Source organism: Siphateles boraxobius, unplaced genomic scaffold, assembly GCF_051911475.1.
Source record: "Siphateles boraxobius isolate OS27281-9 unplaced genomic scaffold, OSU_SipBor_1 77, whole genome shotgun sequence".
NCBI classification, from domain to species: domain Eukaryota; kingdom Metazoa; phylum Chordata; class Actinopteri; order Cypriniformes; family Leuciscidae; genus Siphateles; species Siphateles boraxobius.
Genome location: NW_027509205.1, coordinates 8684906 through 8744957, shown reverse-complemented (window position 1 = coordinate 8744957; position 60052 = coordinate 8684906). Strand labels below are relative to the sequence as shown.

The 60052-nt window shown below is 37.1% G+C and overlaps 5 protein-coding genes across 8 annotated transcripts; 4 read left to right on the top strand and 1 right to left on the bottom strand.

Annotated features, from left to right (window-relative positions):
- The first annotated feature begins 11480 nt into the window (after positions 1-11480).
- Positions 11481-23152, top strand: fam131c (family with sequence similarity 131 member C). Its single transcript, XM_077217955.1, has 6 exons — positions 11481-11825; positions 15416-15486; positions 15726-15816; positions 17421-17636; positions 18191-18289; positions 22134-23152. Exons 1-6 carry the CDS (start codon positions 11795-11797, stop codon positions 22397-22399), a joined length of 774 nt encoding a protein of 257 aa, XP_077074070.1. The 5' UTR covers positions 11481-11794; the 3' UTR covers positions 22400-23152.
- Positions 23153-25743: 2591 nt separating this feature from the next.
- Positions 25744-35199, bottom strand: clcnk (chloride channel K). 2 transcript variants are annotated; one of them, XM_077217948.1, is made up of 20 exons: positions 35128-35199; positions 34134-34293; positions 33880-34011; positions 33546-33674; positions 33075-33214; positions 32902-32979; positions 32698-32773; positions 32444-32569; positions 32143-32227; positions 31905-32006; positions 31312-31396; positions 31046-31210; positions 30853-30922; positions 30268-30372; positions 29927-30143; positions 29618-29751; positions 29270-29340; positions 26283-26363; positions 26102-26188; positions 25744-25973 (listed from the first exon to the last, which is right to left on the bottom strand). In XM_077217948.1, the coding sequence occupies exons 2-20, from the start codon at positions 34288-34290 to the stop codon at positions 25935-25937; spliced, it is 2079 nt and encodes a 692-aa protein (XP_077074063.1). In that variant the 5' UTR covers positions 34291-34293; positions 35128-35199; the 3' UTR covers positions 25744-25934. The 2 variants fall into 2 exon arrangements, with proteins under 2 accessions (XP_077074063.1, XP_077074064.1); XM_077217949.1 differs by lacking the exons at positions 33880-34011; positions 34134-34293; positions 35128-35199 and having other exon boundaries at positions 25843-25973; positions 33515-33618.
- A 3057-nt stretch (positions 35200-38256) lies between these two features.
- Positions 38257-41332, top strand: hspb7 (heat shock protein family, member 7 (cardiovascular)). The gene is made up of 3 exons (XM_077218333.1): positions 38257-38798; positions 40139-40272; positions 40353-41332. The coding sequence occupies exons 1-3, from the start codon at positions 38627-38629 to the stop codon at positions 40530-40532; spliced, it is 486 nt and encodes a 161-aa protein (XP_077074448.1). The 5' UTR covers positions 38257-38626; the 3' UTR covers positions 40533-41332.
- Positions 41333-42146: 814 nt separating this feature from the next.
- zbtb17 (zinc finger and BTB domain containing 17) lies at positions 42147-52007 on the top strand. 3 transcript variants are annotated; one of them, XM_077218331.1, is made up of 15 exons: positions 42147-42288; positions 43195-43439; positions 43839-44000; positions 44099-44434; positions 44519-44608; positions 44695-44930; positions 45037-45179; positions 45324-45624; positions 48294-48381; positions 48467-48583; positions 49124-49244; positions 49332-49462; positions 49542-49820; positions 50030-50119; positions 51248-52007. In XM_077218331.1, exons 2-15 carry the CDS (start codon positions 43235-43237, stop codon positions 51580-51582), a joined length of 2634 nt encoding a protein of 877 aa, XP_077074446.1. In that variant the 5' UTR covers positions 42147-42288; positions 43195-43234; the 3' UTR covers positions 51583-52007. The 3 variants fall into 3 exon arrangements, with proteins under 3 accessions (XP_077074446.1, XP_077074445.1, XP_077074447.1); XM_077218330.1 differs by having other exon boundaries at positions 42165-42288; positions 44096-44434; XM_077218332.1 differs by lacking the exon at positions 45037-45179 and having other exon boundaries at positions 42166-42288; positions 44096-44434; positions 45433-45624.
- A 2258-nt stretch (positions 52008-54265) lies between these two features.
- On the top strand, positions 54266-59096 carry ddost (dolichyl-diphosphooligosaccharide--protein glycosyltransferase subunit (non-catalytic)). The gene is made up of 11 exons (XM_077218329.1): positions 54266-54539; positions 54757-54867; positions 54962-55048; positions 55138-55241; positions 55950-56044; positions 56126-56219; positions 56324-56472; positions 57384-57531; positions 57759-57879; positions 58327-58433; positions 58534-59096. The coding sequence occupies exons 1-11, from the start codon at positions 54305-54307 to the stop codon at positions 58681-58683; spliced, it is 1401 nt and encodes a 466-aa protein (XP_077074444.1). The 5' UTR covers positions 54266-54304; the 3' UTR covers positions 58684-59096.
- The last annotated feature ends 956 nt before the right edge of the window (positions 59097-60052 follow it).

The following is a 60052-nucleotide window of genomic DNA, read 5'->3' as shown; positions in this document are numbered from 1 at the left end:
TTACATTGCATGTAAACACCACCGTTCATGAGTAGAAATGTTCCAGAATGTGGATTATGGGAGGACTTTTTTTCCCCTGTATGCGTGTTAAGCCTAAATTATGGGCTACAATAGCATAGGTGAGGACTGTGTTGAAGGCTGGGCTGAAGGCTGGGCTGTGGTGCTTTATGCGCTGTACACATGGTTTAACCTTAATGGCAAAATGTCCTGTGTGAGGCCTGTGGCTTTCATTTTTAGGTTTCCTCCTCCTTTACAGTGGCTTTGAAAATGTCCCCGCTCTTTAAAGAACTCCCATTGTGAAAATCATCATTATACAGTTCAAGTATGAGTTTTCCCTTTTATATTTATTTCTTGTCTTTTCCATCGCTCTCTTTTTCATCTGAACACACAAAGTCAGAAAAGTTGTGGAATTTACATCCCTGGCTAATTTTAGAGATGGGTTTCTGACCAAAAAACACATCCTCCAATTTGGGGCTATATTGGTCTTCCTCCCTCAGTTTTTCTCTCTGTGTTTCTCACTCTCTTCTCTCTTATCCTCAGTCTCTTTCTCCTCTTCAAATCATTCTGGTTGTCTTTTTCCATGTTTTTAGGCTATGCTATCACTCACCAGCTCTTTTTTTCTTCATCATTGGTTTTCGGTAATTTACAAAGTGGTTCTCAAAGTTGTTTCAGGGCGTAGATTTTGCATTGGGCATCAAATTTGACCCGAATGAAATAGTTTAGCATACAAAAGTCAAATTCATCATTACAATGTATTAAAATTGGACGACATAAATCAAGTAATGTACAAATTTAATACTATTACATAAGCTGAACTGGGAAAATGTCAGGTCTTCAGGTTCTTCTCTGCAGTGCATCACAGCCAATAATTTACCACACAAAACACAGTGGAGTCAGCCCTAAACCACATTTATTCTCTCTGCATGTATTGATGTAATCTGTTTTTTTGTTTGTTTGTCTTTACATTGTGTAGTTATGTTCATAATTTTCAAGGAATAAAACATGTCACTCAACCGTCAATGTTGGCGTCTTTGTAATTTGACTACATTTTTAAAAAATAACGGTTCTTTATTGGCATCCATGGTTCCATGAAGAATCTTTCCATTGCACAAAAGGTCCTTAATAGTGGAAAAAGGTTCTTTATGTTCACACTTGGCAGGTTTGGTTTGATTAAATTCTGGTACGATTGCTCTGTTAGTGTGGTTCACTTGAATAAGTGTGAACACTACTATTCGAACCTTAGTGTGCACCAAAGAAGCGGACCAAGACCCCAGAACTCTGGTGCGGTTTGACTGAAATATGAACTCAATATGGACCAAAGACATCTAAACAAACCAAAATATAAATAAAAGTCATAAAAGCTTTTTTTTTTTTCTTGTTTGTTTTGTGTCTTTAGATTCTGTGTTAAAAATGACAGTGAGACCGGTAAGTGAACCAGGACTAAATGTAACATTTTATTTTTTGGTACCAGTTTGTTTGTAGAGTCCATATAAGTACTTTGAAACATGATAACCATTTCGAGTACTAATCTTTTGGGACAATCATTATTTTTGGCATTATTCAAGTTTTTAAAGTTTTTATTCAAGATTATTATTGTCCTACAGTATCTGCACCGCTGGTTTGTATGAAGTCTATTGTAAGAGGTAGCCATACATGCTATATGTTGATTTTTTTTCAGGATAGTCAGGGCTATCCAGATCTGCCATAATTTGACATGATATTTGTTGTATATGTTTTATATTAGCCTTCATATTAAAGAAAACTATTTTTTGCATCTATTAAATTGTTATATTTGTCTCAAAATGTTAGGGGGGGGGGGGGGGGTATCTTTTCAGATATGGATAGACAAGACTGTCTGTAATTTAGTGATATCAGAACCATGATGGAGGGACAATCCATGAATTGGAAGAAAATATGTATGTACTGTATGAAACAGTATATTATGCAACAACGAATGGTGCTAGTTTCAAAACCAGATTGATCCACCATACTTCATTGTACAGATGAGCCACAGACCACGGACCAAGATTACTCAAAGCAAGATACTAGTGTCAATGTGAAGCAGAAGGTCCACTCTTTCATTTGATACCCGTTTTATACAATAACAACTTTGTGCCGGTGGAACCAAGGGTTTCAGCCTAAAAACTGGAGCAGTCACCCGATACTATCCCACTTCAGAAAACAGAAGTCAGTATCTGAGGCAACTCAGGAACATGACAGGGAATGAGTCTACAGAGTGTTTCATTCATCAAGATTTACAGAAAACCAGGATAGAGAAAGATATGGCAGATGTAAATGCCTATGTAGAACTTATGGAGAGAAGCTGGGTAAACCCTTGAGGTCCAGATCAGTCTGATATTATTAGTCTTTCCACAGGAATGGCTGTGTCACCAGACATAGCTAGTGATCTGCTGCAAGCTCACCAAACTGGAGAGCAGGCATATCAGACGTTCAGATGTGAATGTTTATGTGAGTCACCTGCAACCAAGCTCCATGACAAAATGAGAAAATAGAATCTGAAGACTAGGGGAGACTTGGTACCACAGTATAGAAGAACAGCCTTTGGTCAAACCACTTTTTCGGTTAGAGTAGTGGGGATATGGAATTCCTTACCCATAAACATCCGAAGCATTGATAGCTTCACAGTTTTTAAAACCAAGCTTAAGCACTGGCTACTATCAGAACAAATCTGCTACCACTTCTGACTTTGTTGTAAATTCTTTGTTTTTATAAACTAATTTCATTAATCTTACATTCCTGGACATATGTACTTTGATGTTTTATGTGATGTAGCTGTTAGCTAACTGGTGCAAATACTCTTAATTGTGCATTATCCCTGTAAAAATGAACAATAAAGGAAAATAAAGTAAAAAGGACCGAAACTGAATTGGTCTGATTGACGAATCAGAATCAAGTATTACTGAGAGCCATGTAATAATCACTGTAATAAGTAATTAGATCACTTTAAGTAGGTTAATGTAATAAAAACATATTTATCTGAGCAAGAAGCATAAATATGCTGTTTAAAATCAATACGCTGTTGACAGTGGTATGACATATTCATATCTCTTTTTCTCAGTTGTCTTTACGTTGCCCTCCTTTGTTTGAAGTCCTCTCTTGCAGCAGGACAGCAGCATACATCTGCAACACCGTATTCAAGGCTCAGCTAAAAGGAAATTGCTTTAATCCAAAATTGGGTTGAAGCAATTTTCCCGGCCCCTTCCTTAAGCAGTGCCAGATATGGGGACCACCTCAGCAGAGGCTCATGCAGGGGATGAATAGCAGACCTCAGTGTCCTCAGGGCATGTTAACTCTCGTTCCATATGCTGCCTAATTGGTTTAATTATTGTAATTATCTGCTGGGGTTCACATTGTGCAGGCAGGAACGATTAATGGCTTCAAGAACACATGCAGACAGGAGTAGAAGAGAAGGGAACTGCTGAAGAATGCCAGCAGAAAGAGGGCCTATAAAGTTTGAAAGGACTGTCATGGCCACTCAGTGACAAGGCAAAACAGATCTAATTGAAAGAATACTACAGAGAACTGAAAAATAGAGCTTGTGTTGTTGAGCGGGTAATTACTTGACCTGAAAACTTAAAACAACACAGTGAAACTTCACGGGAAGCAATCATGCTAGTTTTGTACCGTTTGCAGCTGTCTTCTTTAAAGCGTAACAAGGGAAACAAAGGGAACAAGTTCATATTTCACTGTCAAGCTATCAAGGTCTGAAAGAACCGTATTTAAGGCACCCTGATAGATGAGTTACAGTCTAGTAAGCATTATTAACCAATCTACACTTCCCTGCACATTGTAAAAATGCAGATAAGATAAGCTATGTTATAAACATATCATGGGGAACTTTCATCGCAAAGCAGCATTTGTTTTGGCACCATAATAAATGTATACGTGTCACAACTGCTAAAATGATAAATCTGTTTCCATAAGAGCTGTCACCAATAACACTGACATTTTAATTGTAGAAGGAAATGATACATTTTTGCTAAATACATGCACTGGGTGTTGTCCTATCATATTATATACATTTAAATGTGTGTTTATTTTAGCTGAGAACAAACTGTTAAATGTTTAAATGTATAAAATTGTTTGACCCCCCTCCTCATGGGAAGATTTCAGCTCTTCAACAATATTCCAGTCTTTTTTGGTCAGACAATAGCAGCTCTATCCACAGGTTCTCGGTTCTCTGCTAGCTTCCACTGGTCCACGATGAATGTTATCAAGGCTGTTTTACTGTCTGTATTTCTTAACAGCTTTCTCCACTGCACTACATTGTGTCCCGGGGCAATGTTCTTCCATTGAGTGCTACTTGCTGAACCATGATTGTATATCTCAGCATTCATGATTGATGTTTTCCAGTACACATCAAACAGCACATCTATCCGCTTACTGTTTCTTCATTCGTGCAACTTTAGGTTCAGTACAGAACCAGCAATCTCTCCAAACGTTTCTGAACAACGCTCATTCCATCAATGATGTATGCAGAGTGTTCTCCAATGTCTTCAACTGATGATGCTGATTTCTCTTACTCTTTTGCAAGAGCAGCCTTATTAGTTTTCCGCAATGAGCCATCTGGATTTGAGAGTGCCCAAGGCAACGGACCAAGTGGATGAGCCAGGACATCTTTAATGTGAAGTTCTACTTTGCGAAGCAATGATCATATGCCCAAAGAGATTTCTGTCAGCTTTCAAGACCACCTCTTTCTTCTGTGCTTGTTTTAATCTAGCACTTGTCTTGATGCTTGAGAAGCAGGTCTAGTCCTACTGGTACTTCCGTTATGGGCCAGGCATCCCTGAAGAGGAGGGGGAGCAAGATTATGGATAATTTTGTACATTAGGCATACATCAGTGTAAAATACAAAATGTAAAAAATTTAAACAATTCAACTTTTTCCAAAATGGTACTATGAGGATAGTCCCTTGGTTTTTTGTCTAGCACTTGAATTTCATTGGTTGAGCGGCGTTCCAAAAATGATAAATTATTTTCTGCAGGATACATTTGTTAAGTAGGTTGCATGATAGTATCTCTTTATATGAATGCCTACTTCCATAGTGTGTGACAAAACAGTGGCTGCGTCCAAAAGCTTAAAAAATTAGGGCTTTGGAGGATGCATTCCCAGGCAGGATTAGGAAGACATCAAGGCTTGAGATACCTTCATCTGATCGATTTTTAAAGGCAGCATAGATGTATCCTTTGCTGCCTATGACATCACACAAACCTTTGCATTCAATTCTGTGGCAGTTATGCTAAAACAATAAAGATGGCGTCTGAAAGGTGTGGTTGGTGGTCAGTTTGTGTGTAAATGTACAATTTTGACCAACGGTTTGGACTTTTGATGTCATTTCTTGTGAGAAATTAGTATTGTAGTAATTAAATATTTGCTTTGTTATCACCACTTCATTAAAAAGTAATGCTGCCTCAGAAGTCTGCGGCAACAACAAGTCAGCTGACAAAGCTTTCAGACGCAGCCATTACCAAGTAGTATGTCCGAATTAATACATAAAACATTGCCTGTCTTAAAAGGATGCAAGGAAAGAAAATGAGGACAGATTCGTTTATAGCACTGATTCATTAAGGGGGAAAAAATACTTTATGAGTGAGTAATTGAATCATTCACAGCTGATTTATTCCAAACAGATGATTCATTCAGGAACAGAACTACACCACTGTGTTTTGTTTGTTTGAAGATGGGTAAATAGTTTATTCTGCTATGTCTTCATGTGGAACTTTTGTCGCTGGAAGAACAAAACTATGTAACTGGTAATATTGTGTGTAAAATGTAAGGTACTCAATTACTGTTGTATACAAACAACATCACATTCACAATCGTGAATGCCAGCACAGATCTTGCTTGTGTAAATGACCAAACATATGGCTGCTTTACGTACATACCACTCTGTAAAAATATAATGTGAAATTAACATTTTATGTTAATATATTTACTTATTTGGTAAGTGTTCTCATAAAAAAAAAAATGTGATAGTTAAGGTGCAGTTGTATTTACAGTTGTTTGGCCAATTTTCAATGGCGATTTCTATCCGAGCTGCTATTGAAAATTAATTTTTTGCCTGCAGAATTTCGCTAATGTGCACTTGGCTTTCATTATAAAAATCAAGCCCTTCAGGCTCATACCAGACCTCAGCTTCGTATCATGAGATACATGTGATATCACCACCTTCCTTTCATGTTTCTGTTTTTACTCTGAAATGGCTCTTTAACACAATTACACTTTTTGTTTAACAAAAGTACACTGGCTTTCTTGTGTTGTGCTGATATTATGATCTTGATTCCTCATGAACTACATTCTTGTGGTGCTACAACACATTTGTCCTGAAGCATTTAAACCCTTAAAAATGGGATTTGTCGAGTTTAAGTTTTCTTATGTTACAGCACAAGATTTACTGCCATAAAAACAGTTTAGGTTAACAGTATTAGCCAAGAAACAGGAATGGACTGGAAACTAGATCCCTCCTCAGCTTCTTCTCTTCCTGACAGGCTTTTGCAAGCACTGGAACAAACCTCTACCGGGAGACGTTCGGCATCAGTAGAAATGACAAGAAATGCCACATGCAGATCATATCTGTGAATCCACCTTTCAGCATTTTCTTTGGAGCAGACAAAGAATGTGGAGGGTTTTTTGTTCGACAGCAACAAGTGGGGGGTCTCAGAAGATTTGCTCGCAGCAGCAGCAGCGGGTGTGAGGCGGGTGAGATTATCTTTGCCTGAAGTGTGAGAACAGAAGACAGTGGGAGGGAGTCAACAGTAGTGGGAACCTGCTGAGCTGGTGCTCTGGAACAGGGATGGGCCTTTACAGTGGGAAAACACTGGACAGGAAGAGCAGATCCGGTTTCTGATGGATTGAAGCTGTAAATGTGTGAGATTTTGATCAATAATGACTTCTGGCGTATGGAAAATACAATACTTTGAACAAATGACATGGAATTTATTGGTTTGTGGTGATTTATTGGGGCAAGAATGTGTTGTTACAAAGCACCAGCATTGGAAATCCCCTAGAGTCGCCCTTTAAGGCTGATGTTGAATTTAAGTGACACACATTTCTCATGTTTTAACATGCTCATCAAAAGAAAAATAGGTAATGTGTAACAGCTTCTTTGGTAGTCTTTGGTAACTTTTGTTGGAAGACCTTTGTCCTGCAGATTACTCTAAAGTCAAGAACACTATTTTTTGGTGTGGTGTCTATTTTATTTATTTATTTTAAAATATTTGATTATTATTATTTATCATTTATTAAATATCATCTTGCGTAAACATAATTTTCATTCAATTCTGTTCTGTTATTCAAAAGTGCACATTTTGTTTGCACCTTCAATTTTGTTTGTGTAGATTATTCAACCTTTTTTTATTTTTTAATTAAAGCAGAATTATTATTTTATGTTTAACAGGATCTTTTTAAAATACACTATTTCATAATTAAAGCTAGATTGCAACAAATATTTAGACATTTTTAAAACATCCTCTGACTGCATCTCTTCTTAAAGGAGTTAACCTTATGTCTCGGGCCACTGCACTGCGTAAAGCGTACAGTCCAGCCTCTCCAGGGGAATAACCACTGACAACTCATAAAATGGATTATTGCTTTAGTTATGTTATTTATGGTGACAGAAGTATGTAAACTGTATGGAGACAGAGAGAAGAAAAACACTGAGCCAAAGACCTCCAAAGTCAGCAGCCCAAAATAAAATCAGTGGTGTTGAGTGTGTTGTTGCGAGTGACGGGATCAAACTGACCCAGTCCCACGGGAAAGGATTTTTTTTTCTTGAACCAAAGTGAACAAAACTGTTTGTGTTTTTAATAACAGAATCTTTTAAAGGAGTTCTTACAAAGGAGTTTTTAAACAAGTTCTTTTAAAGGAGTTCTTTTTGGGGGGCAAAGCAAATTTGTACTTTAATATAAAAAGCTGTTTGTCAAGAATAGAGAAATACAAAGTCTTGAAACTCTAGAAGACACAAGCTGATAGTCTTAACTCAATCTGCTTGCAATCACATCATTCTCTATAAGGCATCTGATTGGTTCCTGCTGTATCAGTAGCCAATGTGCTTGCTGCTCAACCTTCAAATACTGGTCAGCATTTTCTGTAGCAGTTCAGCACACTTTTAGAAACCCCTCCACCCTCCCCAGCTCCACCTGTATAGATCTGCTACGGCCAGGTAATTCATTTATGCTATATTGTACAGCAGCAGCATGTCTTACTTGCTCACCACAGAGTGTTGTGTATGTATTGACAGTAGCAAGTCCTGTACTTGCTCTGCAGCAGCAGCAGCAATAACAGCAGCAACAGCAACAACAGTGAAGCAGATCTATGCCGCCAAGACCAAACACATCAACATTGTCATATCCATTACCTTTCCAAACACTCTTGAGAGTTTTCATGACAGAACTAGGGGTGTAACCATACCCTCATGTCCCGATTCAATACATATCACGATACTGAACTCACGATATGATATTATTGCGATACTCCAAGACATTATGGTAAAAGGTTAACAAAATACATAAATAATATACTGAATACTGAAATACTGAAAATACAGAATTATTTTAGAAGAATATTCTTGCACTGTGTCACAGACTAGATATTTTTAAAATAATGTCGGATACTTTTTACTGGTAACAGAAGACATTTGGCATTATCAGAATTCCCCATTGCATTATTATACATTGTTTAATAGTAATGTCACTAAAACTCTGTAAACTTGAATTTTTTCTCACAGTAATTTTCATTTTGGGTGAACTTTACACAATACAGATGCATTTTCACTCGTAGGTATGCCATGAAAGAGGAAGACTAGAGCCGTGCCTTTGAATGATTTGCAGGCTACTGTTGTCATTCATTTGAATGATTAATTATTCATGATGAATCTGATTAGGAGAGTTAATCAGAAAAAAAGGCACATAGATGATGGTGGAAGTTGTTCAGAAGACCCTGCGGAGTCCAGGATCTGCAATTAAACTGATGAAGCACATAGGGTGATTTAAGTGTTCACTCAAATGTTTAGTTACACAAAGCCGCACACATTTGCCCTGTTCTCCAATTATAATTCATCACTCATGTCTCAGTGTCATCGGCAAGATTATATTAGCAAATCACCAAGCACCACACAATACCCTGAACACACAAAAACAGATGATCCTCAAAATGTTCTCCCTATTAACCTGTTTAGCGACTATTTGAGGAATTTGTTTGTTTTGTTTTGTTTTAGTTTTTTTTTTAATTGGGGGGTGGGGGGTGGGGGGATTCATATATTATCTTAAATATTTTCGTGGAAGGTAATGTAATGTAAAAGAAGATTTTATTTTCAACTATATATATATATATATATATATATATAACAAACTTTTTTATAGTGCTCTCATATTTTTTTGGACCCCATAGCCTATCCTGTGATTTTAGAGGTGGAGGCGACCTTTAAATTTTTTCTCTTAGATGTTACAAATATGTCATGTAGTTTTTTCATGCTGTGATGAAATTGAGAAGTAGATAGAGCTTGTGTGAATGGGCAGGAAAATCTGTGGGGATAATAAGTGGCTAGTTAAATGCAGAATGGAAATTTACGTCGCCACTAAAGTCAGACGCACATGTGCAACCTCAGAGAGGGACAGAATAACCCATTTTGACATGGTGCAATTTGTATAAATCTTTGCTATTTTCACATAGAAAGTTCATTTAAATCAAGTTCTCTTTTGTGTCAAAAAAACCTCATGAAGATGACATGTATGTGCAGCGTGCAAGTGCATTTATTTACCACAAGCTGTCAGACTTTCATTAAGCTAAAATATTCCCTCTAGCTTTGAGCTAACGCCAAAGTAGCATATGAGCAATGTTACCATAGATATTATATAGAGAGACTATATGATATGATTATATATCTATATGATGTCTATGAATGTTACTGAGGTAAGCGAGAGATGTTTAGCAAATAAAATTATATTTGCATTGTTTAATATAAACTTGAAACAAACTTTTTTTTTCTTTCTTAGAACAATCTCACCGTGCCATTAAAAAGGGTGCAGAGTTTCCCTTGTGCAAGAACATGACTTGAGGTGATGTCAGTAAAAAACAATTTGAACAATGTTTGCTCACTGGATTACAGGTTGACAAGAGACAAAGAGAGTGAAAAGATTTCTTTTTGAAGCCACAAGTTCAGACGTGTGCAGGCTCTGAGACAAAACCCAAGAGCATTTTCTTTTGTGGTAACTAACTTAAATAATGTACAAAAATGTACAAAACACGCATTGAGCTTCTTGTTTTGTTAAATAAAATCAATAAAAATATGCATAGTATTTGATGCATTAATATGATTATTATTTTTATTTATTTTTGTCTAATTTCCTCAAAGTTTGTCGTTAAACACCAATGATTCACATGCCATTAAAACAAATATTTCTCATATTTACCCAGATAGCAACATGTTCAAAACAGAGTTGGTAATTAATTAAAATGTTGGTTGTTTGCCAATGTTTTGCTGTCTAAATTTGATCCACGCTAATAAAGGCACATTGCTGTTCTGTATTTATTATCAATGATGTTTGTCTTGCATGAATTGAACAAATGCTTAAATTCAAAGGATAATAGTTATCTCCATTAGTGTTAAATCACAGAATAGTGCCGTTCAGTCTTTACAGATAAATTAAGAAATAATTTATAATTTATTTGTCATGGAAGTGGCACAGTCTAATTCTTTGAAGATCCATGTTCATATAATTCTCAGCTCTTCCTCTGAACTGTTTAGCCATCTGCTCAAGATGTATAGTGAAAATCACATTACATAAGACATAATTTTAATACATTGTTGTAAATTAGATATAGACTTTAAAGCTAATTAAAAATGGTTTTATTTTTTTTACATTCAGGATGTCTGCATGCAACTTTACCTTTGTGACACTGGAGGGCAGCAGAAATCAATAAGTATACAGAAACTTCTATTATTTTCTGCAGCTCTGGAAATGTCAGCTGTATTGCAGAATCGTACCTTAAAAGATCTAATCATAAACCCACCTTTATATTCCATTAGGTCTGTTATATGTGTATATAAATATCAGCACCAAATCAGTTATCGTCTGATATTCAGAATTTTTTATTTATTGTTTCCGGTTAGATATTTAATTGTGCATCTTAATGTCCTGTTTTTTTTATTAATATTAATTTTTCATACTGTACATGTACTTATAATTTTGTGATGCCTAAATTCACCTGTAGCATTTAAAATGAATCATCTTTGGTTTTGCTATTTATTTTTTCAGTTTGTGTTGGCTAAATTGTATAGAATTTTAATATAAGCCATTATTCATAACATGAAAATAATTATCAGCGTATTGCTATCTGCCATAATTTTACCAGAGCATCCCTAATGTAGCCTCAGTGAAAGGTAATAATTTCAGTATGCAGAATGGTGTGAAAGTTGGATCTGAGAGAGAAAATGAGAGCAGAAGGGGGAGGTGAAGAGAGGGGAGGAAGGGAGGGACTGAGTGCACACAGTCAGTGTGTTGTTTCTCCCCACTTCTCTCTCTTTCCCTCTCCTTACTTCCATCCACACTTAAGAAACAGTGCTTGGATGGACACCGAATCCCTTTTTTTCCTCCAGTCTTTTTCCTAGTTCCCTTATTTCTCCACCTCCAATCCTCCAGTTGGCTCTCTCTGCCTATTCTACACCCCTTTCTTCCAAACACGCAGTCACCTCTCTCTCTCACTGTTGCTAATTTTTCCCCGTGTCCCCGCTCTCTGTCAGCATGGTGAACAGATAACTGCAACGCTGTTGAACATGGGCTCCTGCTTCTGCAAAGGTCACCAAGGTCAGTCTCTTCCTGATTGTATCTGAGTTTGTCTGTCTCTGTCTGTCCTGTGTCTATTAGCCTACCTGTTGTTCTGTCCGGTTATCATTCTTATCTGTTTATCCACCTGTCTGCTCATCTCCAGCTTAGAGAGCATTTTACATAATGCATGAATGTTGGGGGAAAAATAACAACATTCAAAAATAATCCTAACTGAGCACATATAGTTGTGAGCAACTAAAATAAGTAAATTGTTTTATTGTGTGCAGGTTTTATGCTTTATGATACTGATGCACAGTTTGCTCAGCAGAAAACATGTTGCTGCTAAAATACTAATGCTTACGTACTGTACTATAATTAAATACCACGCGGCTCTTTGGAATTCTTGATTCAGATTGGTCAATTGCTACACCCAGCGGCCCTATATTCTGCGTGTGTATCAGTGTGCTCCTCCCTATATGTGTATATATATATATATATATATATATATATATATACAGTAGGTTATATTTACACTTTATATTCACTTTATATACACTTTAAAAAATTATATATATATAGCCTATATATATATATATATATATATATATATATATACAGGTCCTTCTCAAAAAATTAGCATATTGTTATAAAGTTCATTATTTTCCATAATGTAATGATAAAAATTAAACTTTCATATATTTTAGATTCATTGCACACCAACTGAAATATTTCAGGTCTTTTATTGTTTTAATACTGATGATTTTGGCATACAGCTCATGAAAACCCAAAATTCCTATCTCAAAAAATTAGCATATTTCATCCGACCAATAAAATAAGTGTTTTTAATACAAAACAAGTCAACCTTCAAATAATTATGTTCAGTTATGCACTCAATACTTGGTCGGGAATCCTTTTGCAGAAATGACTGCTTCAATGCGGCGTGGCATGGAGGCAATCAGCCTGTGGCACTGCTGAGGTGTTATGGAGGCCCAGGATGCTTCGATAGCGGCCTTAAGCTCATCCAGAGTGTTGGGTCTTGCGTCTCTCAACTTTCTCTTCACAATATCTCACAGATTCTCTATGGGGTTCAGGTCGAGTTGGCAGGCCAATTGAGCACAGTAATACCATGGCCAGTATACCATTTACCAGTGGTTTTGGCACTGTGAACAGGTGCCAGGTCGTGCTGAAAAATGAAATCTTCATCTCCATAAAGCTTTTCAGCAGATGGAAGCATGAAGTGCTCCAAAATCTCCTGATAGCTAGCTGCATTGACCCTGCCCTTGATAAAACACAGTGGACCAACACCAGCAGCTGACATGGCACCCCAGACCATCACTGACTGTGGGTACTTGACACTGGATTCAGGCATTTCCTTCTCCCCAGTCTTCCTCCAGACTCTGGCACCTTGATTTCCGAATGACATGCAAAATTTGCTTTCATCCGAAAAAAGTACTTTGGACCACTGAGCAACAGTCCAGTGCTGCTTCTCTGTAGCCCAGGTCAGGCACTTCTGCCGCTGTTTCTGGTTCAAAAGTGGCTTGACCTGGGGAATGCGGCACCTGTAGCCCATTTCCTGCACACGCCTGTGCACGGTGGCTCTGGATGTTTCTACTCCAGACTCAGTCCACTGCTTCCGCAGGTCCCCCAAGGTCTGGAATCGGTCCTTCTCCACAATCTTCCTCAGGGTCCGGTCACCTCTTCTCGTTGTGCAGCGTTTTTTGCCACACTTTTTCCTTCCCACAGACTTCCCACTGAGGTGCATTGATACAGCACTCTGGGAACAGCCTATTTGTTCAGAAATTTCTTTCTGTGTCTTATCCTCTTGCTTGAGGGTGTCAATGATGGCCTTCTGGACAGCAGTCAGGTCGGCAGTCTTACCCAGGATTGCGGTTTTGAGTAATGAAACAGTCTCGGAGTTTTTAAAAGCCTCAGGAATCTTTTGCAGGTGTTTAGAGTTAATTAGTTGATTCAGATGATTAGGTTAATACCTCGTTTAGAGACCCTTTTCATGATATGCTCATTTTTTGAGATAGGAATTTTGGGTTTTCATGAGCTGTATGCCAAAATCATCAGTATTAAAACAATAAAAGACCTGAAATATTTCAGTTGGTGTGCAATGAATCTAAAATATATGAAAGTTTAATTTTTATCATTACATTATGGAAAATAATGAACTTTATCACAATATGCTAATTTTTTGAGAAGGACCTGTGTATATATATATAATTTTTAATATTTATCACCGATTTCTCTCGACATCGTGCTACTTTCATGTCTCATTGTAGCTACCACACGTTTCACACAAACGCAGTTTGAGCCATCTTGTGTTCATTTACCGTTTGAAGCTAAAATACCCTCAGAGAACTTAGGTAGGTCTATTAATATTACTGTTACAGCGTTATTATGCCGCTTATTTTGTACATTGTAGTTGATTATTTTCTTTGCAGTAGTTTGTGACGTCAGAAACACCATCGGTTTCAAACCATGTTTTTCAGACTGTCTTTGGTTCACTACAGTTTTAAGGAGAAAATACTCAGCAATGATGCTGACTTATGAATTTACACAGGGTTTGTCTTAAAGCATATTAAAAAGACCACATAGACATATAAACTACATTAACCACTTCAACTCTGCAGCATATTTTGAATTTTTTAGAGAATTAGGAATATATGACTTTAAAAGCTGTATTTTTACTACTAGGGGACTTTAAATAATCCTCAAGTCAATATTTCATATTCATGTGTTTATTTAGTGAGTAGCTGTGTACATTATCACTTGCATAATGACTTTCTTTCTACGCTGAGGGATTTATTTTAGTTGTCTGTTGCAAAATTTGCATGCCGCGTTTAGATAACAACTGATTCTGAGAAGTTTCCTCAGAGCACCAGAGGGAAAATATTCTGTTCTTTTTTGTATCATATCATCTAATCTGAATAAGACCAGTGTATTATGGTATGACAGGCTGTGAGACAGTTCAATCTGAGTACACTGGTGTTGTGTCTCAGTATTTACAAATGGAGTCAAAGGTAAGAGGTGACATTTTATCCTCAAGGTGTCCTCCAAGGAAATGGCAACCAATGAAGTGGATAATTTGTAAATCCCAGGAAGCGAAGAGTAGAGTTTGTTTGTCTGAGCCTGTGAGGGTTAGAAGGTCCAGAGCTCCGTAGCTATGGCTTACGAAATGCCAAGGTCAAAACTACATGTATAATGCATGTGAGATGGATGGAGTTTCACCGTGATGAATGGGAGGTGGGTTTTAGAGGGGGAGACACGCATGATGTGTGACATTGTAAAGGTCACACATTGTCAGTTGATACCTGTTAGTAAACAATACGCTGTTGGGTGCCTGAAGCTCCACAGGTCTGAGATTAGCTGTCCTCTTTGAGGTCTAACCTCAATGAGATGCGGCCAGTGACGAAAAACGTGCTCTTGAACATTGGGGATCCCCAGGGAGGTGTTGTCAAGACAATCTCTTGTTCCCATGGAAACATGAGTGCAACAGGAGTGTGTCCCGTCCATCCACTCCAGATAAAACTCAATGCACACTGCCACATGCACGCACACTGCTGGAAAGATAAATTAAATAAACAGTTATTTACAATTAATAGCATTATATTTTGTCCCTCTAGAGCTGCAAAGTGGCCAGCAACACCCCATGGAAGAGCTTCACTCATACGCTGAAGGACAACCCATCTTCAAGGTGTGTTTTCTCACAAAAACCAAACATTTTAATCTTGTCGTATATGTATAAATGGATAAATTTCAATGATACATGGGAGTTCTTTCACACTCTGAATGTGTAAGATCTGATAAAAGGGACTTGTTAGGTGTAATTAGCACCTGTGATTCACTGTGTTGCTTGCAAATGTGATATTCTGAAAGGTTTTATTTGCTATGGTAGGCTGTCATATGTGTTTGCCATCTTGTCATGTTATTCAGGGTAACCATCAGCCCTACAATGGCAGCATGTCAGATAAAAGAAGCAGCAGCGGGTATGACATTGGAGAATTGGCTACATCTTCCCTGCTGGGTGAGGAGCAAAGAGCACTTATTAGACACCGTCACACTGTGTGTTGTTTTGCTAGGGTTTTGCTATCGTTCAGAATCATTCATCTGAATCAGAAGAGCAGTCGACCTTTACAGAAGCTTGCTAATGTAATTTCCCTCTGCCTGCATATCTCTCATTTATGAACAGTCTCTCTCTCTCCTTCTCTAGTGCCTCTTTTGCCACCTGTTTTCTTTTCTGACTGTGTTTTCGCTTGACTTCTCCAGGCCCACTCTCTTCAGGAAGTTAATTACAGAGGCTAATAATGTGTTATGGGTTTTTAAGCTTTTCCAAAGAACATTTTTGATCATTTCAGACTAATTATAAATGCAGTCACCAGCCGATGAATATGTATAATGAGCAAAAAAACAACAACACAAATCTCAGCTCAAACAAAAAAATAAATTTAAAAAAAAATAAAGAGAAATTAGGAACTAACTACTTGTGTAAAAAGGCTATTAGAAAGATTAATTTATAAAACATATGTCATGGGTTTTGCAAATCATTACTATATTCAGTAATAAGTTTTTAAGGACTTGCATGATAATTATGCACTCAGTTTTCCAGTGTAGAAATGTTTCTTTCCACTAATACATTTGGTTTGAGGTGCTTAACCTTCCGAAAATGTTAATTAACATCAGGATGTCATAAAAATTGTAATGTGAGCTATTATATTTACTTTTAATGTAATATAATATTTGCATTTTTAGCTCTTTCACCAAAAGTTGGGGCATGTCTTAATATAGTTTAAAATTAGAGCTGTCAAATCGATTTATTGCGATTAATCACATCTAGTAACAAAAGTTTATAAATATATATTATGTGTGTGTGTGTGTGTTTATATATATATATATTTCCAAACTTTTATGTTAGATGTGATTAATTGCGAGCACTAAGTGGCAGCACTATTTAAAACATATTTATAATTTAATAAAAACCCTACATCAAAATTCACCCTATATCACCCAGTAAGTGGTGGTATAGTTTGGGACCAAATGTTGATTTGTAGTTAATAAATTAATAAAACAAAGAAAGAAATATTGTTTGAATATATAAAACCTGTTTTCTTCCAATAACTTGGGTAAAGATATTGGACACATACAGTATATGTATATATTTTTTTCTACAACAAAGTGAAAACCAATTCAGCAGATCGTGTCAAAATTATGACATTGTTTTATGATTTAATTGTTGGACACAATTGTGAATATTAAGACATCTGAGGTGCTAAAGGCTATATAGTGTACAATAATACTGTTTAAAAGCCGTTTTCATGCTAGGCTAGTTTTATGTTAGATAATCTTAATATCAAAACAGAAAATATGGAATTTGTGCCTCTTTTTTCTTTTCTTTTTTTTAAAGTCATGGGGCACCAAAGTGTAATGCATTTATAATGTCCTCTAGTCTCTGCTTTTAGACACTAATCCTAAAAAGCTGTTTTTGATGACTTGGAGAGAATAAGCTCGATTTATCCGTTCTCACCTTTTCCCCCTCTTTAGCAGTACCTCTTCATATCCTTCCCTCTTTTCATTTATTTTATTTCTTTTAATATTGTTCTGCACCCATGCTAATCCCTCCGATCTCTTTAGGACTGCTTGCCACTTTTAAAGACCACATCACTAAGCCCACAGCGATGGCCCAGGGCCGAGTCGCCCACCTGATTGAGTGGAAGAGCTGGGGAGGGGAGGCGGCGTCTAGAGGGGGCTGGTGTGGAGGATGGGGAGGTGTGGGAGCCGCACTGCAGGAGGACGAGCAGCTCTACTCCCACCTCACTGATGAAATCAAAGAAGCACGCTTTGCTGCGGGTGAAACAGCATTTATATATTTAACATGTAGCTACCAAGTTTCGAACATACCTCTAACCCTAAGTATAAAACTTCAGCCCTGCATAAAAGTATTTACGGTAATAGCTCGTTTATATTATCTAATGCTCCTCACAAGTTTAGCACTGCGTAAAATGAAGGACAGAGTCAGGATTTTTCCATCCTCAGCTCTTCTTGTATGTCTCTTGGTGGCGTGTTGACGTCAGAACTATAGCAACCAATGTAGAAATACCATATATTGACTACATTGTCTGAACAAACAGATCAGATTTCATCACTTGCAAAATGATAGTGTCATTAGCAACGCCTTGTCATTGTCTTGATGACTCTGGTACAGGAAACACTGCTAATATTTTCTTCATGAATGTAAAAATGTAATTAAGACAGACAGGTGTGAATTACTTCTTTGATCTTGGTAATTGCCTATAATATTTATTTAAAGGTTAAATGCTTCTTCATAGGGCATGAGTTAGAAACGTAGAGTAGGTAGTTTCTCTGTGTATCTGTGACCTTTTATCTCTTTTTGCCTGTCTCAGGTGTGGCGGAGCAGTTTGCTCTGGCTGAGGCAGCGATGAATGCCTGGTCCACACAGGACATTGAAAATCAAACCACAGCCATCACAATCCCATTACAAGGTAACGATAGCAATGTCAATATCCCCAAACTCAAAGCTGCAATATCCAAATAGATGTGACCAGGGTCCAAAATTAACACTGCACACAAACTAGCTATTGTGAGTAAATACAATTTGCTAGTGAGCTAGTTAAATTTGAATTTATTGAAAGGATAGAAAAACTAAAAATCATACCTTAGTAACAACATAAGACCAGTTAATAACAGAAAAATCATCGAATTTTCAAAAAAAATTTTTTTTATTATTTTAAGATAAGAAAATAAAGATAGCCTAAAGCGATTAAGGGAGGTAATAGATCTCAGAGAAACAGGAAGATCATTCCAGTCAAAGGGGGTTTTATACTGGAATGACCTACGTCCGACTTCACTGAAAATTTTAGGAACAAGAAAAAAATGATATTGCATATGTCTAAGTGGGTAAGAAGATCTATATGGAATCAAAAAATTTTTCAAATAAAATGGACAAACAAAATAAACACATTTAAAAATAAACAGAAGCCAATGAAATTGTCTTCTAAATTTAGGATGTAACCAATTAAGCAATTCATACATATGACAATGATGAGTACGATATGGACACTTTAACACAAATCTGCAAAAAGAATTGTAAACAACATTAAGAGGCTTAAGATAAATATCATTGGTATTTTGATGAACAATATCGGCATAATCAATAAGAGATCATATTAACTGAGAAACAATTATTTTCCCTTCTTGAAATGTAAAGAAAAGTCTATTGATTATAGGAATTGCAATATAATACATGGCTTACATCAGATTGTAACAATGATCTGAATCGAATCATGCCAATGTTAGTGACATGAACGATTCAAATCTATGTTAAACTACACACTGAGAAAACACCTGTTGTAACTCACACATCTTTTATAAATTTGACTTCAATGTAAAATTTGATAAACTAGACTTCTTAAAATTACCATGAGAAGTTAATCTAGTCTTCCTCCAGCACTCCATGCAGCAACATGTGTGAAATAAAACACTAAAAGAACAGTACAAAATAAATTTTTGTCACAGGTGCCATTTTACAGAGAGATTTAGACTCTTCTCACATATGATGCTGTGAGAGACACACTATGAACTGCAGCTAGATAATTTCATTATTATAGGGAATAAAGAATATAATTTGAATACAAAAATAATGCAAAATACAGTTTCATGTTTGGAAAGAAACATTTCTGGTAGAGGTGGTAAAAAGTTCATTTTAGACCCTACATGTAACCATGCTGAAATGATCAGCTTCACTGGTCACCAGTATGTTAGCTATATTAGCTGGTCCATGTGAAAATATACTGGCTATGCTGGTCCACTAGCAAGACCAGCTCTAAACCAAACGGAATGTAAATAAACTGTTTTTGAAGAAGATCTTGTAAGTACTTACTTACACATGTATCATTTAAAGTGCCCCTATTATGCTATTTTAAAGTTTCCTAATGTTGTTTTGGAGTCTCCTACATCAGGCTTACATGCCTCAAAGGTAAAAAAATAGTGGCCCACAACTGTCAGGGTTCTGTCACTTCTGTCTAATCTAATTCTTGGTTTTGTGACAGAGCCCTGACACTCCTGTTTTGTCTTGTCTGTGTGCCTCGTTTCATGTGCTTTCATGTCTTGTGCTGTGTTGCATGCAGCTTGTGTTTATCACTGGCCGCGTGCTTTCATGTTGTCATGTTTTGTGTGAACACTGGCTCATGAGTGTTTTTTATTGGCTGTGCTCATGTCTCGTTTTGTGTTAGCACATGGCTTGTGTTTTTTTCCTGTTTTGTGTGAGCACATGGCTTGTCATGTAGGCCTATGTTTCCTTGTGCCATGTGCTCTCCTGTGATCGTATAGCCCCGCCCATCTTGTTACCTGATTATTGATTAATTTGCCCCACCTGTCCTCCCTCGTTACCTGCTTTGTTTGCTCTCCCTATTTATTCTCCTTGTGTTTTTAGTCCTGTACTGGTTTGTGTTTTTCGTCCTGTGCTGTTGTCTGTTTTATTTTATTAATAAAGAAGCCCTTGTTTCCTGCACTTGAGTCCTCTCCTCAATCCCAATCCCTGACCACAACTGATTAGCAGAAGTATTTCAGTAAGACGTCAGTAAGACAGTTACCAGGAGACCTACTCGATATAAACTCAAAACGAAGTATTTTGAACACCATCATTCAAGAGCAAGAGGTTTGCTAATCCTGCATTGAACTACGAGATTTGAGAAGCAGTCGTCAGTAAAATAAAGGGAATACTGCAAAAGTTTAGGATTATACTGCTGTGGTATCGTGATAAAGATTAATTTTAACCACTGATTCTTCACATGCTTGTCCTTGGGCAGTGGAAAAAACTGTCTTTACCTTCACATTGTAGAGCACAGCATCTTCTGGACATGATGCTGTGCATTATCCACAGTCTGTCTCCTCTCCACCAGTAAGCTGGTGTGTGGTGGGCGTTCTGGCACAATATGGCTGCCGTCGCATCATCCAGGTGGATGCTGCACATTGGTGGTGGTTGAGAAGATTTCCCCTTTCTATGTAAAGCGCTTTGAGTACCCAGAAAAGCGCTATTTAAATGTAACAAATTATTATTTATTTTATTATAATTGGATGGGAAATATGCTAATGTTTTGTCTTGACATCAAAAAGAAACCACTTATGACTCATTTGAAAAACGATTAATTTCATTGGCTCAGAGTCGACTCTTACTTTTGAACGAAAATAACATACTATAACTATATATACTATATAACTATATACGTTGCACTTTCAGATTTAAAACTTTGCAGGATGTTTTCATTCACTTAGAACTATGTTACACACTACATGAAAGATAGTTTCAAAAATCCATAATTGGGGCACTTTAAATTATTCTGTATATATTATATTCATATTCACAGCCCTTGATTAAAAGTAGAACAGTACTTATGGAGGTTTTTAGCCCCTTTCACACAGCAATCCCGCTAAGTTACAGTAAAATGACCAGAATGACTTTTCCGGTAAATGCACAAACACAAGCAAGTGTTCCGTCTTTTTACAGGTAAGATTCACAAATCAATATCAAAATACGGATAGACTCTGTGATATCAATAATTGGAAATGCATTTGAACACCGTTTTCTACATCCACCTGGATGAGAAGTGCTTTAGTTACAGTTAAAAAAATTTGTTTTACGTCTGAGTGACAGGTGTAGGGGGGATGATCACACAGAACCTGGTTTTGCTCTAAAAAACACAGAAGAAAAGAAAAGCAGCAGAACTTACCGTAAACAGCTCTGACAGACCTTTACGATTGGCCCAAAGAAAATTTCTAATGTCAGTGTGTTCTGACATCGTACTTATACAAAATTTTTGTTCACACACAGCATTATACCGGTAATTTACTGGTAATGTTACAACATTTGAAAAGGTCCTGTCCACACATGATATCTTAAGGGTAATATATCAGTAAATACCGTATGTGTGAAAGGGGCTATTCTCACCATCTGGTTCATCTCTCTCTATCCCAGCTTGTATAAAAATAGTGCTATTTCATTATGAAGAGTAACTTCATGACAGCCTTGGTGTAATAAGTCCAGAACAAAGACAAATGATATGACCTCTTTAGCCAGATGAGTCTGGTACAAAAAAAAAAATAGCCCTGGAACTTAGGAGTCTTACAGTTGACTAAATGACTACAAAACAGAAATGTCTGAATGTGTCTGGAACATGATGACTCATGGATCAAGCAGATCAGAGCTCTATATTGTAGTTTGGGGCTTATTAGGCTTATTCATTTATGCTACAATTTTCATTCTAGAAGATGTGTGTGCTTGAGGTCTTTTTAATTTCTGCTCTCATAAAGATGACGATGTCTTCACAGACCCCGAAGGCCTATATCTCTCTCAGTTCCTGTTGGATGGAGGGAGTCTGGGTGTTCCTCAGCACCTGTACAGAATGCACATGGAAGTTGATGACACCAGTTCCCTGGCACCTTCTCATCCTCTTCAGTCTCATTCCCCCAGTCATTCTCATTCTCCTCTGGGCACTCAGCGTCCGCCTCAGGAGCAGAGTATCTCGCCATCGGAAGGCCCCGTGCGACATGCAGACAGCATCTCCCTGTCGGAGGATGAGGTTTTTTATAATTGAAATTTTGATGACACAGCGGAACAAAAAGAGAAAAGGTTTTCCTTCTATTCTTTGTGTTCGTTGATGAGGGAGAGACGCATGTGAGGTTACGTCTGGGGTTATCGCTTTACCGTTAAAGTATGTAATAGCTACAGCTGAGCCTCTTCGACAAATGCAGGGATCGTTGTACATGCGGACATGTCAATTCATATCACATTGCCTTTTTGCAAATCAAAGCATCTCCGTTTGTGGTAATGATGTTGGAGATCGGATTGTAAGTTAAAGGGGTCACACTAATTATGTCTACAGGAAGGTAAAAGGTCATTGCACATAAATGCATCTAAAATTATACATTGACGGAGGGGTGATCAAGACCATAATGCCCTTTCACCTTTAACTGAGTGTTTGTGGATATTTGCAGCCGCCTTTCACCATCAAAAAGAAGCGGGGGCCTTTTAGCCCTATAGACTGAAAAAGAAAGAGCCAAAATAAAACACGCTTTCATCTCCACAGACATTTTTTCTGGTGCATTTCCATTAATAACGGCTCAATGGAGCTACAGGGTTAATAGGATCCTTTTGTGAGGACTCTGGAGGGTGAAAGTGACTTATTAACCTTTGAGCAAAGGTTGAAGTGGAGATTTGAAAGATTTTTCATAATGCTAAATGTTTATATGGGGATTTTGAGTGTAAAACGTCTAACGCACCAAATGTATCCTTAAAGCTGAAGTGTGTAATTTTGCTATCCTGTCAAATAAAAATTCCAAAATATTGACTGTTTTTAAGTACATTTCCAAACACTCCCATCATCTGCTATTGGATGGAGAAAAAGATAGCCCCGCCCCAAACTCATGCCATTGGTTGATCCAGTGTTGCGGGTCGAGAAAGACTCACAGAGCATCAAATCAACCTACAAATTGCTTACTTGTAGTAAAAAAATATTTTTATGAAATATTATGAATTTTATTGGGTTAATTATGTAATATAATTAATAATAACCAATACCAATATTATTTATATTAATTAATATGAATTATGTCATATTAAGATGGAAAATTAGATTAAATTGATCTACAAATGCTTATAGTAAAAAAATGGTTCTATTTTTAATATTGTGTTAATAATATTCTATTAATATGGAATATGAGACATGAGGTATAAATGACTTACTTGTAGCAATTATTTGGTTTATCAATATGGGAACACTTTAGGGTCCTATTCTCTCTATTAACTATTTGTTTATTAGCATAAAGTGTGACCATTAATTTTAGTGTAATATCAAATTGACTTATAGTAAAATGATTAATTATTGTTAATATTATATAATTAATATAAATAAATATTAATAATATTAAGATGGCAGATCTTAATCAAATCAAACAACAAATGGCTTACTTGTAGCAAGTAGTTGTTCATTAATATTAATGTTATTTTTGACATTAATATTAGAAATATTAAGCTAGAGAAAGTATTTTAACCAAAAATTACACACTTCAACTTTTTTTATTTTAAAAGTGGGTATGATCACAATTGACACAGATTTATAAATCACATGAAGAAGTAGAAGTGAAGTTGAAAATAGTGTTACCTCAGCTGCCTTTGAGTAACTTGCCTCCATGTTGTGCTAATAATTGTCAGCTTGTTCTGTTTTGTGCAGTTCTTTGCACATGTTAATTATTATTGAATCTTTAAAGACCTCTAATCTACATTGCTGCAGAAATCACTTGCTTTCAAGAAAATTCTTGTGTTCTTGCGAGTGTCGGAGTGAAAGCTGGAATAACAAACGTCTTTCCTTTTCTCTGTAATTAGCCCTATTCACACTCCAATGACAAAGAAAGGTGATTTGAAAGAGAGAGATGGAGGGAGAGAGTGAGGGATGAGTTAGAAGAGGGAAATCAGCGACGGATTATAATAAATGCAGTGCCAGGAGGGGGCGAGACAGGAGGGTGTTGGGAGGTGGAATGGTCAAGTGTTATCATGCTCCAGGGTCTTTTAATAGAAGTTTACACAGTGTGTGATACTCATGTGTTGTTTCAAATAATGTGTGTGACAGCTTTGTGCTCCACAAGTAGGGTTTAATTGTCTAGATAGAGGCTCTGTGGTGGAGAGCAGAATTGGAATTGTGTTTGTATTTCAGTACAATATATTAAGGAACAACACACTGGGAATTTAAATTAATTCGTATAAAACCTTTTCTGTGCAAAAAGCACAGGGAATAATGAGAGAAAAAGGGATGGTTGAGAAATCAAACAAAGGCCGTTTATTACTGAAGCCTTTGTTCTGCTCTTTTCTCCCAGTGTGAGGCTCACAAAGCTAACAAGCTGCATGAGGTTACAAACACATATCTCATTTCATTCAAACTCTAGTCATGCATATGATATTATACAGGGTCAGTTTCATCAGACCCACCCACATAACAAACAAATCTTAAATGTCCCCTATAGTTTTTATCTGGTCCCAAAGTGTATTACTATTCAAGAATTCTGTTCTGAATACTATTCTGTTCTATTGACAATTGGTGGAGAAAGGTTTTTGTGAAAATGAAATAATAAGAAATTTGGATAAGCCTTTATGTATTATTTCCATTTTAGAGGTATTCATAATGTACATAATAACGAATTATATAGTTTCATTAATAACTGTAACCAAAGTTAAAATGCATTATTAATAATCACAGATTTCCTGTTGCATCTGAAACCGTGTTTTAATGCATTATACTTTCTAAAGGTGTATTATAATGTATTATAACTGTGGTTACAATTATTCACGAGATCACAATGCATTATAAGGTGCATAATTAATGCAATAAAAATACTTTTATAATGCATTATACACAAAGGCTCTAAGTAAAGTGTTACTGAAATTTGCAAATGTTTGCAAATATACAAAAAGTGTTGAGGGGCAAAAGGCTGTCGGGGGCAATACTAATATGTGACCCCGGATCACAAAACAAGTCACAAGTAGCACGGGTATTTGTGGCAATAGCCAACAATACATTGCATGGGGCAAAATGATCGATTTTCTTTTATGCCAAAGAAAATCATTAGGATATTAAGTAAAGATCATGTTCCATGAAGATATTTTGTAAATTTCCTACTGTAAATATATAAAACATTTATTTTTGTGAGTGAATGCAGCACAATCGTGAACATAAATGGACAACTTTAAAGGCGATTTTCTCAATGTTTTGATTTTTTTGCACCCTCTATTTATTCATGTCTCATATGATGTGTAGATCTCAATTTCAAAAAATGTACCCATGTGACTGGTTTTATGGTCCAGGGTCACATATAGTATAGATATCAAAGCAACAGAGATAGGGCAAAATATGCTATATTTGCTATAGCAAGATGTTTTTAAGCAACATTTATGTATAAACATTTAATTTAATTTTTCTCTGCAGCCAACACAATATCTTTCGTGGCATAGTTGACGTTGTGTCTTTTTAAGATGGAATAGAGTAAATAACAGATTAAATATTAACTATTATTATCAAAATGGCAAGCACAAATTGATGACTGTCCTGGATTCTGATGTCTGAGCTGATTGTCCATGCATCAGACTTCCTTTGCCATCTCTTCGATAATTTTCTTCATCTGAAAGTAAAATCATGTGTCATAAGACCATCCTTTTTGCAATAAGTACATCTAGCTAGTGTGACTGGTGTATTCATCATTGTTTTGCGTGTGAACATATTTGTCCTTGTGCAGACTGCTCTTATCACCTCTTTCCATGTGACGACTCCACACAGCCGCCCACTCTCCGTTATAAACAGACGCTGCTCACCCGTGACACTCATGATACAATGAGCCTGACAGAACATGCACAAACACGCACATAGTAGAGGAACCGATGAGCAAAAACATAATGTGAAGGAAACAGTCACCAGTTTATTCTCGCTGCACCTGCTTTACGGTAGATTCAGGAGTCAGATGTAGCCGCACAGGTTGAACAGAACATACTTCTTCTAGACGCTTACATGAACCCTGCAAGAAAAATTGTTTAATGATCCTGAGAAGCAGGAGCGTCATGTGCATCAGATTTTGAATGTAACTTAAAACAAAAACAATAACACTTTACAATAAGGTCCCATTAACGCATCAACTAACAATGACTAATACAATTTTTACTGTATTTATTCATCTTTGTTAACGTTAGTTAAAAATACAACTGTTTATTGTTATTCATGTCAGGCGCCTTAAATAATATTAACAGATTTAACTTTTGATCTTAATAATGTATTAGTAAATGTTGAAATTAACACTTACTAAGAATGATCATTAAAGGCTGTGGACTACTTTTCATTGTTAGTTCATGTTAACTAATGTATTTAACAAAAGGATCCTTACTGTAAATCGGGTAACACTTTATTTCAGCCCACTTTAGACATTCTACTAACTATAAGTAACTTTGCAATTATAGCTCTGCTAACCTCTAAGTAGACTATTTGTAGACTGTCTGCTTAATATTTGCTAACACTTTATTTTGACATTCGACTGACTATAAGCAACTACATCAACTAAACCCTAACAGTCTACTACAGTCTACTAATACTCTAATGAGAGTTAGTTGATATGTTAGTAAAGTGGACCATCAAAATAAAGTGTAACCATAAATTTTTAGCAAAAATTATTTTTTGTTTTATGATTTTAAAATAAACCCTTCCTTCTTCTGCAATTTGGTCATCATTTTCTTACTTTTTTCTATAGATCAAAGAAAATGCATAGTGATCATGGACTGTCAAGTTCAACCGCAATTTAGCTTGATTCATTATTTAAAACAATGACATTTTCAGATTTGAACCTTGATCTCATTGCCTACTAATTGAAAACTGTAACAAGTTTTTAATTGCTAGACGTGCACTAGATTGACGTTTTTGATTGTTGTGGCATGTCACTGCTTCCAGATATATGAAAAACTACGATGTTCAGAAGTTATAAAAGTTCACCCAAAATTGAAGATTCTGTCATCTTTTACTCCTTCTGATGTCAAACCCTGACTTGATAAATGACTGACTTGATTATGTGGTAGATATTTTAAAGAATGTTTCAACATTTTTTTGTACATATAATGAAAGTCAGTGGGGTCCAAAACATTAAAACCCATTGAATTTCATTGTATATACAGGTCCTTCTCAAAAAATTAGCATATTGTGATAAAGTTCATTATTTTCCATAATGTAATTATAAAAATTAAACTTTCATATATTTTAGATTCATTGCACACCAACTGAAATATTTCAGGTCTTTTATTGTTTTAATACTGATGATTTTGGCATACAGCTCATGAAAACCCAAAATTCCTATCTCAAAAAATTAGCATATTTCATCCGACCAATAAAATAAGTGTTTTTAATACAAAATAAGTCAACCTTCAAATAATTATGTTCAGTTATGCACTCAATACTTGGTCGGGAATCCTTCTGCAGAAATGACTGCTTCAATGCGGCGTGGGATGGAGGCAATCAGCCTGTGACACTGCTGAGGTGTTATGGAGGCCCAGGATGCTTCGATAGCGGCCTTAAGCTCATCCAGAGTGTTGGGTCTTGCGTCTCTCAACTTTCTCTTCACAATATCTCACAGATTCTCTATGGGGTTCAGGTCAGGAGAGTTGGCAGGCCAATTGAGCACAGTAATACCATGGTCAGTAAACCATTTACCAGTGGTTTTGGCACTGTGAGCAGGTGCCAGGTCGTGCTGAAATGAAATCTTCATCTCCATAAAGCTTTTCAGCGTATGGAAGCATGAAGCATGAACACCAGCAGCTGACATGGCACCCCAGACCATCACTGACTGTGGGTACTTGACACTGGACTTCAGGCATTTTGGCATTTCCTTCTCCCCAGTCTTCCTCCAGACTCTGGCAACTTGATTTCCGAATGACATGCAAAACTGAGCAACAGTCCAGTGCTGCTTCTCTGTAGCCCAGGTCAGGCGCTTCTGCCGCTGTTTCTGGTTCAAAAGTGGCTTGACCTGGGGAATGCGGCACCTGTAGCCCATTTCCTGCACACGCCTGTGCACGGTGGCTCTGGATGTTTCTACTCCAGACTCAGTCCACTGCTTCCGCAGGTCCCCCAAGGTCTGGAATCGGTCCTTCTCCACAATCTTCCTCAGGGTCTGGTCACCTCTTCTCGTTGTGCAGCGTTTTTTGCCACACTTTTTCCTTCCCACAGACTTCCCACTGAGGTGCCTTGATACAGCACTCTGGGAACAGCCTATTTGTTCAGAAATTTCTTTTTCTGTGTCTTACCCTCTTGCTTAAAGGGTGTCAATGATGGCCTTCTGGACAGCAGTCAGGTCGGCAGTCTTACCCATGATTGCGGTTTTGAGTAATGACACAGGCTGGGAGTTTTTAAAAGCCTCAGGAATCTTTTGCAGGTGTTTAGAGTTAATTAGTTGATTCAGATGATTAGGTTAATAGCTCGTTTAGAGACCCTTTTCATGATATGCTAATTTTTTGAGATAGGAATTTTGGGTTTTCATGAGCTGTATGCCAAGATCATCAGTATTAAAACAATAAAAGACCTGAAATATTTCAGTTGGTGTGCAATGAATCTAAAATATATGAAAGTTTAATTTTTATCATTACATTATGGAAAATAATGAACTTTATCACAATATGCTAATTTTTTGAGAAGGACCTGTATAGACAAATAAACCCCCACTGAGACAAGGTGCAGTGTCATTGGAAAAAACACACTTTCTGTGTGAACTGGCCCTAAAATGGCAAAGGGAAAGCTGACACTGGTGCCACTTAAAAAAAAGAACAAAAAAGAGGCCCCAGCTGAGAGTCCAGCTTCTGAATTGAAACACTTTGATTATTCTTTCGTTATTTTTTATTAATCTTTAAGCACAATTTCTGTTATGACTCAGCACATTATGGGTTCAATTACCTCATTTCTATGCTCTTGCAGACACTCCCGCAGCTGCGATTTGTTGATTGTTCCCAGCAGAATAGGAGAGTCTGGGAGACAAGAGAAAAAGTAAATGGCATCGCTAACCCCAAGCCTCAGACTGTCGGCCTCATTTCATACAATAGTGCTGTCATTGTACAGTACTGTACTGGAACATTATCTTGAGGGTGCAGTCTTGAGTGTTTCACCTCATCAACACACAATCATTTAGCCTTTGGCCCTCATCAGCACACACATTTAACTGGCTTTCACTCTTTTCTGTCAAGCACGGAGGTGTGTTATTAAGTGAGATTGTGTCATTGAGCTGGTGATATTAGTTAGACTCACCGTGAGAGTCCACCACAGGAACTTCAGTGTCTGTGCTGTTGTTTAGGATGTGCTGCACGCTTGTCAGTGTCTCTGTCCTCTTTAGCACGGCTCCCGCTTCGACCGCAAACTGCTTGATCTGAACATTGGCCAACCTGTGGGAGAGCATTCATGATGAAAACCATTTACTATCCAGCCATCACTACCTTGATGTCTCCCTCCAGAATCTTGTTTTGTGCACAAGGCTGTGTCAACTGAAGAAACATGCAATGTAATTTCAAGTTATAACATGGTGGAGTCTGAAGGCAGACGAGCAGATAGTTTACTCACTGAGGACAAGCCCGGATGAGAGATGGCAAGTGTGGGAGCTGTTTAATAAGGGATATGCCATCGTAGAAAGATGGACGGTGCTTTGCACGAGCCACCGCGTTGGATACCAGCGTAGCAACCAGAGCGGGGACAGCGTGAGAGCATTGGCCGGTCATTTCCAAAGCCAATAGGGCAGGAGAGAGTGTGTGTGTCACAGCCCCAGAGAAGGCAGCTGCTCCTGTACACACACATACACAGAATATGACCCCATTAATGCATTTAGACAGGCCTTATCGTCTCTGTGAGCCTGCAGTGTTCATAATCCTCCTTCAGAAAACTGACAGGATAATACGATTGTTTACCTGCTAAAGCATAGCCGCCCGGGTTTATCAAACTCTTTGTTGATGAGATTCCATCTGAGAGCAGATAGGCCGAGCCCTCGCCTACGAAACGTCCCACTGCAGCACCTAAAACACAGACAATTGCTGTTTCAATGGGCTTCTTAAAAAAAACATCTTATGGGGATTCATTGAAAACTGTATATGGTAAAACTAATACATTATAAATGATTGCGAACTACATTTCGACAACTACAATACTACATTTTATTTATATATTTTTAAATATTTAAATACTTTTTATTTTGTCATTGTTATTTTCAAATTTTTTATGGTAATTATACAAGTTATTGTTTTAGTATTTTATCCCATTTTATTTTATATTTATTTTATCACATCACATTTTATTTATTATTTAATCATTATTTATAATTTTAATTATTATTGTTATTATTTGTTCATTTTTTAAATGTTTCAAAATTTTATCATACTTTAATGATTCATATTTTATTTAATATTTTAACTAATATTATACTTTTATTTTAAAATAATAATAACATATATTTTTTCCAATTAGCATGATGTAAATCCCATGGTATGAAGACCTACCGTAAACAAATACTGGCATGAAATAGCCAGCAGGTAAAGGCAAAGTACAAGCCACGACCAACAGCCCAACCTTACAGAGAAATGGTAGAAATCATGAAATCTGCTTATGAGAACCTTTGTTAAATTCTTCAACAAGCAGCATATGAACACCATGATAATTATTGCTACTTAATTGCTAGTCATTTTATTTTACCTTCACAATAATGAAAAATCCTAGCGTTTGGAAGTAACCTCTGCCGGGTGGGTTCCATGCCTGCCAGAATTTGTTCTGAGGCTCAGGCAGGGCAGAGGCATTCTGGGAAACAGTGTACCAGGAAGTGCCGTCTAACAGTGAAGTAAGCAGCTGCTTCATTGTGAGCTAGTAGAAAACAAAGATACATTTTAAGTAAATACAAAACGAACACCAGAGCACCAAAGTTTGAAGTACTGCCAATATTCCAGAAATAGGTCTATCCTCACCTCAGCACCAATGAAATGTCCCGCTGAGTGATAAAACGTAAAGCAGGCAAGGAGAAATGCCACAATGGCTGAATAAAGTGACTTTCTGGATATGATTATGAATACAAACAAAGTTAGATCACAACAAATATCTTCAGGCATCCAATTAAAAGACATATATTTGATGTCAACATACAGTGGGGTCCATAAATCTGAGACTATGATGAAAATATGGGATTAAAAATCAAATTTACATCTGGAAATAAAATATTTTAGGATTGAATACGTATATATTTCAACTTAAACATTTCATTCATGACTTTCATTATTCTGATTTCCAAAAAAAGAAGAAGAAAGAAAGTAGAACCATTTTAATAGTGGTTGTTTGGACCTCATTGTGTTTGTTTGTGTATGTATGTAATATATGTATGTATATATGTAAACACACACACACACACACACACACACACACACACACACACACACACACACACACACACACACACACACACACACACACACACACAATGAGGACAGGGACAAGTCTGAAAAGTATGACAGGGACAAGTCTGAAAAGTATGAAATAGTCTGCTGGAATAAATTTTTCAGCTCACTCTGTTGCCAGAAATCTGCTGATGGTTTTGTTTGTTTTGACAAAACGCAGAGCCGAGCGATGACAAAATAAGTAAATACAGCTGAGAATACTGCAGAACAGCCTGAATCAGAGGAAAACCCCATTAGAACAATTACAGCTTCATGAATTTGAATAATATAAACACAGAGATAACAGACATGACTAAGCAATATTTAATTTATGACTGTCCATCACCAATCTGGCAATTGAGAGCTTACCCAAGCAGAGCGAAAATGAAGATTTCAAAAGGCTGGTAAGGCAGGTCACTAGAGAAACTGGTTTTAAACAGGGCCTGGATTGTCTCTGTTGACATGGATCAAAGAAAGATTGAATCATTTCTCTCATATATCCTTCTAGCTTCTGGTGGTGTGATACTTTCAGTTTAATCACATTTAAATTCAATAATGCCAATTCATAGCTTCCCAGAAGGCTAACTGATGATCTTGTGGTGGATGAGATTACTACAAAGACACCAGTAGCATCCATTAGGGGGCGCTGTAGGTAATGTAAACCTCTCACCTTGATCTCTACTACAGACAGCGAGCAGCCTGAAGGTGATTGCTCCACAAGCAGCTGCAAAGAAGCAGGGACAGTAATCTCTGACTGAATAATGAGTCCCCATCACCTCTATACTGAACAGAACGCCTATGAGAACAGAGAGAAACATCCAGGAAAAGGTCAGGTGACAGACTGTCAAGTGACTGATGAGATACATTAATGACTTTGTTTTTTAGTACTAAAGGATATCACGGACCACGGTGACGTCAACTCACCGCTGATTGGAGCCCCAAAACAGCTCGCAACGCCCACTGCTGACGCCACAACCAGCATTTCTCCTTTAGCTGCTCTCTGTGAATGAACCGAGCCACAAGAGAGTCATTAGTATAAGTAGCCTCCTATACAATTTCCATCTGGTTCTCATGATACAAAATTAAAGAGGGCAGCATGGTTCATTTGTTCCAGTGCACTTCAGCTACCTGCTTTCCACCACGACAGGAAACATGCAGGCGGTTCATGAACGCGCCCACCATGATAGATAAATGGACAAATGGGCCCTATTGAAATGAGTTGAATTGCAAGAGGTCAATATATTCAGAACATGAAATTTATGGTTAAGCTCCACATCCTCATTTGCAAATAAGGTTCTTACCACTTTGCCAAGAAACACTGTGCTGCCTGAAGCTAGTGTGCATATCAAGCCAAACAGTTTAGCAAACAGATTGGAGAGGGACAGATAACCTGGCATGTCTATCCCTAAGAGAATAGCCCTCGCCTCAGGAACACCAGAGCCTGAAGGGTCATGGATGAAACACATAATGCATGACCAAATCAGTTTTATGTTTTATGTAAGTCAAACCAACATGCAAAAGCAGTTGAATTGAAGCCTTTTTATTTAAAATAGGCCTACACTAAAAATGTGTGTTGTTGATTTTGTCTCATGCGACAATGAGTAAAGCATGTATAAAGAACATTATATTTTAATCATGGATTTATATAATTATAATAAATCAGATTGGACGTACCTACTCTAAATAAGGAATTTATGCAATGATAGCAAAATTATTTTTATTTTTATTAATATTATTTTACCATGTAAAGATGTGATGAGTGTCTAGCTGACCTGCAGAGAATGGGCAGATGCTGTGGGCGAAGCTGGTGGACAGAGCACAGAGGCAGGCTGGGTAAAGCGTCCAGCAGAGGAACTGCAGCAGGCGGTGACCCTTCAGACAACCGTACAGCCATTGGTGAGCTAATAAGAGAGAAGGACATGGACTGAGGTTTAACAGTGTGTGAGAAATAAACGAGAATCTGAGGTCGTCTGTTTTTGAAAGACCTTGCCCCACTCAGCTGCTAGAATGCTTCAGTGCTCCAACAGTTAGCCCAACTGACCCACTTGCATCTGTATGTACATTTTTTACTAACCTTTTTTTAAGTGACAAGGTGGAACTGCTCACCATTCAGCAGCTTGGCCACAGTCATGTCCATGAAGAAGCTCATTAGAGCGGTGATGATCCCTAAGAGGGCATAACAGTACCACTCCATGCTAGCAAAAGACACCAGAATCTTCTTCACATATAGCACACACTCTGCCCAAATGCAAAGCACATAAATAACAGTGGTTAATTATGATAGTTTGAGTTTCAGCATTGAGGATTGATAGAGTGAGATCATTGATGACGGGGAGGAAATTGCAAATGATCCGCCTAACCTCTGATGCGTGACCGTGATTGTTGCCAGGGTCTCCGTGAATGCTCATTAGAGCTGATTAGCTTTTCCTCCACCGTATCTGGGTCTGTCTTATCTTCATGTGTGCACTGTTCTTCAGTTTCTTCAAGATGCTTTACATTCACACTAATTGCATCCATTGTCTGAAATACAACATGCATGGTCTTTGTGTCATCATGAAATTAAAATGGACAATTCTTTTTTTTTTCAGGGAATATTGCAGTACGAATGCACATTATTATTTTATTTTTTTAAATTCATGTGTCCTCTTAATCAAAATAACGTCCCCTCCCTCTTGTAGCCACATCTCTTATGGGATGACGTGTTTACTGATATGAGTGGGACAACCTGTCACTCGCATGAGATCCACCAATAGCAAACCACAACGATCCAACAATACAATCAATTCCTAATGGACAAAATCAAACGGCTCCCGCCCCTACATTTTTTCTTATTCGAGAAGCCGTTTCACTCGGATAGGGTTACGGGTACGTGACGTCACAATATGGAAGAATGGACTATCGCAACTTCCGTTTCATACTGACTTTAATGCAATTTTACATTTCATAAAAAATGATTACACGACGCTCTGGAATTCTCAGTTCTGATTGGCCAATCATGCCATCCAGTGTTCTGATACTTTACAATTTTCTCTGTTACCCATTGACAACGCTCCGCTCAGTCGGTAACTCCGCACTCCGTGGACTCTATAGCGGAGGTAAAATCATTCAATAATTTGAACTCAAATCATTGTTTCATGTGCATGCATTTATTTCTTTGCCAAGTAGCTGTGTAAGACGCGGGTTATTTTAATTTCATCCTGGTCATTTTCGACTGACTGCACATTATTCCTAATAACGTCAGTCGCCTTATAGATAGGCCTAGGCCTACTTAACAGATAGTCCCGAAATATTGGAAATGATTTAATGTCGAACTAAAGTCATTTGAAAACTGAAATATAAAGTTAGAGAGCTCACCTTTCAGCCTGTTGACTCATTCCAAAAGAAAGACCGTTGAGGTCAGTATCGACTCTTTACCCTGGCGTCACCAAATGTAGCTTGAAAGGAAAATTAAGCTTTAACTTATTTATGGCGCACGCCCTCTGCTGCTTTGCCTCTGGGCAGGCACTGAATTGGAACAATGCGAGATTGAAGTTTCCTTTTTAGTTTTCTCTGAAATTCATTTTTACCTCATAAATGTCATTCGGACATAGATCATTGTGGCCTTTTGTAACTTCAATTAGGCGGTTAATGAAATGACCTGTGATGCGTTATGAACCTTTGAGGGCAGAGTGTGATAGAACCCAACTGACCTTTAGAATTGTCATCGTCACTCACTTGCTTTAATGAGCCCCGACTACATTTCTTAACAGGTGAAAAGAGCAGCATTAATTAAAAAGTGTACCCAGCTTTTCTCATGTATTGCATAATTTAGATAGTGATTGCCCCTTTATATGGTCTCTATTTGAGCACTGTTTCATATTGCATTAACCTTCGTTCAAGGGTAAAGCAATCACACACACACACACACACACGCCAAATCAATGTCACGCACAATAATTGACCAAAATCACATAGCTGCGGGGAAAATACTTCATAGCCTAATATAATTTCATTATGCATCAGTGCTATTTACCATTAAGCTATTTCAGACGACAATAAAAACATGAATGCATCAATCTGTTGTATTTTAAAGTCCTGTTGTTTCCTGCCATGTGGAATTTATATTATTGTCACGATGACCGGCACAATCTCAGATGATAAATCGATCTTTTCGAACAAACATCATGATGCATTATTCATTTTCTTGTAGTTCACACACAAAGGACAATTTCTTGTCCTTTGGTTTTGGATTATTTTCTACTTTCTCCCACAATTTGTGACACACTCCTCACTGCAAACTGAATGACAGAAGGTTTTAGTTTATTTGAAATGTAAAACTCCCTGATCATTTTGGAATTGTTTTATCCCCACTGACAGAACCAATCTGCCACTCGCAAAGCAGTGACTGGATCACAGGGTGAATATGTGTGAAATGTCACGATAATAATCCTTCCCTTCCTGCCATGACTGATGAGCGGCTACCCTCTGTCATTCCGCATTCTGTTCATTTTCCCTGTCAATTTCAAATCGTTTTTCTCAGATGGGTCCAGACGCCGGTGGTTTTTATAGAATCATGACAGCCGCAAATGCAAAAAGAGAATATATTGACTGAGGGGTATAGATGGCACCAGGCTATTTAAATGCATTTTCTTTCTCATCTCAGCCTTTACTATTGTATGATTTGTTTTGGTACCATCATTTTGTCTCTATTTTGTGTATTTCCTGCTACATTGTTTGTTGCTTTTGTACTTTTCCTTAGTCCCAGCAAAACAAGACATTCACATTGAGTGACAATGATAATCCTACATTATGTAATGATCAGCAGTTGAGAAAATCACAGACAGTAACACAACACAAACTCTCTCTAAGCTTCCATGTATGTTTACATATATTGCAGTGGTCCTTGGAAAATGGAAAATGAACAATGGAAGCCTTAGCTTCTTAACTTTAACTTTGGTTGAAGTAAATATAAAACTCAATTTCTGCCCATTAATCTACACACCCTTATGGTTATTCATACTGTTACAAAACCGTCCCCCGAAAGCTGTCCAATGACATCCATAAACTAGCAGAATACTTGTGAGGATATCAAGTGAACTTTCTGAAGTGAACTCACACTAAGCCTGAGGACAAACTGTGCTAGTCGTGAATATACTGTTGACTCTCTCTCTCTCTCTCTCTCTCTCTCTCTCTCTCTCTCTCTCTCTCTCTCTCTCTCTCTCTCTCTCTCTCTCTCTCTCTCTCTCTCTCTCTCTCTCTCTTTCTAGAACAGAATCAAATTAGAAGAGCTTCATTGGTGTCATGACAGATGCTTTTAGAAGTAATGTTGAGTTTCTCAGCTAGATTTAGACAATGTTTGAAAGTCTTTAAAGTGATAGGGTACACTACATGCAACTTACTTGAGAGGCCACTAGATTTGAGGTTGTGAACAACACAGACTCCAAAGAAATGCCTATTATTTTAAAACAATATTTATTAACATCTTAAAGGGATAGTTTACCCAAAAAAGGAAACTTCTGTCAGCATCTACTCGCCCTCTTTCTTTCAAAACTGTTGGTAACCAAACCGTTTTGGTTTTTGTTGTATGGACAAAATTTTTTTTTTTCTTTTTTGAGTGAATTATCCCTTTAACACTATCACTAAATTGGGACCAAATAAATTATCAGCTGATATTAGAGATTTTTTAATTTATCAGTATTGGTCAGTATTGGATATTTAATAATTTCCTCTTTTTTACGTTCAGATTACCTTTGCTGTCATCTAACACTGACTTAAATCTTTAAAATATCTAATAATACAAAATAACGCTGTTAAATGTAATCTTTAGCAAAATAAAAATACATTTTCATGTGCATTATGCCTATATTAAATTTTTGCATTTTTTTCTCCACAAAATTGTATAGAATTTGAATACTGGTCTGCATTTATTTGACCATAGCATAACAGTAATTATTGGCTTATCAGCATCAGTCTGAAATGTAATATCAGTGCATCCCTATCTTAAACAACTTATGAAAAGGAAACGGAAAATACATGCAATTTCTGTAATGAGGAGTAAACCAACATTAAAATGTCTATTATTAGCAGCTCTCCTCCAAAAACAAATGCCTCCTAATCTGTTTTCCTAACGTCATCTGTCCCTCAACGTCACACTCTCATCGACATTCCTTCCATCTTTCTGTTAATCCTCAGTTTGAACTGTCATTCCTCAGCATTGTTGTTTATGCAGAGATGAACCCAGGACCTGTGTTTACTGTAATTTTCAGATTGACAGGCATCGCAAGCCTCTGACGCCTGCATTTGTAAATCACGGCAAATTGCTGTGGATGGCAGGCTGGAGAAAAATGGATGGAGAGCACACAGAACGGGAGAGGAAGAGAACGGCTATTTCAGGGAGCGAGTGTCTGGAATGTCAGCTGTTGACTCAAACCCCCCTCCCCATATCTCTCTCCCTTTCCTATCTTTGAGTCTTTGTCAGAGCCCCTTTCTCAACCTCAAGTCCTCATCACACAAAACTTTTCCGACCACAGAGCCCCTCTCCCTCGCATGATAATTATAGCACACCGTCATCCTACAATTAACACACACACACACACACACACACACACACACACACACACACACACACACACACACACACACACACACACACATAGAAGTAAGAAGCTAGACCCACCATATAAAAGACAGCCAGATAGACAATAGCCACACCAGGGAGACACAGCTAATACAAACAGGCTTGAGAGTGAATTCATACCATGTTTTAAAAAAGGGCAGGGCACAAAATACCTCATTTTTAAACTCTGTGCTCTGCGTATCAATACAAAGCCCTGACTGGATATCAATTTGAGGCAAACGTACCATCTAAACACTAATGAGTGCGACCAACTCCTCTGCCTACCGGTCGGAGCGCAGTTACCACCAGAAATCATCTTCCTCATCTTCATCCTCAACCTCAACAAACCCATACATGGAGAAGAGCCGGGGACTCTTTGCGGAGGACTTTGGATCTTTCATGTGTCCAAAGGATGCTTTGGGATTTCCAAGTGAGTTATTAAGGCTGGTGTCAGTTCTTTCTGGATCTATATAGACTAATGTTTCTTTATCAGTTTTAACTCATTTAACATTTTTGTTATGGACAAAATCATTTTTTACTGGATATATTCACATTCTAATTATACTTTTAAAGACTGTACATAAAAAGTGGGCACTGACTGTACAAATGAGTCAACTGCATGAGGCCTGAACATATATTTATGGTAGTATATGAATTTCAAGACTGCATGAGACTGACTTGACTTTTTATCTGTGTGATATGTATGTGAAGGTAGATGTATTTAATGTTTACAGTTGCATCTTGGTAACTGTAGAAGTATGTAAAAACAACAGATTGTTCACATGCTATACAAGGGCACATGGGGGGCAGAGAAAGGGTAAATTAAGGAATGTTTTGGGCCAGAGCCAGTGCTGTGACTTCACTGTTGGGGAATGACTCGAGGGCGATCTGTTGCTGAGCCTGATATATGGATATGAAGTGATAGTCTGAGATTCATCAAGGCAAATTTTCACACATCATTAGAAGGATATTAATGAACAGGAATGCCCATTTGTAACATAGTGGTGTTTGTGTAACATAGCAGAGTATATTCAATACTCATTGCTTATTTAATTAACCGGTGGTATTCAAAAAAATGTATGTTGTATATTTTTTTCATGTTTAATTTTTCTACATCAGAATGGAACGAAACTTGATGGCCTATTTGGCACCTGCTATATAAACACACAAAAAATGGACAATAATGACGATGGATAATGTCAAAATATATATCCAAAATGGAAAATCGAATAAAAGTAATTATGTCTGAAAATACTACAAAAAAACATATTAAAAAAAAATGGTATTAGTACATCCCTAACATTAAAAAAACATTCAGAATGCATTTAAGTATAGCATGAGTTTATCCCTGAAAATGACAAAGAAAATACATTTTATAATCTTGGCTGTTATAAGCTCCCACTGAGAAAAAAAAAGTCCATTATGATGTGGGCTACAAAACAATCTAGCTACAAGACGAAACCGGTAACAATTGTACAGTAATAGACCTATTAATAGTAAATTATTAGCTACCTATTAATAGTGATGTAAATTTGAACCACAGTCTATAATTGAGACGCAAGCTGATGCCAGTTACACTTGTATGTAAACATAAAAATATGTGTACAAAAAACATGAAAGTAGTGCCGGAAGAGTGCGAGCCATGGACAACAGTGAATATTAGGAAATATTGAACCCTTGGTGGTGCGACTGACCAATCATAATCAAGTATACCAGAACGCTTGTGTAATATATTTCAGATATCACATTATATTTTATTTTTTCCTTTAGACAGAACAGGGACAGTTGAGAACATCAAGACTCTAGGAGACACATACCAATTCACAGTGGATGTCCAAGACTTCTCACCTGAGGATGTGATAGTCACCACCTCAAACAATCAAATTGAAGTTCATGCTGAAAAGGTAAACAGATACAGGCCTCTGTATAATACAACTGAATTGTTCAGAATATCATTCATTCCCTTATGTATTTTGTTCAACAGCTTGCTACTGATGGGACGGTGTTGAACACTTTTACCCATAAATGCCAACTACCAGAGGATGTGGACCCCACCTCGGTCAAGTCATGTTTAGGGGCTGATGGGACTCTCACCATAAAAGCACAGAGAAACACTGCAAAACTAGAGCACGCACAGACGTTCCGCACAGAGATCAAAATTTAGATCTTTCCCCTCCTGCTGTATCTGTTTCCCTGTGATAAATTACCTTGAAAATATAGTTACTTAGTCCTGCTTTGTCATTCCTCCATGACCTTCTCTCATTTCTTCTCATTAGACTTGGATGGAATTTAATCCTGTCATATGTATTCAAAACATTAAAGACAAATGCACTGCTAACTTAAATTTCCTGCCAACAGTATATCACCTTACAACATACACACAGTGGGGTCTAAAAGTCAGATACCACATTTTAAAAATCTGTGATTCAAAAGTTAAACTTAGAAAGAAAGAGAACATTTTAGGATTTTAAGAGTAGGAAAGAAAATTATATTTAAATGAATAGGAAGTGTTACAGATTCTGCACTATTTTCGTGTCACTAATCAAGGAAACAAATTTGTTACACTAATCATGTGACTCTTTGTACAGGCGGTTACCGGTTAGATGTTCCTGCTTTCATTAAAGCTCAAGATGTTTTTAAGTCATTCTCAAATCATGCTGGAGAATCATGATCATCAGGTTTGACACAAACTTGTCAAGTCCATGCAGCTTGAATGCTGCTATCATTAAATGAAAAAAGAGAAACCAAGTACTATGATATTCTTGAAAAAAGATGTCTCTCACACCCACTGTATGACAAACAATCAGAACAAATAATGCAACTCGTTCCCAAATGGTGAGAAACCTATTTATTGAACTGATTGTTACTGTTATCAAAAGGTACTTTTTCTAAATGTTAAATTGTTGTGTTGTGTGATTAAACCCACTTTAGAAAAGAATAAAACCAGAACACATTTGATGAATACTTCGAGCTTGTGAGTCAGTGATTTGGTTCCTGTCCGCTTCCATTAAAGTGAACATAGTGAGCAAATGACAGTTACTGTGTCTCTGAGTACTAATTCTATAAATAGAGTCTTATCATCAACTATTTTATGCTTTGTCATCCATATACCTGTCACTGTACTGAACCAGATACAAATGTAATATGCAAATCAGTTGTACATATTAAGACTTATAATTTCGTTCACAATTTGAAATTAAAAAAGAATTTATCCTAACATGATCTGCTGGCCTGGATTTGGCTGGTCTCCCAGCCGTCTTTGCTGGTTTAGCTGAAAGGTCAGCTGGTCTCCAAAACTAAAACAACTGAAAAATGCTGTTTTCCAGCATTCAAAGTGTATTTTAATATTCTAAATTCTTGACAACATACAGATGTAGCTCCAAAAGTCCTTAAATGTGAATTGGGAACATAAAGTGTAATAAGCTTAAATTATAAGTAAAGCAACAAAATAGCAGAAATAGGCTGTCAATTTTTTGCCTAAAGCTACATGGTAATGTTAATGGTTCACTGATGGTTTGGTTAATGACTGAAATGTGCACTATAACTGCCCCCTTAGTTTTTCATCAATTCAAAACATATTTTGATATGTAAACCCGTGGTGGTGTTACACGCATTAATGACCCAATTAATAAACCAGCTGCGTTTTATTTATGGATTTTCCTTACTCTGGTCTTATTACTAGATCGCTGTATTTAATAATAGCTCAAGTTCGCCGTCATGTGGCCAAAACAGTTACAAGAAAAGTTCGCGCATGCGCTATTGTGCTTAACTTCCAGCCATTCGCTCGGCCACTATCAATCGATCAGAGAGCGGAAGATGGCGGCGCGACGAGACTGAGCAGTGAGATCGATCACCGAAACACTCGATTGGATGGGATCAGCTGAAGTCAGGGAAAGGTAGAAACTCATCCATTATATAAGGTAAAGAACGTCAAACATGACCCGATCATCGAATTGTTTCAGGGCTACTTTTTTAGGCAAGTCTCTAACGATCGTGCAGCAAAAATAAGCAAAGAAGAGGAAGGATTATAGCCCGCCTCTGTCAGCGCCATCTTGATCCAGCAGGGCCAGGCACGCTGAATTAATCCCGGAGTTAAGAGAGACAGAGAGGACTCATAATCAATCAGCAACATCGTCACATTCTTGTTGAAGTATTGCGCAGTTACTCTCCAAATCACTAGACACATTTACTCGCTAAAGCCAGACATTCAGACATCATCGTGTTTGATTTGGCTGATAATGACAGTTTGAATTAGACTGCAGGACAAAATGTCCCGAGCGAGCTCGAGAAATGTTTCACTGTCGCACAGAAACACTCGGACTGTTACATAATGATGTTTGTTTATTGAAGCAAATAACGTCTGAAGTCTGTTGGATGATTTAATGTTTGTCAATATACACGCACTGATTCATAATGAAAATTAAGCACCACAGAGGGATAATTTTGTACTGATATTAGATATTCCTCAGATATTTCATTAGATATTAGATGGTCAGATATAGGAACGGTTAGATGAGGTGTAGATCATAGCACAAAAAAAATACATATTCAGTTTTAGGACTTTTTGTGAAAGTAGTAAAAAAAATTACAATATTGAATTATGGCCATAATCACTATTCACTGAATCATTCAGATAGTTGTTGATTTGTAACCTTTCACATAATTCACAGGGACAGAATTGATATGACTTGGGGCAAAGTTGACCAGACTATGCCCTGGTTCACCTCAATTTGTTTACATCCTTGCAAACTGGAGCATTTAGTTTGTAAGCCTCAAATGCAAAAGCAGCTACAGTGCAATCATTTTTTCTCCTTTTTTGTGAATAGGATACTGTGGCCTAAAGTGCAATAGTCTGCTCCATCCATTATGGAATTTCCATGGCATAGTGGGAAAGTACTAGGGCAACTAAATGAACAACGTCAGTTGGGTCTTCTTTGTGACTGCACTTTTGTGGTGGACGGAGTTGACTTCAAGGCCCATAAGGCTGTGCTGGCGGCATGTAGTGCATACTTCCGCACACTCTTTTTGGACCAGAAAGATGTTGTTCATCTTGATATCAGCAATGCATCAGGTAGGCTTGCATTCTTTCGGAGAACTTTTATTAAAAGGGACTGTCCACCTAAACAAAATTAATTTGGTCATCAATTACTCACCCTCATGTTGTTTCAAATGCATTTCTTTCTTTCTGTGGAATGCAAAATAAATACTTTTGAAGAATGTTGGGAAACAAACAATTGATCTCCATTGTATGGTCAAAGAACCTTTTCTTTCTTTTTTTTCCTTTTCCACAAAAGAAAGAAAGCCATACACTTTTGGAACAACATGAGGGTGAGTAATTGTTTATGGGTGAACTATCCCATTAATCTGATCTTTTGTGGTTAATGATATGTTATTCAATTTGAATATTTCTCTGCTCTTTGGTTGTTTGTTGTTTTCTGCCTTTGTCTAACGTGTTCAATATTGTATTCAGGTCTTGAGCAGGTCCTTGAGTTTATGTACACCGCAAAGCTGACTTTGGGCCCTCAGAACATAGAGGACGTTCTTGCTGTAGCTACTTTCCTTCAAATGCAGGAAATTGTCAATGCTTGTTCAGCTTTTCAGTCCTTGACTGTTCCTTCATCAACCAAGCCTGGTTAGTGCAGAGTTCTTATTATCATATGCTGTTAGTTTAAGAAGGTACTGAAATTATAAATCTATAAACCCTTTCTCATTTGTGTTAATGTAAAGTAGTAGTAACTGAGGAACAGCCGAGATCTGTGAGGAAACCAGAGGATGCAAGTTCCCAGGAGGAGCAGAAGAGTCATTCAATGACTCCGAAGGCGGTTCCTGAAGTGAAGGAAACTCCCTCGCAGTCAGAAACAACAGAAACCCAGGAGGCTACGAGTAACATGACTGAGAAACAAAGCACAAAGTCTCTGAGAGCTGTCAGCAAAATCAGTAGGCCGTCTAAAACGAGGCTAAAAAAAGATATTGTCTTGGATAGCAAGACAGAAACAGAAGAAGAGAAAGCCACAAAAGAGATTCCAGCATACCAAGATGACCCTTCTGACACAGACTACACTCCTAGTTAGTGTCCATTCTCTACTCGTAACAATTTTGTTAATGTTAACCATGTTTTAATACTTGTGTGACACTATACTACTCCTACAGAACTCTCACAGAGGATGGCGGCTAAACGGTCATTTGTTAGTAGAAGGAGAAGCAAGTCAAAATATGCAACCGTTCACACGTCTATGCAAGGTAAATTCTGCCGTCTGTAACTATGGAGTACATTTACTTTATATTTTATGTTTACGTTTCATAACTGTTAACATTTTTGCTGAAAGTTGATGATGCAGAGGAAAGTGTGTCAAAATCTGAGAGCATGGAGAACGTGGTACAAGAAGAAGATGGAGAGGATGAAGACGAAGGAGAGGAGGAGGATGAGGAGCAGGAAGAAGAAGAAGAAGAGGAGATGGACACAGAGGATGGAGAAACGACAGGTTCGGAGGGGAAGCAGTCTGTGTCCGCAGCTGAGCGCAGTGAGTCTCGAGCATATGGCTCCGTCACACACAAATGTGAGGTGAGAGATTCCTTTGTCCTTTAGGTCTGTTTGTTATACAGTACCAGTCAAAATGATAGACTTTTCCACTGTCAGGTTCAATAGTTTTTTTTTCTGACTCTTGCAGGACTGTGGGAAGAAGTTTACACACACAGGCAACTTTAAACGTCACATGCGCATACATACTGGTGAGAAGCCATTTAGCTGCAGAGACTGTGAAAAAGCTTTCTCAGACCCAGCTGCCTGCAAAGCACATGAGAAAACACACAGGTGAGCACAATATCCAGACAGTCTAATGCTCTTCCTCTACAGTCTCATCTGATTTGTCAACCATAAGACGAAATAAAGTAAACCATATTTACAGAAAAACTTCACCATCTGCAGTTTTCCTCACACACGTTTCTGATTCTCCAGTCCTCTAAAGCCATACTGCTGTTCCACGTGCGGAAAGAGTTATCGGCAAATCAGTCTGCTGAACCTACACAGGAAGCGTCACACGGATGAGGCGCGGTACAGCTGTGAGGACTGTGGGAAGCTCTTCACCACTTCTGGAAACCTGAAGCGGCATCAGTTGGTGCACAGTGGAGAAAAACCCTACCACTGTGACTACTGCGAACGGGCCTTTTCTGACCCCACTGCCAAGATGAGACATCTAGAGACCCACGACACTAACAAAGGTCACAAATGTCATCACTGTGACAAGAAATTCAACCAGGTGAGAGATCCACTTAAACTGGTGTTAAATTTAACCACTATTGTCTTTATAAATGTAATTAGAAAAACCTTACAGTCTTATAATGATGTCAGTGATTTTTGAGGGACTCAAATTCATTCATTAAATTCCGCACGGTTTCCACAAAAATCTTAAGCAGCACAACTGTTTACAACATTGATGATAATATTAAGAAATGTTTCTTGAGCAGCAAATCAGCATATAAGAACGATTACTGAAGAATCATGTGACACTAAAGACTAGAGTAATGATGCGGAAAATTCAGGTTTACCATCACAAGAATAAATTACATTTAAAAAAACAGCTATTTTAAATTATGATATTTCACAATATTACTGTTTTTATGGTAAAACTTAACAATAAGGTCTCTTTTGTTAACATAAGTTAATGCATTAGTTAAAACGAATTAACAGTGAGCAATATATTTTTACATAATTTATTAACCTATTTTTTAATGTTAGTAAAAATTCATATTCATGTTATGCATCAACTAATGTTAACAGATACAACTTTTGGTTTTAAAAACGTATTAGTAAATGTTGAAAATGACAATAATGAGCAATAGTTCTACAATAAGTGCTGTACAAGTATTGCTCATTGTTAGTTCATGTTTGTAGTTAACTAATGTTAACTAAAAAATAGATCAAATTAAATAATAATAATGTGTGTATATATATATATATATATATATATATATATACAGGTCCTTCTAAAAAAATTAGCATATTGTGATAAAGTTCATTATTTTCCATAATGTAATGATAAAAATTAAACTTTCATATATTTTAGATTCATTGCACACCAACTGAAATATTTCAGGTCTTTTATTGTTTTAATACTGATGATTTTGGCATACAGCTCATGAAAACCCAAAATTCCTGTCTCAAAAAATTAGCATATCATGAAAAGGGTCTCTAAACAAGCTATTAACCTAATCATCTGAATCAACTAATTAACTCTAAACACCTACAGAAGATTCTTGAGGCTTTTAAAAACTCCCAGCCTGTTTCATTACTCAAAACCGCAATCATGGGTAAGACTGCAGACCTGACTGCTGTCCAGAAGGCCATCATTGACACCCTCAAGCAAGAGGATAAGACACAGAAAGAAATTTCTTATCAAATAGGCTGTTCCCAGAGTGCTGTATCAAGGCACCTCAGTGGGAAGTCTGTGGGAAGGAAAAAGTGTGGCAAAAAAAACGCTGCCCAACGAGAAGAGGTGACCGGACCCTGAGGAAGATTGTGGAGAAGGACCGATTCCAGACCTTGGGGGACCTGCGGAAGCAGTGGACTGAGTCTGGAGTAGAAACATCCAGAGCCACCGTGCACAGGCGTGTGCAGGAAATGGGATACAGGTGCTGCATTCCCCAGGTCAAGCCACTTTTGAACCAGAAACAGCGGCAGAAGCGCCTGACCTGGGCTACAGAGGAGCAAAACTGGACTGTTGCTCAGTTTTGCATGTCATTCGGAAATCAAGGTGCCAGAGTCTGGAGGAAGACTGGGGAGAAGGAAATGCCAAAATGCCTGAAGTCCAGTGTCAAGTACCCACAGTCAGTGATGGTCTGGGGTGCCATGTCAGCTGCTGGTGTTGGTCCACTGTGTTTTATCAAGGGCAGGGTCAATGCAGCTAGCTATCAGGAGATTTTGGAGCACTTCATGCTTCCATCTGCTGAAAAGCTTTATGGAGATGAAGATTTCATTTTTCAGCACAACCTGGCACCTGCTCACAGTGCCAAAACCACTGGTAAATGGTTTACTGACCATGGTATTACTGTGCTCAATTGGCCTGCCAACTCTCCTGACCTGAACCCCATAGAGAATCTGTGGGATATTGTGAAGAGAAAGTTGAGAGACGCAAGACCCAACACTCTGGATGAGCTTAAGGCCGCTATCGAAGCATCCTGGGCCTCCATAACACCTCAGCAGTGCCACAGGCTGATTGCCTCCATGCCACGCCGCATTGAAGCAGTCATTTCTGCAAAAGGATTCCCGACCAAGTATTGACTATTGAGTGCATAACTGAACATAATTATTTGAAGGTTGACTTTTTTTTTTGTATTAAAAACACTTCTTTTATTGGTCGGATGAAATATGCTAATTTGAGACAGGAATTTTGGGTTTTCATGAGCTGTATGCCAAAATCATCCGTATTAAAACAATAAAAGACCTGAAATATTTCAGTTGGTGTGCAATGAATCTAAAATATATGAAAGTTTAATTTTTATCATTACATTATGGAAAATAATGAACTTTATCACAATATGCTAATTTTTTGAGAAGGACCTGTATATATATACACATGTGTATATATAATATTAATATTGTTAGCATCACAACAGAATGTTATACTCTTTTGCTTTTTATATATTATATGTATAAATAATTATGTAATAATATTATAAATAATTATGTGAATATAAATGTAATATAATAAAAAATATAATATAATAGGCAGACAAAATGTATAGATTATAAAATATTTTTGAAATCATATTGTAGCAATTTCTACAACAGCAGGCTATATTACAAAGGCATTTTAATCAGGCATAACAAAAAGCTGAGGACACATAATTTTTTGTTATTGAGGCAGAATGCACAGTAAACTGATAACTGTGAACAAATAGATTTTTTATTTATTTTTATTTTTTTTAGTTGGGGAATCTGAAAGCACATCTGAAGATCCACATTGCAGATGGACCACTGAAGTGTAAGGAGTGTGGGAAACAGTTCACCACCTCAGGTGAGATTTGCATTGGGACAAGTTATGGCATTTTCACAGCAATATATGCATGCACAAAGGAATTTTACTAACCCTCTGTTCACAGGCAATCTGAAGAGACACCTGCGTGTGCACAGTGGTGAAAAGCCTTTCATCTGCATGCACTGCCAGAGAGCCTTTGCTGACCCCGGGGCCTTGCAGAGACATGTGCGCATCCACACAGGTATGAGGCGTTTCTCATGTCCTCAGTCACAGTTATCTATAAAGAGAGGACTCTTTTACAAAGTCTTGATTTTGTTTGGAATGTTCATGCTTGAATGTCAGTCTGTAACACTCTGTTTAGTTCTGGTCTCTATGAAGCCCTGCTCTGATTGGTCGGCTGGATTAGTGTGTTGTGATTGGTCAACCCCTTCAAGCGTGTTTCGGAAATGTCACACCCCTTACCATAACGCATTAGATCTGGGGTGGAAAAAACAGCATTTCTTGGAGATAGCGACAACAAACTTACTAACACAACTCAACCAAATGAGGAATATTGTGACATGCACGTTACCAGAAGAACACTCAAGACTATAATCGAGGTGTTTCTGGGAGTTCATAAACAGGGCTTACTGATATAGAGCAGACTTTGTGCTTTGTGACTTTGCAGGACTTTTTCATGCTCAAACAGCAACATTACACACTAAGGAAAGTTGAAAATGTAAAAAAGCATAATAGGTTCTCTTTAAAAGTTGATTTGAATGTCTCTGTCTTACTGTTTAAGGGGAAAAGCCCTGTCTGTGTCTGATTTGTGGAAAAGGCTTCACACAAGCCAGTTCACTCATTGCTCATGTTCGCCAACACACTGGGGAGAAACCGTACGTGTGTGACCGCTGTGGAAAAAGGTATTTGAGACACCGCATAAATGATTTTGCATAGATTCACAATGGCACCACACGTTAAAAGTTCGATTTTACTCTCATACCTCAAAGGTTTGTGCAGTCCAGCCAGCTGGCCAATCACATCCGTCATCATGATAATATTCGACCACACAAGTGCCACACCTGTAACAAAGCGTTTGTCAATGTGGGAGATCTCTCAAAGCATATCATCATTCACACAGGTAAGATGCAACCTTTTTTATAATTGAACCTTTTCTTATGTATTTCTCTCTTGTGCTTCTAATGACTTCTTGGTTACAGGGGAGAAACCTTTCCTGTGCGATAAGTGTGGCCGAGGATTCAACCGTGTGGACAATCTGCGTTCCCATGTGAAGACGGTACACCAGGGGAAGGCGGGCATGAAGAGACTGGTGGTGGCTGAGGAGGATGACGACGACGACGAGGAGAAGCTGCTGTCTGACTCTGGCCCGGGCTCAGAGCTCGACAGTAATGAAGTCAACATCGTCACGGTTACTACAGATGACATTGTGACTTTGGCCACAGAGGCTCTGGCTGGCAGTTCCGTTGCACAGCTCACGGGTGAGAGAATATGACAGAGGAGTGTGATAAAAACAGATTATTACACGGTGCCTTGTTGATAGGTGGTTCTAAGGGCATTTGCTAAATCTGAGTGTCACCCACTGATCTATATAGAATGACTATGTAGTCATTCTAAATAGATCAGTTGTGTCACCATAATGGCACTTGGACGGTCTCCTAATGTTATTTGTTGTTCTTGACCCCTGTAGTGTTGCCAGTGGCAACCTCTGTGTCCGCAGATGAAACTGAAGCACTGAAAGCAGAGATCACAAAAGCAGTGGAGAAAGTTCAAGAAGCAGGTGAGTACATAATTTATATACTGTATATATTAGTGCTGTCAACTAATTAATTGCACATTTGTTATTAATCGCACCTAACATTAAAATGTGTAAGATATTAGAGCCCGACCGATATGGATTTTTGGGGGCCGATACCGATACCGATTTAAAAAAAAGCCTGATACCGATATATCGGCCGATATTATTTATGTGTACAGTAGCAATATTATTTATGTGTATTATAGTACAGTACCAGTCAAAAGTTTGGACACACTTTCCTATTGGTGTGCACAGACTTTTGATGGGTACTGATATTTTTATATTGTAATTCATAATTTCACATTGAAACTCTTAATTAATGTAGAAATAACATAAAGACGATATTTTTCAAATATTTGTGTAATGGCATCTTTTTAGAAAGTGCAATGAATGAAGGCCAGTATCCCCGACACCAATACTGCTTCTGATGTCTCTATTAAATGGATTTTCCCTCTCAATTTCTGAGGTGGAAATGAGTAAGAGTTAGAAGAAATAAGGTTGCCACTAACATTTTGCATAACAGTGAAATTTCACAATTCTCGATTGCAATTTTTATACCACACACACACACAAAAAAAACTAATAAAGTTCAAACATTTTTTTAAGGCAAGTAAACAATCAGTAATAAAGCAAGAAAAAATACACAAATAACAAGTGATAGCACAAATTAATACAAAAGAACATAGATACAAATGAAATAAAGACAGCAATTACTCTTTACATAGACATATTAGGGTCCCTTGAAGATATAATGTTCCAGCAAGTCTGCTTGTTTAGTTCTGTGGTAGTAAAGGTCTGAGTCCTGAACGAATCGGGGAGTTGTACTTAATCATTGGTGTCATGAATTCACACACCATTATGTGATACAAAATCTTGAAATGGAAGATTCTACCTTTTCCTTATTCCCTGTGTTTTTCGGGGCACTTTTTTAACATGACAATTCTCCCAAGGTAATAATCCTTCTGTGAACAAGTATTTCACCCAACCTTTACACATACTCCCATTTAAACATCAGGGCACTCAGGCAGGTCATCCTCCAGGAGTTACACAGATGTGAAAATTTGTACACTCAATGCAAAGCTGAAACAGTGTGCTGGTCTATTTCTGCAGATCCCAACACCCAGATCTTGTATGCATGCGACTCATGTGGTGAGAAGTTCCTGGATGCCAGCTCTCTCGCCCAGCACGTGCGCATTCACACTGCCCAGGCCCTGGTCATGTTTCAGGCGGACTCTGACTTTTATCAGCAGTACGCTGGAGACGGCACATGGCAAACCACTGAGCAGGTCATCCAGGGAGGGGAGCTCTTGTTCCGAACACGGGAAGAGGAGAGTGAGGAAGGAGAAGTAGCTCTAGCCCAGCCTGAATCTCAAACTGAGGGGGCAGAAGAGGAGACCATTTCACAGACAGAGACAGAGGAGGGGTCTGAAAACCGAGGAGAGTGAGGTGTTTCTGACCTGATTCAACCAAAGGAGAGTTAAAAGGACAGAGAGATCCACATGGAGTTTTAGACTGTCACTAAGTGTAATATTTCTCACCAGAGGTATGGTTATTACTGATTAACACACTATAATTAAACACGCTCATATTTTAAAAATGTTAGGTAGATGTCATATCTCAAACCACAGCACTATGTGTGCAAAGCTTATTAAAACTACATTGTATAGAGTTAAGTTTAAATAAAAAAGATGACAAGAAAACAAAATTAATTTAAGAAAACAAAACTTAATTTGTAATGCTGTCAAATCTTTTAATACTGTTGTCTCCCTGTATATGTCCTCTGCCAGCTCATGTATTCACACTATTGTAGACTGTTTTACTGAGGCCAATTAAACAATTGACTGTCCTACCAGTTTAATTTTTCAACAAATCAGCTACTGAATTTTTATTTGATTCATTTATTTGTGGTTTGTTGAGTTTACTCATTTTCCACTAGAGCATAGTACTGCTTGAACATTATCTTTTTTAAAAGCATTGTGTTCTAGATAATAGACTATAAAAAAACTCTTGTTACTTAAGATCAGTGAAGTGTTGTATTTTTGAATATCACAGCTTTCATTGTCAGATTATATAAACTAGTATTATGAGTGATCAAGGTAACTTTGGTCCAATTCTGTTGGAGTTTATTGAACAGATAATTGGATATTGTATCACTTTTAGATACAATATAAATTAAGCCTCATTTATAGTGCAAAACGCAGAAAAACATTGCAATTTAATGGTTTGTTAATAAACCTTTTAAATAAATCTTTTGGTTGGTATTGAATAAATGTCTATACTATTGCCAGGAAAGCAAGGATACTGGTTGTTTACCCTAATTTAATTTTCATGAAATTGGTTTATCAAATGCATTGAGACTTTGATTAGAGCTTTAAAAATAGAATCAGTTTCGAAACAACATTACTTGGACCGCATTACAATGCATTTTGTTGAACGCAGTTTGACATGGACGGCAGGTATCAGAGGTATGGGTGCTTTGCTATTTTAAAGTGTGGTTATTTTTAGGTAGATGAACAGTAAAAACAGGTGTTGATTATTTGGCTTCTTTTTTTTTTTCTTTTTAAAAATATATATTGATTTGTTTTGGATCTATTTATCCTACTTCTTACTCCAGTGTATATTTCTCAGGTTTTTATTTTCTGTATAGGAATATTATCCCAGGGATGAAGAAGGTGGGCAAAGTAGATTCAAATATAATTTGATTTATTATAAATTTTAAAAATATAAATTTTCATTTAATAACATAAATAAAACTCAGACAATGCACAAAAAACAAACACAAGCGAAACAGTACGCCATACACAAACATTACCGGACAATGACTGTGAGGAACGGTGACGAACTTAATTACAAACAGGTTTGCTCGTTAAATTAATCCATGACCACTCATAGTGGCGGGAAACTAGAACAAAGGAAACAAGTAACTGAAGAGAAACAAAGTCCATAAAAAAGAAATGAACGTGGCGTGACGCATACCTTGATAATTTCTGCCATTATTGTCCAAAGATTACATTTATTGACCCTATGGCCCGGTTAGACAAGGCCAGGATTAGGCCTTAGTTCAATTAGGGCATTAAGTAGCTTTTATAAACGTGCCTTAAAAAAACATTACTGGTGTGCATCTTGAGACAATATTTTATAATACTAATATTTAAGATTGTGTCTGTGCAAGTTGCTTTCAATAAAAACATGCATTTTAGTCAGCTACTCGCTTCAGCCTCTTCTGTATGTGAAACCAGTGGCACTATATATTTGGTTAGCTGTTACAATAGAAATTGCAAGCAAATATAAAACTTTACAACTACTTTTATGTAAAAAAATATGAAAAGTAATTTAATTCATGAAATGCCACACAAATGTAAAATGTAACATTCAGAAACATATATCAAATAAAAGCCAAAGCCTATAAAGGCTAATATATAAAAAGCATTGTTTTGAGAGAAAAACAAAAATATATGTTATAAGTATAATAGACTAAATAACCAACACATATATAATTACAATATCTATCTCCCCCTTCAGTTTTATTTATTGGACTCATGCTGCCTTCATGTGCTATCGGAATTATCGTAAATAGTAGTTTCCTAGTTAAAAAAATTGAACATGAACAATTCAACAACTCAAGTCAAAATTTAAATGCGATGAGCTCGTATTCAAAACTTCAGAAGTGGGAAGTAGGAAATTTCCGATAGCATGTGAAGGCAGAGGCCTGCCCACCGAAAAGAATTGTGTTGTACTGACCTCTGTTGGTCGTAAAATTTTAAAGAAAGATACTTTGTACTAACTAGCCTGGTTAAAGTCAGACCCGATAACTTGCAGACCCTTTAACTTTAAAGTTCGTCTGGGTTTTCCCAGGCTAACTTTGTACATAAGCAACACACAAATGCTATATTTTCTTGAAATGTATCTACGAATAACCAGTTAACTCGCATACGTTAAATGAAATTAACAAATATTATTTGTTTGGAAATAAACGTGTACAAAAAGTCGTTTCAACTGCATGTACATTTGAACAAATTTCCTGCAAAAGATACATTATGTGCGGACGATGACAGATATTTAGTCTCATTATAATATTAATGAGTCTATGAGGCAGCAGGCGATTGGCTGCAGCTCTGGGTCAGAGTTCGTATCCGCGTTAGCGCTGACGTTGTCCAAAGAAGGAAAATGGCGATAGGTTGCTTGTCAATGAGGGACACCGCGACTCTTGCAACATTAACCTGCAAAAGACGGCGTGCTACAATGATTCCCACATTGTCTGGCGGGTTCAGCAAAAGCACTTTGTTTGTTATAACCGTGGCGTTAATGTTACAGGTAGTTTTAGGAAACGGAAAGACTCTCGTTCTGGTGGACAATCCCAACATCAGAGACACTCATTCAATCTTCTTCCGCAGTTTAGCAGGTGAGCTACACGTTATATGATTTTTATTTATTAAAAAACGTAATTATCACATTAACACCAGGAAATAAGTTTAATATGTTCATTTATATGTGATATGAGTTGAAGATGCGTGTTAAGAATATGTGATGAGTAATTGCACCAGCATGCCTGTTCTGACACAGAAAGGTATTGCACATTTCTTAATTGTTTGAACCCATAATAACATTGTTTTTCTCAGATCGTGGGTTTGACCTTTCCTTTAAGACTGCTGATGATCCTGGTCTTTCTCTGATAAAGTATGGCCAGTTCCTCTACGACCATCTCATCATTTTCTCTCCATCAGTGGAAGGTGAAGCCTGTTACAGTTAACATGAATTTCATGTCGTGCTGCCAATTTTATGCTTGAATAACCATCTTATGTTTACAAATTCCCAATGGAACAGATTTTGGGGGCAACATCAACGTAGAGACCATTACGGCCTTCATTGATGGTGGAGGAAATGTTCTTGTTGCTGCAAGCTCTGATATTGGTGAGTGCTGTATTGGTTTTGCAAATGTTTTCACATATTTGCCTGTTGATCATGTCAATGTAATCTTTTTACCACTATGACTCTGGCAGGTGACCCTCTGAGAGAGCTAGGCAGTGAATGTGGGATTGAATTTGATGAGGAGAAAACCGCTGTCATTGACCACCATAACTATGATGTTTCTGATCCTGGCGAGGTAAGTAATGGAAGAAGGAAAAATAGAGCTTCAAACAATTCATATAAAATGTAATGTTCAACATGAAATAAAAATTGACTTTATTTTCTTAACGCTCTCTTCTAGTATCATTGCCCATGATTTTTCAGTGCACTAAATTCAAGCGAGAAAAATTCTTTATCTGATGTCACCTACTGTAGGCTGTTTGGCTTTAACCAATAGCAAGATGGCCATTAAGTCACTGGTTAAGTCCAGGGATGCCCACATTTTTTTTATATTTTTTTTAAAATCCAAATCACTTTGATTTAAAATAATTCCTTTAAGTATCCCATGCTTTTATCAACCCCAAGTTAATATTTAAATAATTTACATTTAACATGTTCACTGTTCTCTGATATTGGTTAATGGTCACATTACATGCAGTTAAACAATACAATTATGAATATTTTTTTTTGTAACTCTAGTTTTTTGTTTTATGATGACAAATTATGTGTAAAAAAGATTATAGTGACAATAGAAAATAATAATTGATATATTATATAAGAAAGATATATTAAATATGTGAAATACTGGGGGTGAACTTAACCTTGGAATTAAAATGGTTTGCTATGCTATGTGTTGAATTAATATAGCAATTATTTTATTCTCTTTACATTTACACCACAGTTTCAAATCTTTGTTTTAAGCTTTATCATGTGTATTAAAGTTGAATTCTTTATTTTTGTACAGCATACACTGATTGTTGCAGATCCAGGGAATCTTCTTAAAGCCCCAACTATAGTTGGCAACCCCACTGATAAACCAGTCCTGTTCAAAGGTGTTGGGTAAGTGGTCTCTTGGTACCCTGTTTCTTCCTTATTGTAAAAATGTAATTAATCCAATTACAAGTTACCTCTTTTGCTCAGCATGGTGGCTGACCCAGATAACTCTCTGGTGCTGGACATTCTGACAGGATCCTCTACCTCTTACTCCTATTTCCCTGATCGTCCCATTACACAGGTCAATATTTCAAAATGTGGTGCTTGAGGACAGCCAAAATCTTTTAATGTTACATTTTTGATAAATTCATTCACACTCACCTCAGTTCGCTTTTTGCTTTCCAGTATCCTCATGCAGTTGGAAAGAACACCCTCCTGATTGCCGGTCTGCAGGCACGAAACAATGCGCGTGTGGTTTTCATCGGGTCTTTGCACTTCTTCAGTGATGCTTTCTTCAACTCTCCCGTGCAGAAGGCTGCCCCTGGGTCAAAGAGGTCTGTTATGCTGCATTACTATATATTCAGACATTAAAATACATTGTGACAAAAGGTTGAAATCATATGTATTAGTGATTGGCCAATATGGTCGATGCTGAAATAAAGTTGATAGGCCAAATGTCATATCACGCAATTGATTTTAAATATAGTTAATAACACATGCATAACAATAAAAATATTTACTTTACATATTTACTAAATTAAAACTTGACAAAAAATACATCTTTAAAATAAACAGATTGAAACTTTATATAGAAACTTCTTGATTTTCTAATGCTATTATATTATTTGTCACAAGTAAAGAGATGGATAAAAATATGAATAAAAAGGAAGTAAACACTGTAACCAGCAGTGCACTCAGTAATCGGATAAATCTGTGTAACAAATGTGTAGGGCTTAGTTACATAGTAAATGTGACATGAATGATATAGCAGAGCATTGTTTGAAGGAAATATCGCAGTATGTCTGTTTTTTTCAAAGTCTTGTTTAAATGATATAGATGCGTATTTGTTGAATGCTACTAACACTGTATGCGAAAGTATTAGTGTTTGCATGTTTATTACTAATAACAGAAAAGCAAATGCTGTAATACATTTTTCATATGCCATTTGTTTTCCTAATTAAGACAGAACTGTTAAACAAAGACGGTAAACTAACGGAGACGGACGATCTGCCACTCTCAACACTTATTGGCCAAACAGAAAAACTTAATGGCCAATGCTGATCATTAAAAAATGCCAAATATTGGCTGATATATTGGCCTTGGTGATATTTGGTCCACCACTAATATCTTTTCTTTTATGTTTGATCAGTTGTGAAGTTAAGGGCTTCAACTTAACTAACTGTGCCATGCTGAAGGATCTCCATTTGTTTAGTGTTTTTATAATGCATGATGTGGTTATTCTTAGATTTGAACAGACTGGTAACCAGGAGCTGGCTGAGTCCCTGTCCCGCTGGGTGTTTAAGGAGGCTGGTGTTCTGAGGGTTGGGGCGGTTACCCATCATCCAGTTGGAGAGAGCACACCCCCAGCTGCCTATACCATCACTGACCTTGTGGTGAGGCATATCATTTATTGTTTTTGTAGGCATTATAGTTCATTTGACAGATTTGGCACTGGAAGTTTTTTTTTTTGATTTGTGACTATGAAGCAAGCAAATATGTTTGTTAATTCTGAACATTGTTTTGCTTAGAAATGGACTAACATGCACTTTTTTTAAAGAAACAGTATGCTGAAGAAACAGAGCAATTTGACTTACTACTACTGTCTGCATTGTCTCTACAGGAATACAGCGTTGTGATTGAGATGCTGTCTGGTGGAAAGTGGGTGCCCTTTGATGGAGATGACATTCAGCTGGAATTTGTCAGAATTGATCCATTTGTTAGGACCTACCTCAAGAAAAATGGTATGTTATATAAGTGCATGTACACCACCATTCAAAAGTTTAGGGTCAGTAAGACTTTTTTTTTTAATACCTTTGGTTCAGCAAGGATGCATTAAATTGAGCAAAAGTCACAGTAAAGACATCTTTAATGTTACAAAAGATTTCTATTAAAAAAAAAAAGATAAACTTTCTGTCCTGAAAAAAACAATCCACAAAAATGTTTTCAACAATGAGTGTTTCTTGAGCACCAAATCAGCGTATTAGAATGATTTCTGAAAGAAAGTAATGATGCTGAATATTTTAAAATATCACTGCTTTGAATTTTTGATCAATGAATGCAGCCTTGGCTGAGTGTAAGAGACATCTTTCAAAAACATTTAAAAACAATCTTACTGACCCCAAACTTTTAAATGATAGTTTATTTTAATAATGAATGGCATTAAAAAATATATATGACTGCTTGTTAAGGTGGAAAATACAGTGTACAGTTCAAGCTTCCAGATGTATACGGAGTTTTTCAGTTCAAAGTTGACTACAATAGACTTGGCTACACACACCTCTACTCCTCAACCCAGGTGAGATTCAAAATTCATTTCAGGTTCTCAACATTTCCGCAGCATTTTACTCGGACTGATTTTTTTGTTTTTGTGTGTGTGTGTGTGTGTAATTCCACAGGTTTCTGTCCGTCCGCTGCAGCACACCCAATATGAGCGCTTCATCCCCTCTGCCTTTCCATATTATGCCAGTGCCTTCTCTATGATGGCAGGACTTTTTGTCTTCAGTGTCGTCTTTCTGCATATGAGAGAAAAAGAGAAGTCTGATTAAAATGAGTACCAGTAATGAGGAGTACATGAAAATGATGAAAAAAAATATGATCTGCTCCAGACCTCTAGCAGTCATGAGATCTGAATTATGTTGGCATGGGCTCATTTTGGTGAGTTGGATGGTGTACCATTTCGAAAAAACAATTGTAAATTGTTCTTTGAAAGGGGGGTTGGTTAATCTGACAAAATATGTTTTCTGATTTGCAATTTGGTTATTTAAAGTGATTTTGGGGCACTCTTCTTTTATTTGTATAAAAGGCAACTTGAATTGGTTTTTATTATACAATGTGCACTGATGTTTCAGCTCTTGCTATGAAAAGATTGTTTTGAAATGCCATTTGTAAAAAGAGGAATGGATGCTCAAAATGTGGTTGAAACACCTGAAGGCAGTAAAGTTTTAACATTCCACCACTACACTTTTTCTGCTCTCTGTTCAGTTGCATCACTTTTGAAAGTGATTCTATTCATGATGGTTTTAGGAGTTATAAATAGTTTTCTGAACCTCATCTCTAAAATGTGGACTACAAGGCAAGTTTATTTTATTTGTGACCATTCTTATTAAATACATGGGATAGTATGAATGCGTGACAGAGTATACAAACACTGTATATACACCGTATGCATAATTTTTTTAAATACGTTGATTGATACACTACTGTTCAAATTTTTGGGTTGAGAATTGTTTGTTTTTGAAAGAAATCTATTGTGCTCAGAAAGGCTGCATTTATTTGATCAAGAATACAATAAAAACAGTAATATTGTAAAATATGATTAAAATTGAAAATAACTTTTCTATTTCAAGAAACAATATTTCAATTTTAAAATGTCATTTTATCCCGAGATGGCTGATCTGAATTTTTAGAAGCTGTTTCAGTGGCAGATACATCCTTCAGAAATCTCTTATCAATGTTTTTATTGTAATACATTTAAGGACTTTATAATGGTTTGAAAGTTTAAAAGAACCCCATTTATTATAAAAATAAATCTTTTGTAAATGTTTGGTAAATAAGTGTTAGATTTTTTTAAATCTTATTGAAACCAAGCATTTGAATAGTAGTGCACATCAGCACCCTTGTTTGTATTCTGTATCGTGATAATATCAACATTTTGTGCCTCAAACTCACCTTCACATCGGTTGTTTGCAAGTTCAATTTTGTGTTATCCGTGTAATAAAATTATTTCTTTGCACGTTTATGTAAAGACAAGGATTGACATACGAATCTACATAATTCTCTTTTGGATAAAATATTCCTCATTTTTAAGTCGCGTTGGACAAAAGCGTCTGCTAAATAAATCCATCTAAATGTAAGTAGTCTTCCTAGGATAGTCAGATTTCTTGGCCACAAACTGTTGTGTGTAATTTTAATATA

Coding starts and splice junctions, on each gene's coding strand:
- fam131c (XM_077217955.1), top strand. CDS start 11,795: ATGGGCTCCTGCTTCTGCAAAGGTCACCAAG. Junction 11,826..15,415: donor CTTCTGCAAAGGTCACCAAG/GTCAGTCTCTTC, acceptor TTGTCCCTCTAG/AGCTGCAAAGTGGCCAGCAA. Junction 15,817..17,420: donor GGCTACATCTTCCCTGCTGG/GTGAGGAGCAAA, acceptor CGATCTCTTTAG/GACTGCTTGCCACTTTTAAA.
- clcnk (XM_077217948.1), bottom strand. CDS start 34,290: ATGGATGCAATTAGTGTGAATGTAAAGCATCTTGAAGAAACTGAAGAA. Junction 29,341..29,617: donor TCCTGTGGTGGACTCTCACG/GTGAGTCTAACT, acceptor CTTGTCTCCCAG/ACTCTCCTATTCTGCTGGGA. Junction 25,974..26,101: donor GAGTCGTCACATGGAAAGAG/GTGATAAGAGCA, acceptor TTTTACTTTCAG/ATGAAGAAAATTATCGAAGA.
- hspb7 (XM_077218333.1), top strand. CDS start 38,627: ATGAGTGCGACCAACTCCTCTGCCTACCGGTCGGAGCGCAGTTACCAC. Junction 38,799..40,138: donor GGATGCTTTGGGATTTCCAA/GTGAGTTATTAA, acceptor TTTTTCCTTTAG/ACAGAACAGGGACAGTTGAG. Junction 40,273..40,352: donor TTGAAGTTCATGCTGAAAAG/GTAAACAGATAC, acceptor TTTGTTCAACAG/CTTGCTACTGATGGGACGGT.
- zbtb17 (XM_077218330.1), top strand. CDS start 43,235: ATGGAATTTCCATGGCATAGTGGGAAAGTACTAGGGCAACTAAATGAA. Junction 48,382..48,466: donor GAAACAGTTCACCACCTCAG/GTGAGATTTGCA, acceptor CTCTGTTCACAG/GCAATCTGAAGAGACACCTG. Junction 49,245..49,331: donor TGTGACCGCTGTGGAAAAAG/GTATTTGAGACA, acceptor CATACCTCAAAG/GTTTGTGCAGTCCAGCCAGC.
- ddost (XM_077218329.1), top strand. CDS start 54,305: ATGGCGATAGGTTGCTTGTCAATGAGGGACACCGCGACTCTTGCAACA. Junction 55,049..55,137: donor TGCTGCAAGCTCTGATATTG/GTGAGTGCTGTA, acceptor TGACTCTGGCAG/GTGACCCTCTGAGAGAGCTA. Junction 57,880..58,326: donor GACCTACCTCAAGAAAAATG/GTATGTTATATA, acceptor CTGCTTGTTAAG/GTGGAAAATACAGTGTACAG.